The following is a 71,636-nucleotide window of genomic DNA, read 5'->3' on the forward strand; positions in this document are numbered from 1 at the left end:
TTTTCATTTGCCTCATATCATGTGACAGTTGGGCACTAAATAAAGAACATGGATGAAGAATTGATTCATTTAAACTGTGGTGCTGGAGAAGAATATTGAAATTATCATGAGCTTCTGAAAGGGTGTGTTAATCTGGATACTTTAGAGAAACAAATCCACAGAAACTCATGTAGAAGAGAGAGTTTTATATAAAGGTTAAGTGCGTATCCAGAAAACATCCCAACCCAGTGCTGCCCAAGCCCACAAGTCCAACAGTAACCCATATGTCCAGGGGTAGGTCCATGTGGCTTCTCCTCAAGGATGTCTTGCAGGAAGTTACCCTTGCCAGCTAAAGCAGCAGCTGCACCCTGGTCCAACCATCAGAAAGCAAGAGACCCGAGAACTCGAAAGGCGAGGCTCACCGAGCCATTTATCCCTCCGCCCTTCAATTAACCCCACATGTGTTTATTGGCCAGGTTGGCACAATAAACTAACTACCTCAAAGGACAAACAAATGTGGCTTGGAAGAAAAAGTATGGCCAGAGACCTTGGAGGCAAGGTGGGAGAGATTTCATCTTACAAACTTTGGAAATGTTGTCAGGAGAGACAAGTCCCTGGAGAATGGCATCATAATGGATAAAATAAAGGGACGGTGAAAGAGGAGGGGCCTCAAAGAGATGACTGCAGTCGTGGGCTCACACAGTGGCTGTCATGATAGGCTCAAGCGTAGGAACAAGTGTGAGGATGGCACAGGACTGGGTGGGTTTTGTTCTGTTGTGCACAGGATGGCTGTGGGTCTGAACCCACTCATGGCACCTAACAACAACAACAACAACAGGGAAGCCATTTGAATCTGTATTGTTTGCCTTCCCATGTAAATGTCTATCTCCTGGGATTTTTATGTAATGGGATAGCAAAGAACACGTCTGCTTATGGCTATCATTAAAAAAAATTGTAATTGCATTGTATTATTTTGTTAATAACTTCACCTATATCTGATAAAGCTTCTTCTAGTTTCCTGCAATTTTCATTTAATTTTCTATATTCAAATGTAAATTGATACTCTCCATTTGGTTTAATTGCAAGTCATACTGGAGAATTGTAGTAAAATTCTGAGGTTCCTTCATTAACATAATCCTTAAGTAATTTAATTGTTTTTTTCTCTTACTTCTTTGTGCGCTCCTTTTAATGGGTGTTGTTTTGTAAATGATTTCTTTAAAGATTTTGGGATTTGTATTGGGTCTATTTTTACTTCTGTCAATCTTACCTCACATATTTAAAATCTAGGTGGCAACACCTCCTGAAGCATTTTTCCTGTAAAGTCCATGCCTTGAATATTTTCAAATAGACTAGTTGTAGCAAAAAAAAAAAAAAGATTGGTTCTTTATTATAGCTTACAATAGGAAATTTCCTAATCGTAGCTTTTATTGTGTTTTGGCCTAATTTACCACGATCCTCTGGCATTTTTAACAAGGAGACTTCAGGTCCTGTGGTGATTAAAAGGAGGCGTGGTGGTGTAGTGGTCAAGCATTGGGCTGTGTAATCTTCAAGGTCAGCAGTTAGGCACCATCAGCTTTGCTGAGAGAGAAAGATGGGGCTTTCTACTCCGGTAAATTAATCTCGGAAATTCACAGGATCAGTTCTGCTTGGTCCTATAAGGTCATTATGAATTGTCACAGAATTGATGGCAGCAAGTTTGGTGGCTTTAAAAACGTAATGCCTGACGATTTATTGTTAAACTGTGTTGCCAGATTTGTATATGGTCTGTTGTCACTGGACGGGGAAACTATACCTGAAGTCACCATGCACCTTCTCTGTGTTGGGAAATGTCCTTACTGATTATATTACCTTGCTCGTGACCCTATCAGATCTGGTTTGGGCACATTTTGGTTGAACTTGTCTGAAACGGTTATGTTTAGGTCTAAACAAGTTCGTCTCTCCCGTTTTTTTCTCCAGCTTTCTGTCTGTATTGACTAGGGGATTGTGCCACCTAGTGGTATCATGAGGCCATCTTTCCTCATCGCCTCTGTCCAGTTAGATCCACCCATCTCTATTATTAAAATGAAATTGAGGTTTGCAGTGTCTTGTTTCAGGGAGCTGTGATCTAAGGCGCCTCCCATCTGAGCTAAAATTTGCACACACCTGAAAAGACATTTTTGGATCTGTTCTGTTTATTTCCTTTTATAACTTTCGCATCCTGTGTAAATCTTGTTCTGTCCTGGCACCCGTCACTGCTCCAGCATATACCTCTCGCAATTGTTCTGGAACTCCCTGTAGGAGGAATGGTGGCCGTTTTCCCCATCATATATCACTGCCGATATTCCCAATTTCCTTAAGATTTTATTGCCTTACGCTTCATTAGTCCATCTTAACCTCTCATGATATGGCAATTTATTTGTAGGTGTGTAGACTTGTCTTCATGCCTGTGTAATTCATCCCCATAGGCTCAATATTTGATCTGAAATTTTTTCTTGTACTAATGTAAGCTGTTCAGCCATCCTACATTTTCTGCAATATTAGGAAGCTGATACATTTCTTGACCAGCTAGCATAATATTTAAGCTCCTTATTCCATAGCATTATATTATGCATACCTAAAAAAACAAAACAATGATGAGACTGTCAAACACCTCGTGACCTAGACAAAACTGGAGGAAGACATGATGCTTATCACATGTCATCCGTGACAAATCTTTTATGATCGCATTATTATAAAGGGGGAAAAGGAAAAAATGTTTTCACATCAAATAAAATTACTGTCAAGACAATGAGAAGGTCAGGCAAAGAGAGGAAGGGGAGAGAGGAGGAACAGGGAGGGAAGGAAGAAGAATTAGCAAAAAGTAAAAAAGGAGAAAGAGCCATATACATGCAGCGTTTACTAGGCCACCATCACTGTTTGGTGCAATGGGCTGTGCATCTATCTATAAGATGCTTTTCTTTGTGTGTGTTATATTCCACAGATAGAAAGGGAAAATCATAAAATCTATGTACAATGAAAGATTTATATAGAGAGAAAAGTCTTAAAAAAAAAGCAAACCAGTTTCCTTACCCATCAGATCTAAACACTGGTCTGAGGGGTCATAAAACTAAGGAGAGTAAAATGGAAACGGAGTTCAATTATCTTGTAACACGTGGGCAAGTTTCCAACAAACCACAGTGGGGGGTGGGTAGAAAAATTCTAGGAGTCTAGTGGCATGGGGTCATGTTATGATATCCCTACTAAGTTATGTCATCCGACCCTTCCTACAACAGAAAAGGAGGCGCCAGGCTTCGTGGACCTCTGGAATGTGGGGCAGCAGTCCCTTGTCTGGGTGTGTTACTACAGCCTGTCTGTCAAGAGTCTAAGAATGCATGCAACTTTCAGTGGGGTCCAGAGTAAGAGAAAGTTCTGCAAGCGGTTCGGCTGCAGTACAAGTTGCTCGGCCACTTGGGCTCTATGACCCAGTTGGTCCAATGGTACTTGAGCGGCAGAGGCGCAGTTTGCAATCTTTTGCAGGCTCCGTTGGTGAATGTCGGCACAGACTCTTGGACTTTGGGAGCAAAGCTCGTACATCCTCTAGAACTCATCCCCCGCTTTTGAAAAACAGCTTTTGACCTGTTAGTGGGCCTTAGTGGAGACTAAGCGCCTCACCAAGGGCAACCAAGTCACTATGCTCCCTGAGCTGCCCACGGTGATCTGGACATTGTCTGACTCACAGAATCATGACGTTGGACGTGCCTGACAGACTTCCATCATTAAATGGAATGGAATATATGAAGCTGGGCTAGGACTAGACCTGAAGTACAAGTAAGCTACATGAAGAAGCCCAAATACCTATGGTTTCTTCTACCATTAAAGTCCTAGCTTTCTCCTGTTCTTCACTTATGGGCAAATCCTTGTGATCACTCTTGCTTGGTTTGCTGGTGGTTCTGCACAAGATGTAGGTACCACTAGAAAGTGGACAACAGCGGCACTACAACCCTTCCTGGGCCTCTCTGAAGCACCGTAGTGAAGAGAAAGCTTCCCAATGGGCGAAACTTCAGAGTCTACTTGGTTGTTCTTTTTGCTTGGAAAGAGAAATGACCAAATGTGAGATAGTTGATTGTGCCAGCCTGGCCGATAAACATAAGTGGGATTAATTGAAGGGCGGGGAGATAAATGGCTCGGTGAGCCTCGCCTTTCTTGTCTCTCGCTCTTTGATCATCAGACCAGTGTGCGGCTGCCTTGCTTATTCTGTGCCTTATTCTGTGCTACACTACCTGTGGGACGCCTCACTGGTGGACTGTGTCACTGTAAGTTGAGGTCCCTTTAAGACGACACGATTGGAATGTACATCTCTTGAGCTGGGGACTGATGGTTGGTGATCTGGCTGACGGTTACCTGCCTTGCTGTTTGCTGCCTGTGCTGGGACAGCCTAGCTCTCTCTACAGAGGACTACCTGGTGGCCCTCAAGACTTGAAGGACTGCTAGTGTCTCACAACTCTCTCACGGGAGTGAGTTGCACTGAGTCATTTGTACTGCTTTATAATTTAACTGTTCATTTCATGTATTGTATATCTATCTATCTGTATATAATTTAACAGCTCATTTCTTATGTTATCTATCTATCTATCTATATAATTATCAGCACTCTGGTTTTCTCACTCTAGAGAACCCTAATACAAAATGCATTTCATGTGCTGTAGCCAGTGGTTTGGCTGCATGTTCCAGGGCCTGTAAGGCACATGATCAGAACATTGTTGACAAGGAGGTAGAGGGTATATACCCATGGTGGGGTCCAGTCAGTTCTCACAGAACCAATATCGATTATTCTGTTGAGTTTGGTGAAGTGGTCATTAAAATGGCCCTTGTAATCAGGGTTCTCTGTAAGGTGGGTGGCTGGGCAGCTGCCCAATGTGAAAATCACAAATTTACATTCCGTACACTTTTTAAAACATGAATCTGTGCAACAGAGTATTGTAAGCACCTGTAGTAATGCTCATTCTGTCCTTGGGTATTTAAAAATAGACAGAACTATGCTTCTAATGTATGTTTAGTCATGTAATAGAACTTGTTATACTTTGGATCACGTGCTACATTTTTATTATTCTGTGCTGCTATTTCAGCAAGCAAACAGATAATGCAGAGAAGGGTGCCAACCAACCAGAAGGGGACACGCTGTCATTTGTTTCAACTTGGTGTTATTCCCTGGATTCCCACGAGCGAAATGTGCAATTCCTGAACGTGTTTGAAGAGCTGAAAATATCGCCAGAACAATGACTGTACGTTCAGCTGAAGCGGAAAGGGCTCTTTCGGGAATTAACACAATGTGATCGGAGAAGAGAAGCCACCTGTGTGGAATAGTGACGCCTTGGTCGTCAAACACAAGTCATTCCAAGTTCGTGTTTGAATGCCAAAAATTCGAGAGCTGAACACCTTTTTCTCAAAAGAAATAATAGTAAACCAACTAATTGATTCTGGGGCCCCCGAATTACGTATAAATTCTTCTTTAGTGATGAAGGTCCTGTTGGGCATTTTGCCGCTAAGTGTGTGGTTTCCCAGCAGGGGTGACATTGCACCCTCAGCACTTGCTCCCTTGAGATTCTGGAACCCACCCAGGAGGCGCTCAGCCTTCTCGCCTCTCATTGTCTCAGCTGCACTGTCGCCATCAGGTTGTTTCCACGTTATCCAAAGAACCTGGAACTCTTCGACCCATCAGCGGTCCGGGCTGCTTTGTGGTTAATCACATAGTTTTTCCTTCAGAAATGTCAGTAATGTCGCCTGAGCCACGTTGTACTCAGAGGCCAAATCAGACAGGCGGCAACCTGCTTCAACTTCCACGATGATTCCTTTCTTTGACTCCACTGTGCACCTCCAAGTTGTCCTTTTAACTTTACTGCTGGTGTCGCCAACTTCCTTGGGAGGAATGACATTTTACGCAGATAAAGCGCGCGCGTGTGTGTGCGCGCGCGCGCGCGCACACACACACACACACACACACACAGCCCACGATGATGCATGTGTTAGTGCACTAACAACACCAGCACTCTATGTTGCGAGAGACGGCGGGGCTTGGACTGAAGCGTCACCCCTTTGAGTCTGTGGCTAGACCTGCCCTCAGACAGGTTTTTTCCAAATCATATTTTTTTAGTTAGATTGTCTAGCACAATTAGGAACACCGAGCAGAGTTTTATTTTTAACTTTGCTTTTCCAGGAGCGGAAAGTTTGAGCTTGGAGCCATTCGACAACCAAGGTATGGCTGTATATCAAACACGGTGACTATTGCCTGGTTGGCCTGCAAGCTAAAGGAATGGGGTTCGACACCCCAGTGAAAGCATGGTGAAGGGTAACTCACACAGCCGATGATGCTCACATAGAAGCAAAGAATATTGCAAGGGAGGATGCCAATCCAGAAGCAATATGATACTATCTTAAATAACGGTTTTATTGTTGTGTCAGGTATTGTTTACCATTTTTTCATTAATACTTTAAAATTCTTTTTTATACCATAATCTGGTTTTGTGTACCTTTTTATTGTTCATATTTAATTTTGCCTATATGAAATAATAAGCCACTTTTAAGTACATTGGTTTTTATACTTAAAAGAGTCATTAAGGCAGCGAGCTAGTTGTTAAATTACTTGAATCCCACCATTGTCTATACCTCTTTGAATGAGCCAAAACAGTGAAAGTATTTGCTTCTCATTTGAATGATCAGAAAAGTGTTACCTCTGCAGGGGAGGATTTTAACAATTCAGGGGATGGCATGACAAATCTGTGGAAACCACTCATGGCCACTCAGTGGCCATGGTGGCAGGAATGGAAGTTATGCTTGGGTTCAGCGACATGAACTTCCATTCAACAAGGCTGACTTGGCCACTGCTACTTCTCAGGGTTCGATCTGTCAACAGCAGAGACCAACACTGAGTTCAAGAGATGAGACATTTCTCGGGGAAATTAATCAGTAACCTGCTCTCGACACTGATTTGCCTTCCCTCCATGCAATGTTTTTGCCAAAACTGCCATTTGTGGGCTTACCGCAATCTTATCCAATGGCATGCTGTTTCACACAGCATTGCCTGGGGTGGAGGGGCTCACCGCACAGCAAACGAAGTTCGGCGATGGGCTCATCCTCCTGGAATCCACTGGTTTTACCATGCTCCCCATATTCCTCAGCAGCTGACTTGACATACCCATGGGATGGCCTTCTAAAGACACAATTAGGGTGTCAGCTAGGAGGCAACACCTTGGAGAGTTGAGACCATGTTCTCCCCGAGGCTGTACATGCTCTAACAAGCATTCAGTACACGGTGCTGTTTCTCCAAGAGCTAAGAATCATGGGTCCAGGAATCCAGGAGTGGGAATGGAAGGACCTCCTCCTGTTATTATCCCTAATAACCCACTCACGACATTGTCTGCCTCCTGACCCTGAAACCCTATTCTCTTCAGGTCTGGAGGTCTTAGTTGCAAGGGGAGGAATACTGCCACCTGGAGCTGCAGCCCTGATTGCACTGAACTGGAAGCTAAGGATGTGCCCTGCCCACTTTGGACTCCGAATGCCTCTGAATCAACAGGCAAAGAAGGGTGTTATTGTATTGAGTGACGTGATTGACCCTGATTATAGAGGGAAGAGTGAATTAGTATTGCAGACAAGGTCAAAAAGAATGTGGCTGGAATCTAGGAGATCTCTTAGGTCACCCTGTGATTAAATCAATAGTAAACTGCAGCACCCCAATTCTAACATGACTAGTAATGGCCTGACTATTCAGGAATGAAGGTTTGGGTCACTTCACCAAGCAAAGAGCCATGACCGGCTGAGGTACTTGCTGAAGGCAAGGGAGTATGGAACGGAATGTGTAGAGGACAAAGGTTCTGCCATGTGACCAGCTGCAAAACTGAGGACTGTAGCTGTTATATTCTTTCTTTGTATGTATGCATCCAATATTTGTTTGAGTATAAAATATAAATGGGGTTAGTGTATTTTCAGTTGTACACATACAAGTCGTATCATTAGGCACACAAGAGTGAATTTAGTCTTGAATTAAGGCAGATTCTACCTTGAGAGGCAGCCCTTCAGCTGTCAAATTTTAACTGTCTTCCCACCAGAAGGGTCTGTCTTCTCGCAAACAGGAGATAATGTTCTGCCACTATTCATAAGGTTTCCAGTGATAATCCCTCTGGAAGGGACACCCGATTCTTCCTTAATATTGTGCCTTACGCTAGAAATTTTGCTGAAACCTGTTCACAGTGGATGACACTGCTGTATTTGCATAGTGTCCGGTCCAGCACCATAGCAACATGCATGCCAACACAATATGAACACTGACAAATGAATCATGACGACAAAACAGAGTCCACAAGTACAATGCTCGACATTCCACGTTGGTGAGTTACAACTGAGGTTTTGAAAGCTCCTGTGAACATCTAAGGCTCAACTATTGGGTTCTCCTTGTATGGAGAGAAAGAGTGAAGAAAATCAAAGAAGCATGAAAAGCATTCCGATGGACTCCTAGGCCAGAAAAACATCGGCTTTTACAACCCGCATTCCAGAAGAACTTGATGGCGCCAGATTACCATTCCCCACAGCTCTACAAGGGCTCAGATTACATTAAAATGTCCTGGATGAAGTGGGAGAAAATATAGAACAAAACTTGAAATTAAAAAAACAAACAAACTGATTGACTGGTTCGATATAGACTGTGGAATCTGTGAGAAGATGGCTCTTAGTCACCTTTAAGGTCTGGAAATGAACTTACCTGCATGACTCAATTTTCAGACAAAGAATAGACGGACCTATAAGAACTGAAGTGCACAACCTAAAATAACCAGCCATGTGAAATAACCAAAGCGACATTTACCCGAGAAGAAACTTCAGAAAGGTTAAGATTAAAGGAGGAATAGAAACTGGAAACACAGAGGAAAAATGGAAAAAGATGTTACATTGTGGGGATTGAAATCAATGACATGAAATAAAATTCGTATAAATGAATGAATGGAAAACTGATCTGTAAACCTCCAACGAATTCACAATTATTTTTAATTAAAAAAATTATGCTATGTTTAGCTGTTTCTGTTGATCCAGTCCAGGGTAGCAGAGAGTCCTCTTATCTTTCAATAAGGCAAATCCACTGGTGGTCAGACTGAGAACTCTTGGGTACTTGTCATGCTGTGGAGTCAGTTAGTGCAGTTTTGGGAAAGCGAAAAGTCAGGGCTTCTACAGAAGATCAAGGACTGTGAAGCCAGACCTGCAGTTTGAATCTACAGCTGCATCACCAGGGTTAGTGTCGCCCAGTGCGGCAATTCGGGGTGTCACCAGCCTCCCTCCCGCCTGGACCTCCTACTCTACTAGACTGTAACAATGGTGAGCGGGCATGTCTGGCCTTCTCTGACTTTACAAGGAATGTGGAGAACCAAACTCAGTATCAAAGTAAGACCAACTTCTCTGAGTTCAAGGTCAGATACGCCTTTACCCTCCAACCTATTTTTTTAAACCAATTTTGACACCAACTATCCTTCCCACAGCATCACTTCTCTGTCGTGTTTGATCATCTTTTGCAATGGCCACACAGAACTCGCAGATCATACTTACAATGAGGGGGTTTATTAGTGAAGTAAGTAATAACAATTCAGAACTAGGAATACTGGGGATACAGTTCTTTGGTCAGGGCAGCCTCTGCTCAGCCATGCTCTTGGCCCTGTAGCCTACTGGACACGTGTTACCAAACTCTTTTTGTTCTCAGCATCTCCGCCTTGTGACCCCCTGACCTCTGTCCTGTTGGGCCAATTTTTGTTTTGCTGATAAATGTCCACTCTACCAGAAAGTCTGACCTGAATGTGCTCAGCTCTAACTCTGTAAGTCAGTAAACTTAGCAACCTGGATTAAGTGCCAAGAGGACAACCCTCTCTACCAGCAAGCCTCTTGCTTGAAGGCTCTGAGCGTTCTCATTCCGTGGGCTGGACGATCACCACTCTTGTGCTCTTGTGCTGCTGCTCGGCAGCCACAGCATTTCTGCCACAACTCTGCCGTCTCTGGTGTCACAGAGATCTGACTCCCGGATTGAGGATTTAGTGTAGGAGTCTTCTGGCTCAGAAGCCTCCACTCTGTAATCATTTTTCTTGATTGGCTTATTTTAAACCTAGTGGGATGGCAAAATTTACCAGTCCCTGTGCAAATCTCGCTTGCATGGTTCCACCCCACCAAAATAGTATGTGACATAGTTGTAAATTGTTTAAGTTTCTAAGATCCTAGGGATACTAACAACAAAATTGCTTGTAAAGTCTTTCTGTATTGAATTATGTTATTGATTACAACATGATTAGTAACTAAGCAAAAGTCTGAAATTTTTTCCTCCTTTCATTACTACTAGATTCTCCAAAAAATGATACAAGTCCACAAATACTAATTACCACAAAACTGTGATTAAAACATCAGAAAATTGGACAAAAAGAGCAACTGTAAAAATACCAGCAACAAAGAAAACAATAGTGCATGTTTGTAGCATGTAGGAAAAACCACATGCTTTAAGCTTCTTTATAACTGGCTATCAATAACAGCTCTGACAGGAGCACATTAGAAGGTTCAAAAAATTAACATGTAACTTTAGGTTCATAGGCATATTGATAAAGGTTTCCCCAGCTCTCTGAAATATAACGTTCCTATGAAACTTTTTGAGCCTGAGCTGGTGTAAACTGAGAAATCAATTACTATTAATTTATAGGGAGACTTTTTTTGTATTAACAGAGTCCAAATACAACCTACCAACTAATACATAAAACTTAAAATAACATTAGCACACAGAATTCCCAGACAGCTCAAAGCTATGGCAGCTTGATACTGAGATACCACTTTCAGGGACAGGGCTTAGCAAGACGCTCTAGTTGCTTTGCTGAGTACTTGTTTCTTAAAGGGTGATGTGCGTGCTTTTCACTTTTCAGAAAGCAAAACTCCTCTTCAGATTTCTTTCCATTAGAGAGAACAGGTGTTAATGTAGGCCTTTCATAAAAGCTAAGGGGCATACAGTAAACATTTGAAAAGCAGAGGGCACCTCTACATACAAACGGGGCTTATGAAAAGTATTTTTGGGGTGGAGGGAAGATAGGGTACAAAGGGGGAATTGATTACAAGGATCTACATATAACCTCCTCCCTGGAGGATAGACAAAAGTGGGTGAAAGGAGACATTGGACAGTGTAAGATATGACAAAAAATAATTTATAAATTGTCAAGGGTTCATGAGGGAGAGGGGAGTGGGGGGGGATGAGGAGCTGATACCAAGGGCTCAAGTAGAAAGCAAATGTTTTGAGAAGGATGATGGCAACAAATGTACAAATGTGCTTGACACAATGGATGTATGTATGGATTGTGATTGTATTAGCCCCCAATAAAGTGATTTTTTTAAAGAAGTGTTTTTGTTCTAGCTCATCTAACGGGCGATTTTTAGACAAGCTAATAGATTTCTGTTGAAATACCTGCATGAAAACCTTACAGTTACTTTGGTGTCACCCCGACAGGTGGCACCTTCGCACCCCTTGTGACGCTTCTGTGACTCTGAAGCTGCGTCTCAGCCGTGTTTTTTATAAGCCGGTCAATGTCTCTGTGCCTCCATTCCCTCATTTGTAAAATGGGAACAATGGCAGCGCCTTTCCCATAGTCATTTTGAGGATCTAAATGAAATGGTATTGGGTCAGTGATGGTTGCTGGCCATCGTTTGTTCTCACTGCCTTGAGGGCACGTCCCCTCTCTAGTTTAGCTGCCTTTTGGCTTGAATTGGAGGTTTGTGGCACCTCTTTCTGGACGTCCCATTTTGCGATGTCGAATGACCCCTTCTCCAAGGCCAAGGCCAGCCAAGACCACATGGTAGCCTGCAGCCTGCCATCCTTGAAGTGACAAGTATCTAGCGGAGCTGTCTGGTTTCCGGTCATCCGCGAGCATTCAAGACAAGTCAGGGTTCCACCAGGCCCCTGTTTTAAGTCTGCAAGAGCCGCCACTTCTGCATAAAGTCCTGCAGAAACAAAGCACATGAACGAACATATTTTTCAACGGAAATCCGTCAAACGCTCTGGGCCACTTTTTCACCCTCTGAAGATGAACAAGGCAAAACAGGGTGTAGAAAAATAGTGTTGATTTCAAGAGACCAAGGGAACACCTTCCCAGTGGGCACTTGGTCAGCCTCTCAGCCCTCGGGGACCCGGGAGCCACGGGCAGCAGGGCTCCGTTTGTCAAAAACCACAGCGGAACCGTGCGTAGCCGGCGCCTCGGGACGTCGCCGACCAGGCGCGCGCACGCACGCACGCACGCACGGCGGGCGCGTCTCAGCAGCGGCCGCGCGCGCGCGGGCGGAAGTGAGGTCTGCCGGCTCGGGGAGTTGCGCAGTGTCGGCGGAGATCACAGGCTGCGGAGAGGCGGACCGGAACCGCGGCGGCGGGGCGGAGGGCTGGCCTCGCGGCGGAGTCTCGAGTCGGAGCCGGCCCCCGCGTCACGTGCCCCTGGCCTGGCCCCACCGCGAGCCTCCGAGGACCGTTGCACGCTCGTCGCCGAGGCCCAGGCCCTCGAGCCGCTGCGACCCGGTGAGCGGGGCCGCGGGGCCCTTCCGGCCTGGGTCGCGGGGCGAGCGAGCTGCGGGCGCTGGCCCGGCCGGAAGTGCAGAGCTTTGTGCCGCCGGCCCGGGGCGGTGCCAAGGTCGGGCCGCGAGCGCGGGGTCGCGGATGGTGGGGTGGGGGTCGGCGCGTTTTGTCCTGGGCGGGCGGTGGGCTGGGTCCCCCCACGGCTCCCCCCCTCCGAGGGTGCTCAGGAAGCGGCGCTTGGCGCCGCGCTGCAGGCAGAGGGGCTCTTGCTTGCCGGGTGGCCGGCGGGCAGAGGCGGCTTTTTGTACCAGAACGTTGCTTCGGTGTTTTCCAGGCCAGATTTGGGACTGATCGGAAAAATGTTTGAGGGTGAAAAAAATGGCTGTTGTCTGTCTCTGTAGAATTAGGATTCTGGCCATTTTACTGATTTTCGAATGTAGAGCTACTCTTTGGGGTGCCCACAAAGTAAAAACTACCCCAGTTACTTGCAGAAACCGAGCGTTCGCCTATGAACTTGAAGAGACACTATTTAAATTAAGGTTTTCTTCAGACAACCTTCTGTTCATCTGCGGTTTATACACTTTTACAACTTCTCCACGATTACAAACAAACAAAAAACCTCATTGTCATTGAGTCGACTCTTGGCGACACTACCGGATGGGGTAGATTGCCCTTGTGAGTTTCCGAGACTGTACCTTCTTACGGGGCAGCAAGAAAGCCCTCTTTCTCCCGCCGAGGCTCTGGTGGTTTTGAACAGCCGACCTTTCGGATCGCAGCCTAACAGGCACCAGGGCTACATCTCCACGAATAGGACGTTTTACAGTATATTTAGCCCTCGAATGTGGATTTAATGCACTTGGAACGTTTGAAAATGCTTACATGGTTCCTCTTAACCTCTCGAGTTATCTTTGTGTGAGAAGACTTTCTGAAATACTATGATGAAAGATTTTACATAAAGATATTTATTTTTAGTAATAACAGAAACAGAGTTTCAAACTTCACAAGTAAACCAGTAATGGATTATTTTTGCTTTGATAGCAAAAACATATTTAAGGCTTTTTTTTCTCTGAATGTTGACGCTTCTGTGAAGTGGCTTTATAAAGCAGACTTAGTTTGCTTAAAGGTTTGCATAGGGTTCTGACATTTAGTTGGCAAACCAAAAACCAAACTCACTGCCATTGATTTAGTTCTGACACCTGACCACCCAATTGGACAGGATAGATAGAATCTGCCACTGGTGGGTTTCTGAGATAAGGGAGCAGAAAGCCGCTGGGGTTTCCAACTGCTGACCTGAAGGATGTAAGCCCCTCCACCACCAGGGCGCCCACTATGTAACTGCTTGTAACTGTGGAAATGAAGGTCTTGCAGACTTTTAAAATGGGACACAGGCTTTAGGAAGAAAGACCTTCTTTTAGACAACCTCACCTTTCTGGCTATGGAGAATGCAAACGGCAGGGAGTGGAACTCCCCAGAGAAGCCGGAAGTATGTATCACCCTCAGGTAAGAACTGGTGTCAGAACCTGAACAACTACCGTGGGCTACTAATGAACCAAGCACGTCATCAGCTGTGCAAAATAGTGTGTCTCAAGTGACTAACTAAAATTAGGAAAATGCTTCCTGCCCCAAAGTGAATTCACAGCACGATGATAGCCCGAAACTTCGGTAGAAGATTCCAATTCCTCTGTTACCATCAAAACTGCCACCGGTTAACCTGGTTCGCAGAGACAACATATGGGCCTGGTGCCATCAATTACAGTTGAGCACCAAAGGTCAGAAATTAGATGCATCTAAGCGACTGTTTGGACATGCATTCCCAAATCCAAAGACTTTTCCTGCCACAGCAAAGGAAGCCAAGATCCAGATACCACTGAAAAACTCATCGGTGAGCATGGGGAGAACATCTCTAGACAGCCTGAGAAAACGATTGTGTTCCGAGAGGACTGACCCTCCTGAAGCAGCTCCTTTCCCTGAAGAAGGGGCACCTGCATGTGATTCTGCTCTCCAGCAGGACATTAATACCGTTGACAATCCATTAATAACAGGTGACAAGCTCCTCCCATGAGACTGTTGGCCTCCTGGTCAAGAATTTCAGGCAACGCTTGGAAGGGGAAGGTGGGGTGGAGGCGGAAGAATCACCATAAGAAACTTACGGAGTCAGGTGGTGTGTGGTACACAGGAGAAGTCGCTCTGCAAACCCAGATGGTTGGGTTCAGTTGCAGTTTCATGCTGAACAAGCGGGGTCTGTGAAAAACCAGGGAGAATGCTCTGTTCTTAATACACAGTTCTGCAATTTTTCCACCTCTGCATCCGGAAAACAGTATGTTGTGCCCAAATATGTCCAGAGAAACAAGATGGTAAAGGAAAGCCTCCAAAGGGAGCAGAATACCTGGGAAATGGGCACTTTAAAGATTGCAGTTAGTAATTGAAATACTGTCCCGCTGGGCGTCAGCCCACATCCTCCGCAAGGTGCTCCTGCTTTCAGCGTGCACAGCCTGGCGGGTGCCGGTGTCACTCTGCCATCTAGACTCGGCCCCATTTTTGCTTCCTGTTTCCTGAGTTGAGATACAGAAGACAATGATGTTTAAAATTGGTACGACGCCACAAATTACCATTCATCTCAGCTAATAAAATTAAAAAGTCCACCAATTTCCAACACTTTCTTACCCTTCTAAAGTATAAATGGCGTAAACTAGGCATAAGTGGAGAGTTCTTAGTTCTTCAGCTGAGTGTTGTTTCTGTGCTGAATAGTCCTTGCTCAGAACATTGACTGACCTTAGGAGCTGTTCCTCTTTAATTGAAGTTTAGTGACTTCAAGTTGTTGAATGTTTAAGTCAAAAGAAAAGCATTCATTCTCAAAAAGACATCGTATTCTTAATATAGAAGACTTTTGCCCTCCAAATATCCTATAGTTTGGCTCTGGTGTCGGGACATTCCCCAGTGTTAGCACTTGTAGATCTTTTGTGGAGTTTGGCTCTTGAAAAAGTTTTAACTTCCAATCAGAGCAGGGCAAAGGCTCGGCCAAGAACTGAGGGGCCGAGAGTGGCCTGCCCGCAGGCACAACAGAGAAGAAAATATCCTGGTTGAATGAACAACTTGATCCTGAGCATCTCTCCCTGAATTGTAGCCTGTTAATATCCCTTTAAAAATTCCACAATTGTCTAAGTTTTATGTAGTCATCACAGTGAATTATTGAACCCCATCAGTCAATGCCCAGGGAGAAAGAGGAGGATTTCTACCCATGTAAACGTTACCGTCTCAGAAACCTACGGGCAGTTCCACCCTCTGCTGTTGGGTCATTGTGAGTTGGAGTCAATGCTGATCAATGCTCAGGGCACAGCACACAGCCATGAGCCTCTGTCTGAGCTGTGCTCAGCTCCAGCTCCGTGGCTCAGCCCCGCCCAGTGCCTCCAATAAGTGTCACTCCACAAGACAGTCTCCCTCAAAGCACTTAGCTTTACTAGTTAGGTAGGCTGGGAAGTCCACTACTCTCTCGTGCTCTGTTTTCACTGCTGCTCCTCTAGGGTCACAGCTGTCTCTTGAATTGAGTAGGTTCAGTGCGTAGGGATCTCGAGGTCCAAAGGATGCGTTCCCGTCTGCTGCTGAGATGGCTAATTTTATACTCAGCAGGATGCTGATCACAATTGGCAATTAACTAAGTCAATAATAGTCACAACTGAATCATAAGCCGATCATTTTCTTCCCCTACCACCTTACCCAGAATCATAAGGAAAATGAAGGTTATTTGGTGGGCGTAACAAAGGCTTTGGTTCGAAGAGCCATATTAAATAATTCATTGTCTTGCAGATGTGAATCAAGGACCCTAATCCCAAAGGACCCTAAGGCAGGAGTTAGAGGATGTCAGTTTTTAAAAACTCACTTACAATGCTTCAATTGGCAGAATTCATATAGGAATCAAAATTCAGATTTGCGTTTTAAAAAGATGACAGCAGAAAATTCCTTAATGTGGAAATCCATCAGTAATCAGAAGTATATGTTTAAAATGAAACTATCACTGTACTGCTTTGTCTAGTTAAAACCATGTTGCCACTGAGTTGGTTCCAACTTCTAGCACACCACTGTATTTTTTTACTGGCTTCAATAAGCAACACAAGGGCTACACAGAACTCAAAGACAAAATGTACAATGTCGGGTGCTTACTAGGGAATTTTAATAGACTATCACCAGCCCAGATCAGAAAACATTAAGGATGCAGTCGTCACTAAGTCATCTGTCCTCTGCCCCCATGAGCCAGGACACCCACCCAGTACTCTTCCTCACATCCTCACAGTCTTCAGCTGCTCCTCTGCTCTGTCTCGTCGTCGTCTCCTAGCCTCAGCCCCGGGTCTTGCAGTGGCATGGCTTTTGCTGCCTCTAACACTTCAGGCAGGGATTTTGAACATGACTCTTTGATGGTTCTGGGAATTGGGTGCCTCATTCTTAAAAGAAATTGCAAAATTGGCCAATCCCTTAGGCAGTCTTGTCCAACGTATTTGCATGATCCCACCCAGTCATTTGGTGGGGGTTAAAGAGAGATGGTTACAAGCACTATAAGTAATAGGTAAGTTCACTACATCACAGTTCATTATGCAAATTAGAGTGATGGTAATATATCTCATATACCAACATTTTGACATAACAATTATTTAGCAGTTTGCTGTATTTAGCCCCCTCCTTTTTTGAGAAAAATATTTAATTTTACTTCCATGGACTCTTAGTGATGCTAAGATTGATTATTGAATTCAGCTAAGATGGTCAGCAGGGGCCCTCAAACTTTTTAAACAGGGTCAGTTCACTGTCCCTCAGACCCGTTGGAGGACTGGACTATAGTTTTAAAAAAAATTATGAACAAATGCCTATGCACACTGCACATATCTTATTTTGAAGTAAAAAAACCAAACCGGGCAAGAACACCTGGCGGGCTGGGTACATGTCCTGGGCGGGCCGCAGTTTGGGCATGCCTGATGTTAACTAATCTGTAAACGTGAATGAGACTGGTGGTGCAGATGGTTTGGTACTCGACTGCTAAGCAAAAGGTTGGTAGTTTGCCGTGCTCCGGGGCTCTGGGAAAGACTTGATGTTGTGCTTCCAGTAAGATTACAGCCAGGGACACTGTTGTGTCACATGGTTGCTGTGAGTGAGAATTGAGTTCATGATACCTACAACAATTGGTCAGTAAGCAGATATATTTTTAAGATTTTGAATTATAATTTTAAATAACTTTCAAGTTAATATTTATTGCCAGAACAAAATGCTATATTTTCTACCATGTAGTTCTTTTATTCAGAATAATCAGTTGGTATTTACAAGTTATCTGTGCTAAGCACTGTGAAATGTAGGAGACAGTGCCTAATGAAGTATTTTCCATGTCACTTATGCTCAAAGTCTAGGTGAATCTTGCACCTTTTAAACATGTAACTTCAGCTGTTTGGCCTTTCTTCTCAGGCCTTATCTGTGTGGTACTGGTATCCTTCCAATGCAATCCCCATGTCAAATTACAGAGAGAAACCACAACATCTCACTAGCAGTCCCGCATCATTTTCTTATCTGCCTGTAGCCTCTAAAGAGTCCTTGTGACACAGTGGTTATGCTTTGGACTGCCAACCACAAGGTCAGCAGTTTGAAACCACCAGCGACTCTGAGGGAGAAGGACAGGGCTTTCTGTTCCTGTAAGGGTTACAGTCTTGGAAACGCACAGGGCGGCTCACCTTGTCCTTCAAGCTCGCTGTGAGTCAGAATTGACTGGATAGCAGTGCATTTGGTTTGGGGGGAAAAGTGGAAATGTAATTTGTCGTTAGTTTGAAAGGTGGTTCATAGGCAATTCATTAACATTTTTATGGGGTAAGTGGAGGGTAATCAGTTGCTGTGAAGACATTGCCAACTCATGGTGGCCCTGAGTACCCCACAGTAGAGTAGGGGGTTTTCAGTGGCTCATTTTTCGGAAGTAGATCGCCAGTACTTCTTCCCTTGTTCCTCTGAAACCACCTGCTTTATTTTAAAAATCATTTTATTGGGGGCTCATACAATTCTTATCACCATCCATCCATCCATTGTGTCAAGAACATAGTACATTTGTTGCCATCATCATTCTCAAAACATTTGCCTTCTACTTGAGCCCTTAATATCTGCTGCTCATTTTCCCCCTCCCTGCTTTTGTTAGCAGCCAAGATCATTAAGCAGCTGTACCAACAAGGGCAGCGGTTCTCAACCTGCGGGTCGTGACCCCTTTGGGGTCAAATGACCCTTTCACTGTGGTCGCACGATTCATAACAGTAGCAAAATTACAGTTATGAAATAGTAACTGAAATAATTTTGTGGTTGGGGGGGGGTCCCCACAACACGAGGAACTGTATGAAAGGGCCGCGGCATGAGGAAGGCTGAGAACCACTGCTCCAGGGCTCTAAGTGTAGCGTGGTGGTGGAGGTAAGTGCCATTGGGTCAATTCTGATTCACAGTGACCCTGAGAACAACAGAAGGAAACACTGCTCTGTCCTGTGTCATCCTCACCATTAGGTTTGAGCCGCTGTGCCAGTCCATCGTGTCGGTGATCCATGGGGTCGTCCTTTTTGCTGCCCTTATCCTTTACTAGCATTGCAGTTACGAGTTGGTTGGCTAACCACAAGGTCAGCAGTTTGAACCACCAGCTGCTCCTCAAGAGAAAGGGCTTTTTACTCCCAGACAGAGTTGCAGTTGCGGAAACTCCTAGGGACAGTTCACCTTGTCCTATAAGGTCACTGTGAGTCGGAATTGACTTAATGGGAGTGCGTTTGGCTTGGTTTTCTACTTCACCAAGCATGCGGGCCTTTTCTAGGGACGGGTATCTCCCAATAGCAGGTCCAAAGTACGAAGATGAAGTGTTGCCATCCTCACCTGTAAGGAGCATATTGAGGAACATTTGATCGATGTTCTGTGCAATCATGACTATGAAAAGGACAATGTCAGGCAGGATGTGACTATGAGTAAACCTTGGCCTAAAACTGTATTGCTCCTATTTGACCTGCGTTGTATAGCAATCATCCTTCGGGTCTTCAAAGCACAGTTTAGATGTTACAATAAAAAATAAACACTATTTGGTCATGTTTGAACCTATTGTTGCATATAGGGTCACTTGGAGTCTGAAGTGAAGATGGCACTGAGATTGTAAAAATCATTTCATTGGGGCCTCATACATCTCTTATCACAATCCATACATACATCAATTGTGTAAAGCACATTTGTACATTCATTGCCCTCATCATTCTCAAAACGTTTGCTCTCCACCCAAGCCCCTGGCATCAGCTCCTCATTTTTCCCCTCCCTTCCCGCTCCTCACACCCTCATGAACCCTTGATAATTTATAAATTATTATTTTGTCATACCTTACACTTTCTGACATCTCCCTTCATCCACTTTTCTGTTGTCTGTCCCCCAGGGAGGAGGTCACATGCAGAGATCTTTGTAATCCCCCTTTCCAACCCACTCTCCCTCCACCCTCCCAGTATCACCACTGACACCCCTGGCCCTGAAGGGATCATCCGCCCTGGAGTCCCTGTGTTTCCATTTCCTATCTGCACCAGTGTACATCCTCTGGTCTAGCCAGATTTGTAATGTAGAATTGGGATCATGATGGTGGGGAGGGAACATTTAGGAACTAGAGGAAAGTTGTATGCTTCATTGTTGCTACATCACACCCTGATTGGCTCATCTCTTCCCTGAGACCCTTCTGTAAGGGGATGTCCAGTGGCCTACAAATGGGCTATGGGTCTCCACTCCACACTCCCCCCTCATTCACAATGATATGATTTTTGTTCTGATGATGTTTGATATCTGATCCCTTCAACACCTTGTGATCGCACAGGCTGGTGTGCTTCTTCTATGTGGGCTTTGTTGCTGCTCTGCTAGATGGCCTCTTGTTTGCCTTTAAGACCCCAGATGGTATATCTTTTGGTAGCTGGGCACCATCAGCTTTCTTCACCACATTTGCTTATTCACCTGCTTTGTCTTTAGTGGTTGTGTCGGGAAGGTGAACATCATAAAATGCCAAATTAATAGAAGAAAGTATTCTTGCATTGAGGGAGTACTTGAGTGGAGGCCCAATGTCCTTCTGCTACCTTTATTACTAAACCTATACATATATGCACATAGATCTATTTCCCTATCCTCATATATAAATATATTTGCATATGTACATGTCTTTATTTAGACCTCTATAAATACCCTTTGCCTCCTAGTTCTTTCCTCTATTTTCTTTGACTTTCCTCCTGCCCCACTATCATGCTCACTTTTCATTTGGGTTTCTGTAATTCCTCTTGGTTGCAGTATCCTTGATCATGCCCTACCAGGGTTCCTACACCTCCTCACCACTAATTTGGATCACTTGTTCTCGTGTCCCTGAGTTTGTTAACACCACTACCTTTCCCCCCACGTTCTCCTCTCCCATGTCCTCCCAGAACTGTCCTTCTCATTGTTTTCTCCTCCAGATTGTTCATCCAGCCTATTTTATTTAGACAGACCTGCGGAGATAATAACATGCACAAAAATAAGACAGAGCAAAACCAACAATATACAACAAACCAATGACCAAAAAACAGAACAAAACGCAACAAGAAAGAAAAGCTTGTAGTTCAAGGACTGTTTTCCAGTCCAGTCTGTTGGGGCACCACACCCTGCCTTCAGCATTCCCTGGGGACCTTGCTGCTCCATTCCCTTGCTGTTCTGTTGCACCCTCTTAGTGTTTTACCTGGGTGTGACGGGATCAAAGTTACATTCTTGCTTTTCAACGCTTTAAAGAGGTCTCGTAAAATAGTTATCTAGTGAAATGTGTTGTTTAATATATTGTCTCCATGATTTCTTTCCATAGGTGTAGTCAGTTTGATTTCTGTGTATTCCATCTGTTGAATTCTACCCCATGGTTGTAAAAAAGGTATTTGTGATGGCATTGTTGGTCTTGCTGAATCCCTTCATGTGATGGCCCGCTTCTTTTCTATCACTAAGAACATATGTTCTGCCCTCGTGATCAGATCAGTTCATACTTTTGAAAAATAGTTGTATTAACTTTGAACTTCCTTGCCTTAGGTTCGATACTATCCTGTCACAGAGATTGCATGACAAGGTGGATCTTGAAATGTCCTGTCATTCCTGGCATAGTAAACCATAGGACTGCTTGATTCAAAATGGCCGCTCGGGACATGGGTCACTTCAAAGACGTGTTTGACCTTTGTTGGGCGTGGCATTGCAGAAGGGGTCATTGATGTCTATGCGTTCCGTCCCTTTCTTAGTGACTTGCCGTTTCCCTAGGCCTTTGACTTGTGCAGTCCGGGCTCTGATGATTACTAGGTGTTTGCAGCTGTTTCTTCTCGTTTGGCGTCGTGTCTCATCAGCAAGTGAAGGCCCTCCCAAAGGTTTTGCTCTCTCCAAGTCATTAGGATTGACTACTTTGAGAAAGCAGCTTTTCCTCAGCCGTATTTTGCGTGCCTTGCTTGGGGGCTACACATTGGCCTGTGAAATTAGGTCTTTCTGCTCTTGTAAAAGGTTACAGTCACAGTAATGCACAGGCACAGGCCTTCCCTGTCCTATAGGGTCACTGTGATTCAGCATCAACTCAAGAGCCATGAATTGTGGTTTTAATACAATTCCTCATGGTGTGGTGACCCCTCAACCGTAAACTTATTTTCGTTGTTACTTTCATAATGGTCATTTTGCTGCTGTTATGAATCGGCGACCCCTGTGAAAGGGTTGTTTGACACCCCCCCAAAGGGCTCGCGACCCACAGGTTGAGAACCACTGGTCTAGAAGCTCTGCCGAAACCTATTCATAGTAGCTACCTTGCTGGCATTTGAAATACCAGTGACATAACTGCTAGTTCACACGCGCACACAATCCACAGCAGTAGGCAAACTGTGTGTTGATGTTTACAAAAGAGAGTTGTAAAGGAGCATTAGTAGTCTGCTAGTTGCCTAGTTGGCACCCAGGGAGCCGGGGTGGTTACACAGTGGCCTGCAAAGAGCAAGTTCAGCAGTTTGACTTCATCAGCTGCATCCAAAGGAGGCTAGATGAAGCTTTCTAAAGCTCCCATAAAGATTTATAGTCTCAGAAGCTCAAAGAGGCACTACTGTTTTGTCTTCTAGCAGCGGTTCTCAACCTGCAGGTTGCAACCCCTTTGGGGGTCGAACAACCCTTTCACAGGGGTCACCTGATTCATAACGGTAGCAAAATTACAGTGATGAAGTAGCAACAAAAATAATTTTATGGTTGGGGGGGTCACCACACATGAGGAACTGCATTAAAGGATCACGGCTTTAGGAAGGTTGAGAACCACTGTCTTATAGGGTTAGGTTTGTTTTGTTTTCGGTTTCGATGAGTACCTATGAGGACATTTAATATTTCTTCTCCACTGACTGGGAGTGGCATGAAATACAAGGTTTTATAGTAGAAAGGAGAAGGGACTCTTGGTACCTGCTTCTTTGGGACTGATATTGGGGAAAATTCTGAGGACAAAAGTACTTGGCTAACGCACTGATTTTGTTCTCTTTTAGTTCTGGAAATCATGAATCCTGTTTATAGCCCTGGATCTTCTGGGGTCCCCTATGCAAATGCCAAAGGAATTGGTTACCCAGGTAAGGTCATGTTATAATTTTGTTTGTATTCTTAACTTGAAACACTTAGTAAATTTCTGTGTCACCAAGAATTCTTTCAATTTGAAAAGCCCTGTTCCAAGTGGCATTAAAAAAGAGAGAGAATTTATTGCTTCATGGAATTGCAAAATTAAGCGAGAGGCTTTGGTCAATGTTTAGGTCTGTTGTAATTAGGATTCTTTATTTCCTGATCTCAGCTTCTCTTCCTGAGAGTTGGCTCAGTGTTGGTTACGTAACTATTAGAGTTTTTCATGGTGGTTAGTACCTTCCAGCAGCTCCTTGGGCTGTGAGCATTTTTTTTTTTTAAACATCTCTATCCAACAGAAAAGCCCAGTGTGGATTCTTGTTCTCTGTCTGTATTATTCTTGTGAGAGAAATTCTCTCTGTCTGGATGCAACGTCCATTTTGTCTTGCTCCTGAGCCGGTCTTGATACATATCGCCCACCTGCAGTGGAGTCCGACCAGCGGGGAAAGAGGATGCAGAACAAAAATTAGAGTCTAGGAGCTGGTTAGTAGAAAGTAACACATGCTTGTGTCGTAATTCTTAACTAGTAATTTTTCATTAGAATATTATACTTTCTCATGGCTTTTTATAATAAATGGATAATTTCCCTAAAAACAGAACAAGTTGTAAAGCCCCTAGAATGTTTACTAAAGCATTTTTCTAAAAGCTAGCTTACAAGAAAGAGAAGTACCTGTGGCCAAGTACGGACTGTGCCATTGGTCATTGGGCTAGTGGGCCTTCCCGGTGGGCATTTGCTATTGGTGCTTTTCAGTCGGCATCTAAGGGGCAAACAGTGATTATCCCTAAGACCATGTGAAGCAGAGAACTGGGTTGGATTACTCGTCAATCTGATACTTCAGAGCGCTATGAGAAATCTCCTGGGATTTTTCTGATGCGAAATCTGCCCTAAGAATTTGTATCCGTTCAAGACTTCAAGACATCCAGAAACTGAGATACTAACATAAGAAGTAGTTCTCACCTGCCCTATGCCTGTAGTGCCTGCAGCAGCAGCACCTGCCGAACTGCAGTGGAGTCCTGCTGTCCATCCTGGTTGCTGAAGGGTTCTCACGGGCTTGGTTCTGCGTGCTAACAGGCAAATAATAAGACGCTTGTTGTCTGTGAAGTCAGTCCGTAGGCATGAAAGGCTGAAGGTTAGAACCACCAGGTAGAGACCATGTCATAGGAAAACACATTTAGAATAATCAAAAGATGTGAAAAATAAATAACATCAATGAGAAATAAGACACTGGAAATTATCATTTGAACAGAATTTCAGTTTAACTGGATAAAACCAGTGCTAAAGAGAAAAGTCGGCTGTAGCATAGAGAAAAGGGTGCAAGTAGGGACTGGTTAAGAAGTACAGATACTATAGAAAGAAACGTGAGACAAAGGAAGGTCCCGTTAAGGAGCAAGTAAAGTGGAAGAAAAGGAGTAGCAGAATTCCTCAGAGTTGGTGAACATCGTAAGACCTTTCTAAAAACTTCCTGAAGTATTTTTATTAGGCGCAGTTGATGAGTTCTGATTCATAGAGGCCATGTTGTACACAGAATGAACCACTATCCATCAGCCCTGCCGGTCAGTCCAGCTTGTGGAGGATCTGTCTCTTATTTTGCCAACCCTCTACCAAGGAGTGGTTACTCCAGGGACTAGTTACTGTGTCCAGGGAACATAAGATGAAGGCTTTCTACATCCTGCTTCTAAATATCATCTGGTGTTTTCCTGACAGATTTGTCCTCCTGGCAGCCCACAGTACAATTAATATTCTTTGTCAATGCCATAATTCAAAGGCACCAATTCTTTTGGGATCTTCTTTATTCATTGTTCAGCTTTTACATGTATACGAGGCAGTTGGAAATACCATGGCCACCCATCAGTGTTCAAAGTAATGTCTTTGCTTTTTAACACGCTGAAGAGCTCTTTTAAACAGATTTGCCCAGTGCAGTAAGTCATTAGATTTCTTGACTACTACTTCTAGGGCATTGATTGCAGATACAAGTGAAATCCTTGACAACAATATTTTCCCATCTGTTTATTATGACGATGTTCATTGGTCCAGCTGTTATAAAGGCTGTAATATTTGTGGGGTTTTTTTCTCAATAAATGTTTCAAGTCTTCTTTTAGCAGTTTGAGCCCACCAGTCCCTCCAGAAAGATGAGACTGCCTACATCTCTATAGATTTAAGGTCTCAGAAACCCACAGGGACCGATGTACATAGTCCTTCAGGGTTACTTTAAGTCGGACCCAGCCCCGCGGTGGCAGATCTGCCTGCCCACTGTTAATACTGAGTCCTCGTGCAGCCCCGATGCATGCACCTCCCGCTTCTCAGGTGATTTGCTCAGCCTACTGTTGGAAAGGAGTGTGAAAAATTGCAGCCTTGATACTCCTGGTTTTGAACCATGCAGTAGCCCCGTGTTCCTCTGAGTGTTCTGGAATTCTCATTCTTGGCAGTGCCGTCCGTAAATTAAGATCCCCACAGTCTGCCGTGGGATAGCCAGTAAAGAACAGGTAGCCCTTTCTCAGGCATGAGCTTTCTGAAAACAGCAGTGATGACACTTGTTCCACGTCCTCTTCTGAATCCAGCTTGATTTCCGGCAAGTCCTCTGTGGATGCATTGCTGCGATCATTTTTTTTTCAAATGCTCTGTAACCAAATTTTGCTTTCTGACATTGTTAGATGCTTAATGATGTTGTTAAGATAAATTCTGATGATGTCTCTGCTTGGTTTTGGTAATAGGGTTATTTTCGCTTTATAAAATGAACTCCAGTTCCCTTTCCTAAATTTTAGAATTATTTTGAGTAAAATTTGTGTCAGCTCTTCTCTGAATACTTGGTAGAATTCAGCAGTGAAGCCATCTGGGCTTGTCTTGTTTTTGTTGTTATTTAGTGAGCTCATTTTTTAGGGGTCTGTTCTTTTGTTAGGGGTCTGTTCAGATTTTCTACTTCAGTTTGTGTTAGGTTGGGTAGGTAGTGTGTGTCTAGAAACATGTCCTTTTCTCCACATCCTCTCCAGCATTTGTTATTTTGCTTTATTGAATTTTACCAAAAGTGTCTGAGTGAGGAAATACTTCATTGTTGCCTTATTTGTATTTCTCTTATTGTTAATGATTTTTAGCATTTCTTTGTATGGTTGTTAGCTGCCTGTATGTCCTCTTTGGTAAATTGCCTATTCATGTCTTGTGCCTATTTTTTCATTGGGTTATTTGTATTTTTCATGTTAAAATATTGTAGTTTTCCATAGATTTTTGAAGTGTAGCCCTTCATTATTCAGTCTTATTATGGAATATCTTTCCAATTTATGAGTTCTCTGTTGACTGTTTTGCTGAAGTCTTTTGGTGTACATCAGTGTCATATTTTTAGTAGGTCTCAGTCCTTTATTTTGTCTCACAGTTTGGATATTTTTCATTAGGTTCGGTAGTCTGTTTATTAGGATCTTTAAATTTGTCCCTATTTTTTTCACTGATGGTCTTATTACCTGTATTGTTTATATTTAGGTCTTTGTTCCATCTTGAGTGTGTTTTTGTATGTGGTGTGCAGGTGAAGCTCCTGTTTTTCCAGCACCATTTGTTGAAAGGACTGTCCCTTGCCCATTTAATGGGTTTTAGTTCTTTATGAGAAATTAGATGCCTGTAGGTTCTTGATTGTATTTCTGGGTTTTCAGTTTTAATCGGAGGTGCTTTCTAACATCCTACTGTTTTCCTTGATTTTGTCTGTAGATTTCTTAACCCTTTTCTCTATTGTAAGTTCCTAAAGCCATTTTTTTCCCCTGAAAAGGTGGTGGTAGGCCAAATAAGTTTGGGAACTTCTGCCTTTTAAACTCTGATTCTAGTCTCCATATGGGGGGTGGTAACTGCATAGGGGTCATGGTGAATAATGTGGTGGCAACAAAAGGTTTCTGAATGCATAATTACCAAAAATTAATTAAACATCAAACATGTATGAATCCCAGGTTTTTGTAGCAGTACCTTCCCTGCTATCATGAACTCGGAGTCTCCCAAATTACCACCATAGTTAGATGATGTGCTTTCCATACTATCAAAGTTAGTACCATTTATACTCGAGTATAAGCTGAGTTTTCCAGCACATTTTAAATGCAGTTTTTATGGTAGAATGAGGTGCCTCGGCGGATATCCAGGTTGGCTTATACTCAAGTATGCAGTAGCTTTGTCAAAAACTGTTTTTGATTTGTATACTTATTTTAATACCTATATACCTGGATTTGCTTACAAATTTATCAGACTAAAAGGGTTGCAAATTGAAAACGTTTACAGGGCGTCAGAAATGACTTCATCACACCAGGTGGTGAGAAATACAGGTGGGAATGAAAAATAAGTTAAATGTAGAGGTTTACATTTCCGACCGAGGTCCTGATTGGAGATGGGGTGGCAGTGACTGAGCATGTGTGGTGTGATCAGAAGCAAGGCTGCAGGGAAGCTGAGTGCTATGAACCACCTTGGGTTCCTGAGGCGTTGGCGTGAATTATACTTTGGTCATTACATGTTCAGAAGTCTTTGGCGGCCCCCACATTTCAATTATGCAGCCCCACGTGTTGTCACAGCGAACCGCGGTTTCAGAAGTTCTGCTCTAGAGCCTGCGTGGCCTTCCTCTGCCTGCAGGTAGGGCCTCTAAAAAACCTCTCGTGACCAGTAGGACACAGATTGAAAACCACCGAGCGACTCTTTAAAATGGCCATTTTAGGTCTGTTTCAAGTCAGAGTTGTCCTTGATGTTCAAGATGACTGAACATGGTAATCATTTGATACCACACATTGTACTCAGGCGAAAGAGAGGACAAATGAGAAAGTTATAGTCCAAGAAGGAAATCCCAATAGCTTTTGCTAAAGTACGCAGGAAAGCAACTCTGAGGTAGTAATGGCTTCTTATAAGAGGTGGGCACTGGGTACTTCCCAGTAGAGATTCTTTGGTATTAGTCAGACTGAATGCCCTTCTCAAGACGAAGAGTCCCATGTATAAACTTGCAGGACAGCATAGCAGTGCTTTCAGGCTGGGTTGGAGACCCACTAAAAGAATTCATGCAAGGAACTCTATTCAGAACCGTTAAAATTAAGGTCCACTGAAATACTACATTTGTAGCGCTCAACTGAATTTTCACCTTACCTTTATGGTTTCTTCATTTTGGTTACTTCACCTGGAATGTTCTGGGACCTAAGACCCTAGTAAAAGCACTGTCTTCCAGTCTCCTCTGCACTGCTATTCTCTAGTTCGCCTTCCGTATTGACGGGGGAATGAGAGCCATAGAGCAGACGGCGTCTCAAAACTCATTGGTGACAGTAGTTAAGACTAGTGAGCTTGGATCGTCGTCAACTGTGTTTCCTGCATGTAGAAGACGCCCTTGGGTATTCACATGAGTGAGATGCCCTACTTGAAGGTGAGTGCCTGCCACGCATGCGTTCTCCAACACATGACGAAATCCCTTCATGCTGGCGGACATCTTAGAGCAAGATTTTAGCTATGACACTGTAATTAGTCATAATTTAGATTATGAAACATATTTGTATTAAAAATTGTTTTGCTTGTAAGTTTGAAATATGTGACTTGCGATCTTGCCATTTCCAATTCTGTGCTTGTGGGCATTGTTAGAGCGCCTCGAAGACTAAAGTTACGAGCGTCTCAGATTGGGCTTCTTCCTGGCCGCCCGGACTTGGAGAAATTAGGTACTGGAACTTCAGCATATGAAGAAGCCCGAAATGGAATGAAAAGTTTTCAAGAGGGCTTTTCTTTGCAAACACGTAAGGTGCACAGTTACACTCAGACACACACAGGGTCACCGCGAGGTGGAATCCACTTGAGGACAGCTAGGTGGTTGGTTTAAAAAAAAACTTGTAAGTGAACATAGCCAATAATGCTGACTATTTATCTGGTTTCTGTGAGAATTAGCAACAAAAACAGCCTTGAGTTCAAGCTTAGTTGAGTCCTAGAGGAAAAGCAGATGAGTGGTCCTACTCTTAGGAATGCTTATTACTCTGGCAAGAATTGGGGATGTGAGTAGAAACATGCAGCGGAACTGCTGGGTGACTCTCTGACAGCCGTGTGCGCGCGCGCGCTTTGCTACTCTGGGCTCGTAACTAAATTTCTGCTGAAATTTCCCAATTGTGGAAAGCTATGAGCATTTAAACCCTAAATTTAAAGGACAGGATTATTATTGTAATCTGTTGGAATTCTGAGGAAGGTCATCTGTTCACCACATATAAAGCTGTGCATCTTTGGAAGCCAGTTTGTAGAGTTGGGATGAAAAAGGTAAAAACAGTAGAAACCATTTTTGTAAAATCATGCTAATACATGTCTGACACGAGATTATTTTGTGGTTGGTTTTTTTCTTCAGCTGGTTTCCCCATGGGCTACGCAGCAGCAGCAGCTCCTGCCTACTCTCCTAACATGTACCCTGGAACAAATCCTACCTTCCAAACAGGTATGCTGGCCGGTTTGTACTGGATAACAAAAATGTTCTCTCTGAGTAGCTGTCAGAAACATAGTGTCTAGATTTTGAAAAGAGTGGTTATAGAAATATTTGTGGTTGAATTTCTGGGTTGATAATATTAGCTTAGTTGATAAGTGTAATGAGGACTTAATTCTCAAAGCACAGAAAATGATAGATGTTATTATTTCTGGTATTCCAAACAAATCTTAATTCTTCTCACCACATGGTTTCAGATTATATAATACCTGTGCCATTTGTCCCAAAATATTTATTTCCAGTGTTAATTACTGGAAACTGAAGATCGATCTTGCTGTTATTCTCTCCCCTAGCCATCTGCCCCCATTCTCTTTCTACCCCTTTTCTCCCCCCACTTCCCCTCACCCTCCCACCCCCCGCCACTGAGTCAGTACTGACTCATAGCAACCCTCTAGGGTAGTGTAGAAAGAACTTCCCCAATGAATTTCCAAGGCTGACTCTGTCCAGGAGTAGGAAGCCCCATCTCTTTCTCCCTCATTTTGGTCTGAGGTACCATTACGTTGTTTCTGACCGATAACAACCCTGTGTACAACAATGCAACACCGCAGGTCCTGCACCACCGCCCAGTTTTCCTTGTGTGTCAGCTCAAGGTTGCACTCACTGTCGACCCATTTTGTCAAGGGGCTTCTCCTTTTTCGGTTCCCTTCTGCTTGCCATGATAACACGGGAGATTTCCATGTTAACATTTTTAGCGGTAATTGCTTTGTCTTTAGCGCTTTGGTTATAAGTAATTACTTGGTTCCTCTTCATTGTACACAGTGTTGTTTTTTGTTTTGTTTTAAAGAACACCTGTGTAATGTCCATGGGAATATTCTTGAATGTTAGAAATCTGTTAAAGTTGAAAGTGGACTTGGTATGGGCCTAAAAATCTGTTATGGTGGTTTTTTCTTGTGAACCGGAGCTCTGGGTTGGTCCATTCTGGGTATTAGTCACTGCGACTGGGTTTCAGGATTCTCCTGTGGAGTGGTGGCCCCACTCTAACTGTAGTGCTTGGGTTGGTTTCTCCAGACATGTGCCTTACCCTCAGGAATGCAGGAGAATTCTTCTGCCCTCCGAACAACTAGCTCTGTAGTTACTCTGACTGAAGAGGAAGCAAGTGTCCTTTTCCTGACTTCTTCATATTTTGTTAAGCATAAAATTTAGCTTTCAGCCCTAAGCTTGTACCCAGAGAGACACTGTCCTCTGGTTGATGCTACTCGCCCAAAGTCATGTTCAAAGTTTTCTCAATGGTTTCCCATTGACTAAGTTACGCCAGTGTCTTGACTTTAAATCCCTAACCCTGTACCACATTGGCCTGTTTATTCTTCCCTAAGTAATTTTTGTGTTCTTGCCTTACTTTTATTCCCATAGTTTCTTTTTTTTTATATAATCATTTTATTGGGGCTCATTTAATTCTTATCACAATCCATACATCAATTGTATCAAGCATTCTTGTACATTTGTTGCCATCATCCTCAAAACATTTGCTTTCCGCTTTAGCCTTTAGTATCAGCTCCTCATTGCCCCCCTCGCTGTCCCCCCCATGAGCCCTTGATAATGTATAAATTATTATTATTTTGTCGTATCTTACACCATCTGACATCTCCCTTCACCTCCCCCATGGTTCCTTTACACCTAAAACTAATCTTCATTGTTTTGTGCCTGTCTTTGGAGTCTCTTATCAAAACATCTCTTATTTGGAAAGTTCTGTTAGTCAAACAATTAGTACCTATAGATTCTTAAATGTCTATAAATTACACCACTTATCTCCTTTTGTAAAACATTTTGCTTAAAAAGAAATACCTTTTTTGTTGTTCGGTTTGCCATCCAGTCAGTTCCAACCCATCGCACCGGGTGCACGAGACAAGCCCTCCCTTATCCGGCCTCACCCCACAGCTACCTGTGTTTGGGCCATTGTTGCAACCCCCATGTCACCGTCCTTCTTGGGGGCCTTCCTCTTTTGTGCTGACCTGTACTTACTAAACATGATGTCCTTCTCCAGCCACTGGACTCTCCTGACAACCTGTCCACAAAGTATGAGACAACTCTTGCCATCTTTGCCTCTAAAGAGTGCTCTGGCCACACGTCACATAAATTTGTTTGTCCTTTTGGCAATCCCTGGTATTTTGAATATTCTTCACCAGCACCACAACTCAAACACATCAATTCTTCTTGGGTCTTATTTAGTCAGTGTCCAACTTTCACATGCATAGGAGGCCATTGTAAATACCATCTCTTCAGTCAGGCAAATCTTACTTCTCAAAGCAATATCCTTGCTTTTCGCCCCCCTTAAAAGGTCATGTGCAGCAGATTTACACAATGCAATGTTTCTTTTGATCTCTTGATTGCTGCTTCCATGGGCATTAGTTGTAGATATAAGGAAGACAAAACTGCACTTATTAAAAAGTGTATTGTTTTATTATGTTTATATACAATGTGGCCATCACCACAATTTAAGGAGTAAATATAGCCATCTTCAGAAGTTTTCAGGTCAATTATTATTTTACTTTCTGTTCTATAGGTTTCTATACTTTTATATAAATGGAATTTTATAGATTATAGTATTTTAACTGCTTTTTTCATTCAGTATATTTATTGTGACATTCACTCAGTGGGAATGTGTGTATCTTTATTGTGTGTATAGTGTGTATCTTTATTGCTGGATAGCATCCCGTTGTATGGATATACAATAATTTGTCAGTTGATGAACAAATTGGGTTGTTTCTATTTTGGGCACCTATAAATAAAGATTTGATGAATAGTCATCTAGACATATTTTAATTCTCTCGTGTAAATACAAAGGAGTGGAATGACTGGTTCATGGTGAGTGCACGGGGCTTTGTTTCACAGTGTATTTCATGCAGTGCGTGAAGGTTCTAGTTCTTCTGTATTTTTTTATATTTTTCTTCTGTATTCTTTTAACACTTGATATGATCAGTCCTTTTTGTCATTTTTCTAAGATTGTTTTCTTTTTTATCATTTTATTGGGGCTCTGACAGCTCTTATAACAATCCATACATCAGTTGTATCAAGGACATTTTTTTTACATTTTATTAGGGGCTCATACAACTCTTATCATAATCCATATATATACATACATCAATTGTATAAAGCACATCTGTGCATTCTTTGCCCTAATTATTTTCAAAGCATTTGCTCTCCACTTAAGCCCTTTGGGTCAAGTCCTCCTTTTTCCCTTCCCTCCCCCTCCCTCATGAGCCCTTGAAAATTTATAAATTATTATTTTGTCATATCTTGCCCTATCCAACATCTCCTCTCACCCCCTCCTCTGTTGTCCGTCACCCAGGGAGGAGGTCACATGTAGATCCTTGTAATCAGTTCCCCCTTTCCAAACCACTCATCCTCCACACTCCCAGCATCACCCCTCATACCCCTGGTCCTGAAGGTATCATCCACCCTGGATTCCCTGTGCCTCCAGCTCCTATCTGCACCAGTGTACAACCTCTGCTCTATCCAGACTTGCAAGGTAGAATTTGGATCATGGTAGTTGGGTGGGTGGGGGGAGCATTTAGGAACTGGAGGAAAGCTGTATTCTTCATTGGTGCTACATCTCACCCTGACTGACTCATCTCCTCCCCTGGGCCCCTCTGGGAATGGATCTCTATTGGCCGACAAATGGGCTTTGGGTCTCCACTCTGCACTTCCCCCTTCATTCATGGTATCAAGAACATTTGTACTTATGTTGCCATCATTTTCAAAGCATTTTCTTTCTACTTGAGCCCTTGGTATCAGCTCTACTACCCCCCGCCCCCACCCTTGAGAAGTTAAAATTTTTTATTTTCATATCTTACACTGTCCACTGTCTCCCTTGACCCCTGTTTCTTTTGTTCGGCCCCCTTCGGGTGGGGGAAAGGGGTTATATGTCAGTCAATTGGATCTGTTCCCCCTTTCAGCCCCTACCCTCATGTTACCACTACACCCATTATTGTTTGTGAGGGGTTTTTCTATCCTGATAGCTCTTATCCGTATCAGTGTACATGCCTGGTATAGCTGGATTTATAAGGTAGAACTGGGGTCGGGCTAGTGGGTGGGGAGGAAGCATTAAAGAACTAGAGGAATGTTGTGTGTTACATGAAAGGTTGCCAGAGAGGAGGAGGGAGAGCTGGTTGAACTGCATGTGGGCAGGCTAACAACAGACCAGAGTATCTCAATGGGACTCCTGGTCAACCTCCCAAATGGCAGTGAGGAAAATGATTAAGTCCCTACTTGGTGCTGGTCTACCCACCTCTCGTGGCCTGGAGGGGTGGGAGAGGTGGCGTACCCATCAGTGCTATACTGCACCCTGGCTGATTTGTCCCTTCTTTGTGCCCATTCTGTGAGGGGATGTCCAGTTTGTCTATAGATGGGCTTTGGATCCTCACTGTGACACACACACAAACCCTCACACACACACACACACACACACACACACACACACACACACGCTCACATTGATAAGGATTGTTTTGAGTCTTCTGATGTCTGATACCTGCTCAGTTGACACCTCGTGATCACACAGGCTGGTGTGCTTCTTTCATGTGGACTTTGTTGCTTCCCTGCTAGATAGCTGCTTATTTACCTTCAGGCCTCAGATGCTATATCTTGTAATAGCCAGGCACCATCAGCTTTCTTCACCACATTTGCTTATGTACCCATTTTGTCTACAGCAATAGTGTTAGAAAGGTGAGCATCACAGAATGCCAGGTTATTAGAACAATGTTCTTGCATTGAGGGAGTGCATAGAGACCCAATGTCCATCTGCCACCTTGACATATAACATTAACATATAAATATCTGTACATAGATCTATATTCCTATCATTATATGTCAATATATTTACATATATACATGCCTATATTTATACCTTTATAAATGTCTTTTGCCTCCTAGTTCTTTCCTGTATTTTCTTTAGCATTTCTCCTGTTCCACTGTCATGCTCAGCCTCCATTTGGCTCTCAGTAATTCCTCTCAGCTACATTGCACTTGATCAGACCCCATCAGGCCTTCTTCGCCCTCCTCGCCATCAGTCTTAGATATCTTATTGTATGTACCCTTGTCCTTGTGTTTGTTGGCTCCCCCCTCCTTTTCCACAACCTCTTCTCTCCCATGGCCCCTTGGAATCATTGGTCCCGTTGTTTTCTCTTTGGGATTGTAAACAATTCTGCCTATCGTATGTAGATATACATTAAACAAACAAACCTATGAATGTTTTCCAATCAGATCTGATGAGGTGTCAAGCCCTGCCTCCGAGTTAGAAGTCTGTTTTTTATATTCTTCGGGGAACTTCCTTGCTTTGTTCTCCTTGCTGCTTTATTGCACTCCTTTCATGTTTCGCCCCGGTGTGGGGGTGTCAGACCAGGCACAATTCCCACACTGTGTCTCCAGTGCTGGGTCAGAGAGGGGATATTGTATCTTGTGGCTGCTCTGAGCAAGAATGTCATCCTCGAAGCTTGGTGGGCCAGGATGCAGTTCTCGTCCTCTCTCTTTCCCTCTTAGCTTGCTCCCATGTGGTGTGGGGCAGACCCGCCACTCTTCCCAGGCTAGATCTTCAGTGCATTCTTCAATTTCAAATTGCTTCTCCAATGCTAAAGCGGGCAGGAAAGTGGGTGTGAAGCGGGGCTTGTGGCAGCAGTGGCTGTCGAGCATGCGTGCCTCATGTAAAAGTACGTGAGTGGATGGTCCAAAGTGTTGGGAGATTAGGGAGCACTGAGCTCACCTGATTTCTTCGGAGAAGTTAGGAATAGCGATTTTTATGAAAAAATAGTTATAAGGCATTAATAGTGAATTAATAGTTATAAGGCACTATAACTATTCACACGTTCTGCAAATTTTCTGCATTTTAGTTCACTTAAATATATTTTTAATCATTTTATTAGGGCCTCATACAACTCTTATCACAACCTATACAAACATCAGTTGTGTAAAGCACATTTGTACATTCATTGCCCTCATCATTCTCAAAACATTTGCTCTCCACTTAAGCCCCTGGCATTAACTCCTCATTTTCCCCCCTCCCTCCCCTCTCCCCCTCTCTCATGCACCCTTGATAAATTATAAATTATTTCTTTGTCATATCTTACACTGTCCGACATCTCCCTTCACCCATTTTTCTGTTGTCCGTCCCCCAGGGAGAGGTTATATGTAGATCCTTACAATCAGTTCCCCCTTTCAACCCCAACCTCCCTCCACCCTACCACTATCGCCACTCTCACCACTGGTCCTGAAGGGATCATCTGCCCAGGATTCCCTGTTTTTCAGTTCCAATCTGTACCGGTGTATATCCTCTGGTCTAGCCAGATTTGTAAGGTAGAATTGGGATCATGATAGTAGAGGGGAGGAAGAATTTAGGAACTAGAGGAAAGTTGTATGTTTCATCGTTGCTACACTGCACCCTGACTGGCTCGTCTCCTCCCCTGACCCTCTGTAAGGGGATGTCCAGTTGCCTACAGATGGGATTTGGGTCCCCAATCTGCAGTCCCCCTCATTCACAATGATATGATTTTTTTTGTTCTGGTGATGCCTGATACCTGTTCCCTTTGACACCTCGTAATCATAAAGGCTGGTGTGCTTCATCCATGTGGGCTTTGTTGCTTCTGAGCTAGATGGCTGCTTGTTTACCTTCAAGCTTTTAAAAGCCCAGACGCTATGTCCTTTGATAGCCGGGCACCATCAGCTTTCTTCAACCCCTTTGGTTATGTACCCATTTGTCTTCAGTGTTTGTATTGGGGGAGGTGAGCACCCACTGGTATGCTTTTTTGTCCTTTGACGCCTGATAAGTTCACTTAAATCTTAATGTGAATCTATTACTGTATGTCCATCTTTTTCTGGGAACATTTTTAAATTTAATTTTTATATGTATAAAATTCATACAGCATAACATTTGTATTTGTGTATAGTTCACTTGGGTAGCTTTTACATAAATGATTTGCACAACAGTACATTCAGTACATTTTGACAGATACACATACTTGGTGGTTTCTTGGAGTCTTGTCTTATCTTCAACAGAACCAGCATTTGAGGCTGATTTGTTAGGGAGAACAATTGTTGTAGGGCAGTTGGAAGGACTTCCTTAGCAGAAGAACTTCCATCAGAAGAAAAGAAAGACACCACAGATTGGCCTATCATTCATTGTAGGCAAAGGATTTTAGTGTGTTGTACCATGGAAGCTTGTGTGTTGCTGTGATCCTGGAAGCTATGCCAGTGATATTTCAAATACCAGCAGGATCACTCGGGATGAGCATTACAGTAGAGCTTCCAGGCTGAGATAGACTAGGAATAAAGACCTGTTGATTACTTCTAAAAGAATTGGCAGTGAAAAGTTTAATAAATAGCAGCAGAACATCCTCTGATAGTTTGAAAGGTGAATCCCTCAGGTTGGAAGGCGCTCAGTATAGTAGCGGGCCAGTGCCTCAAAGTAGAGGCGAGCTTTAATGACATGGAGAGTTAGCTTTCTGCAGCCGTGTGTGCTGACATGACGTGGCATGGCTCAAAATGAGAGGAAATGACTGCAAACATCCATTAGTAAAGAGAATGTGGAACTTACGTAGTGCTAATCAAGAAAATTAGAAATTGTTGAAAAAGAATGGCATAGGGATTCTAAAACACCAGACTCACTATCATCTGGCCAGTTCAGACTCGTAGCCACCCTGCAGTCAGAGCAGACCTGCCCTTGCGGGTTTCTGAGTAGAAAGCCTCGTCTTGCTCCCACAGAGTGGCTGGTTGTTTAAGACCGCGAACCTTGGTCAGCAGTCCAACAAGGAACTCATTGAACCGCCAGGGCTCCGCCGTCTGAGGCATGCAGTGTAGTTTCTTATGCATTAACACTGATTCTCTGGAAACCAAGGCTGTAGTGCGATCTTATTCGAGGTTTTGTACTGTTATGAAGCATTCATTGTTCATTTGAAATGCTATAGCAGACTTATGTGGAAATTCCAAGAAAAAAACAAAAACGGTGTTTATTTTCAAAGCTATGTATTTAAATTTTTTTTACAAAATAACCTTATAATTTTCAAAGTACTCTCTATTACACTTAATACATTTGTCAAATCTGCAATTCCATTCTTGGAAGCATTTTTCAAACTCATCTGTTTGGATGGCTGACAGCACCTCCCTCGTTTTGTTCTTCTCTTCTATTTCCTCAAATCGCTTTCCCTTTCAATTCTCTCTTCATTCGTAGAAATAAAAATAAATTGCATGGAGCGAGCTCAGGTGAGTCAGGTGCATGGGGCAAGAGAGGCATCATGCCCAAAACTGGTGTACTGAGATGGCTACGTGAGCAGGTGCATTGTTGTGGCAAACCAGACCTCCGTCTGCCACAAATCAGGCCTTTTTGTCACACAATGTTAAGCAATCTTTTCAGAATCTCTATATAGAAAGCTTGATTAATATGCTGGCTTGGTGGAATGAACAACAAACGCGCTCTCCCCCTCTCATCAAAAAAACAAGTGAGCATCATCTTGATCTTTGATTTCACTTGACAAGCATTTTTTGGGTATGGTGATGATGGCATCTTCCACTGGCTTGATTGATGTTTGCTTTCAGGGTCATCAGATTAGCGTGAGGCTCGTCACCAGTAATGACCCGGGGGGGGGGGGGGGAGTCTGTGTCGCTTCAGAGCTGTTCTTCCAAGGATGGTGTGTTTCCACTCAGTGCTCTTTTTCCTGCTCAGTCAACTCCCACAATTTTTGCAGCGATCCTTCTCATTCCCAAATCTTTTGTTAAAATCCTCTGAACCGAGCTCCAAGGTAGTCTAGATAACTTCACCATCTTTCCAGTAGGTCTGTTGTTGCTCTTCGAGCACAAGTGCATGGATTTTGTCAACATTTTTGTCTGTTCGGGAGATTGATGGATATCCAGAACAAGATTTGCCATCAGTAGACATTTCACCCTTTTTTGAAACCAGAAAACCACTCATACACTTGAGTTTTTCCCGTAGCTCTGTCCTTGTAAGCTGTGTTCAACATCACAAAGCTTCTGTGGCATTTTTCTCGAGCAGGAAACAAAATTTCACAGCCAACAAACACACTTTTGTCTTAAATCAGCCATTACAAAAATTGAGGTTCGAGTGAAACTACTTTTACAAAAAAAATTCACTGTAACCAGAGAGAACTTTACCAGGCCACGCCACTGGGTGCACTAACTCAGAGTGAGTTGCTTGATGCTCGCCTAGCGGGAAAAAGATTTATTACAAAAACTGCCCAGTGGACCTTTTTTCTGGTTGTTGTTTTTTTTGGGGGTGTGTGCCCCCTCGTATATCCAAACTGACTTAGGACATAATCAGCTGAAGAAATCTTGTCATAAGTCAGTGTGATGGTTAGATTTTTTTTTTTTGGGTCAATTCCATGTTCCTGGGTGAAGTTAGGGGTGGAACTCAACCTGTCAATCAGATTGCAGCCTGATGACACCTCCATGGAGTTGTGGCCTTTTGTGTAAGAAAGACGTGTAGCAGAACCAAGTTCTCTCTTGCCCCTTCGCCTTCTGTTGGATCTGTATTCGATGGTTTGTCGACCTCCTGTTGTATGTCTTCTGGAGTCGTCCGTGGACTGCTTACCTTGGTTTCATTCAATTCTGTATCCTTGCTACTGCGTCCTGTTTGTCAGTTCCTGCAGGACCATGAGTCAGGAGAAGCCTCAAGCTTAAATCAGACCTATGGATTAGAACCAGATTGGCTTACCTATTTCTACAATTGTGTGAGCAACTTCTTGATACAAATCTCTCTGGATATACATAAAGCATACATGTGTCACTGTTTCTAGAGAACCCAACCTAACCGTCAGGAACTACTTGTACGTTACCCTCTCAAGCAGTTCTTTGTATTTTACTTTGCCTTCTCAAGCAGTTCTAAGGAATCATCTCTCCGCTGAATCACAATAAATCGTGGCTAATATTGCAAATAATGGAAAGTCCAGAACATTGTGCCAAATTTGTACATAGACTGTTGAACAAAACAAGGGTTTAATATCAGGAAAGGCATCAGAGTTGTACTCTTTCACTGTACTTGTACAGTCTGTATGTTGAGCAAACCAAAACGCTGAACTATTTGAAGAAGACTGGACATCAGGATAGAGACAGATTCAAGAACCATGTGTGTTAGCAGATAATATGAAACACTGCTGAAGATCAGCTCTTCTGTATGGATTCTTCAACATACAGAAAATAGAGCCTCACACTGGAAAAATGAACAAGTTAACAGTAAACAGAAAGGATCGGAGTTACAAGATTTCATTTTACTTGATCTACAATGAACATCCACCGATGGAGCAGCCAAGAAATCAAACGACTTGTTACAATAGGCAGATGTGCCTCCACAGGTCTCCTGAGGAGGTGAAAAAGAAACAGAAAGGGGGTGTCTTGGAAGAGGAGCGTGCACCTGATGCAAGCCATGGTATTTTCAGTTACCTCGTGCATGTGAAAGCTAGATAGTCAGCCCGAAAACCAATACAAGGTGCTTAATTTGATGAATCATGATGTTGGCAAAGAATATGGGATATATCCTGGCCTTCCAGTACAATACACAAATAGGTTTTGGTAAAAGTACAGCCAAAACACTCCTTAGAAGCCAGGGTGATGGATTTTTGTCTCACGTGCATTGATTATGATGTGCAGCCATCGAGGCTGTAAGTCTTTACAGAAGTAAAAAGCCTCGTCTTTCTCTTGAGGAGCGGCTGGCAGTTTTAAACTGCTGACCTTGTGGTTGGCAGGCCAGCCCATAAGCACTGCGCCACTGAGGATCCATGTGCGCTGGTTATGTTAACAGAAGGAACCAATGTCTGCAGCAAACAATTCAACACACGACTTAAACACAGCAAAAAATGTGAGGTCACAGGGTAAAGCATGTCATCCTGTGTTCTCAAGATTACCTCTTTGGGTTCCCCCAAAACGATCATAGTAACCGTCTTCATTACTTTCTGTTCTTGAAATTAACTGGCTCACCAAATCCTCTCAGAAGCTACTGTTTTGATTTATGCCTTACTGTTTGAATATATTGATAGATCCAAGCCTCATTCCCAGTTGTGATACATTCCATAGAATTGCCTTCATTAACTTCATCTTGCTTAAAAGACTTGGAAAGTCCAGCTCACTGAGCTTTCTAGTCTTTGTAGAAGTAACCCCATCTACATCCATGGTGCTGAAATTCACTCAAAGGTTGGAAATACTAAATCATGTGAGATCCCAAATTCAGTAGTTATCACTTCAAAAATAACTCAGTGGTCTGCCACAGGTTCTGAAATTCTGCCAGGCTCCTGTCTCGCAGGTCATATTTGAGATCTTCCTTAAAATGCTTGATCTATCTAAAACCCTTTTTCTTTTTTTTTGCTGGGGCAGGGGAGAATTCTTATAAACTTGTTGCAAAGCCTCGGTGATTTGGGAATATCTCCTTTGGGGTTTTGTTAAAAATTCAATGTTAACACTGACCTCAAAAGTGTCAAGATCCTTTTGCTGTTCTTCAGTAGTGCATTGGCTTTTTTATGAAACTGGCCATTAGTTGTTTTATTTCACTAAAGAATCACTGGGATTTGTATTGGGAATGTATTGAACCTGTAGATTGCTTTAAGGTAGTATTGACATTTTCTTTATATTAAGGCTTCCGATCTATGAGCATGGCATGTCCTTCCATTTATGCTGTCCGTACTATATGCTGTCTCATCTCACAATTGTTAGATTTGAGCCTATTGTTGCCGCTGTGCTTCTCAGTCCATCTTGTCATCTTATTTCCCGGTGTCCTGCATAACCAAGCATGATGTTGTTTGCCAGGGAGCAGCTTCTCTCGCCAGAGAGACCAGTGTACATGAGATGCAGTCTTGCCATCCTGGCGTCTAAGGAGCATTTTTGCTGGACTGATTCCCAGAGTTCATTGTTCTTCTGGCAATTGATGGTATTTTTAATATTCTTCACCTAAGCCTTAATTCAAGAACATAAATTCTTCTTTACACATCTATTGTCATTTGTCCATTGTCCAACTTTCATGTGCTTATTAGACTTATGACCTTGGTCAGGTGTCCTCATGTGGAAATTGTGACATCCTTTAAGAGATCTTGTGCAGCAGATTTACCCAGTGCAATATAGGACTGGGTTTGGAATATGCCAAATGCAGTATGATTTCCTGACTGCTGCTTCCGTAAGGATTGATTGTGGGTCCAAGCGAGATGACATTCTTGACAGCTTCAGTCTTTATTCTGTGTATCATTATGTTGTCTGTTTTTCCATTTGTGAGGATCTTGGTTTATGTTGAGTTGCTGTCCATACTGAAGGCTTCAGATGTTGATTTTCCTCAGCGAGTGCTTCAAGTCCTCCTCACTTTCAGCAATCGGTTGCGTCATATATATTCATTGCAGGTTGCTAATAACCCTTATTCTGGTCCTGATGGCACATTCTTCCTCATGTAGTGCAGCTTGCATTGTTTGCTCACATGCAGACTAGATGAGAGTGGTGAAAGGTTACAGCCCTCATGCACACCTCTCCTGATTTTAACTATACAGTATTTTCTCTATTACTCCAGTTCAGTGGTTCTCAGCCTTCCTAATGCCACAACCCTTTAATACAGTTCCTCATGTGGTGGTGACCTCCCAACCATAAAATTATTTTCGTTGCTACTTCATAACGAATTTTGCTACTGTTATGAATTGGGTGACCCCTGTGAAAGGGCCGTTTGATCCACAGGTTGAGAACCGCTGCTCTAGTTGAACAACTGCCTATAGTCTGTAGACGATTCCTTATAAGCACAGGTAATTGTTCTAGAATTGGCCAGGCTTCTTAGCTGACCCACACACTTGAAGGCCTTTGCATAGTCAGTAAGACACAAGTAACCATCTTTTTGGGATTGTGTGCTTTCCCCTGAGATACAGCTGACATTAGCTGACACGAATGTCTTGTGCCCATCCTCTTCTGAATGTGGCCTGAATTCTAGCTGCTAACTGTAGATGGAAGGCTGCAGCTGTTCTTTAATCAGCTTCTGCAAAATCTTACTTGCCTGTAATACTAATATCATTGGATGCTTTCTACAATGCTGTCTCTGTTGGGTGGTGTTTCTCTGGAATGGGCACAGACGTGGGTCTCTTCCTGTATGGCCAAGTTACTGCTCTCCCAGATTCCTGTGCAGAGGCTAGTGGATGAGTGCTTCCAAACGGCACTTTAGCCAGTTCTTGGAGTCTTATTTTCACAATTGCCTTTAGTGTAGCTTGGACCTCTTCTTTCCGAACCATTTGTTCTTGATCCCTCCCCTCTTGTTTTCTGGGCATCAAAAGAAAGATAATTACTTAGATACTCCTAGAAGAAACACAACCCTTAGCAGCCAGCATGGCAGGCCTCAGTATTTCTAGTACTTCCTGCATTACCACCGAACACCACATGCGCACACACCACCACCACTACCACCACCACCCCTGTCTCATTTCCCTGCTGAGAGATTTCGTACACAAGTCTCTATGGCTGAGGTGGGAAACGCCTGGCCTGCGAGATCATCAGTACTAGATAAGATCACAGTCCTCACCAAAGAAAAGCAGTTCCAGCTGTCACATTTGGGGTGAGTTGATGAAATGTTTGACCAGTATGGCCTACATATGATGTTAGAAATATCCAAATAGCCCTTGGCAGAAAAAAGTTCTCTGTTCCTGCTTTATGGGATGCTTCCAGAGTTGCTTCTTGCCTATTTGGGGCATAGAGTATTATCACCCTGCCCCCATATAAGTAGACATGTCTCCTAATCTACTCTAAATTAGGGGAGCAAGCTCTTTCAGGTGGAGGCGTTTGATTTAAGGCTGTGAATCATTCATAGTCATAGCCCTGTTCAGTCTACAGTCTAGGTTTCCTCAGGCTTGACTGGGTCTGTTGTTTTAGAAAACACCAGTAGTCATACCAAAGGTTGCCCTGGGGTGGTTGGTCTGACAAGTTCAAATGAAAGGACAAAGGAAGATAACTCCCTTTTTCTACATGTTCTAACTCGACGGATACATTTAGGCCAAGCTTTATAATTTGTGTGTGTCTGTGTCTCCATCTGCCTCTTTGTGTAAGCACCCTCTCTCTCCCTGCTTTTTCTAGAACTTGCCCTGGTCACCTGTGTGGTTAATGGTTAGAAATGGGAGTGCTGGAGATAGCTTTTCCACAGAATCAGGGTATGGGATGGAGACAGGCCTGTGTGCAGGTTGTACCTTTCTGCAGAACACGCACCTCTTGGCCTCGAGCACGGACACATCTCCGCCTCTCGAGTGGAGGTTGAAGACAGCACACGATCATTCATTAACCTGGGCTCCAGATGGTGCTTCTTCTCTTGTCACAGTTCTTTGAAGAAATGCTTCAAGATCTTGACCCCATTTTAAAATTCTTTTCATTGAAATGTTTGTTCTTGTTTGCAGCTAATGTAGGTGCAACAGTTTGGGCACTAGTTGAGCAGAAACTTTGCTCAACTTGAATTTTTCATTTGGAATTGTGTAGGCTGAACCAGTTTTGATGAATCAGTTTTCTTCAATTAGACCTGAATAGAATTGCTTGATCACAAATTGATGTGGGTGGTCTTCCGCTGTGGACTTCATCCTCAACACTGTCTCAGCTCTTCTTCAAATGACTTAGCTGTTTCTAAATGGCTAATTTCTTTGGTGTGTTGTCGCCAAAAATATTTTGTAACACATGAGTAATTTTACCATTCTTCCACCCGAGCTTCACCATGAATTTGATGTTTGTTATTGCTTCACTTTTAGCAGAATTCATGTTGTTCTGTTAGGGACTCTTCAAACCAGTTTCAAAACCAATGTCTTATCCTTTTTAGTGCCTCAAACTAGATCTTGTTCAAATGCGTTGCTTATTTTGGTGAGAAAAAGAATTGAAGTACATACAGAGCTCTTTCGTAATGGACATTTGTCATGAATTGGTTTTTTTCCCCCATGAACTTTTAAGAAACCCCTCATATTTCATCATTTTGAGGGCTACTGTCAATGATAGTGTCTTTCATGGCTTCCTTGTGAGTGTCAAGGAACGCAACGGTGTTTTTGTGTGAACACAACTTAGTTTTTAAACGTTAAGATCAATGTCTATGCTGAGCTCACTTTAAACTTGAAATATATTTTTGTATAGGAGACACACATCTTGAAGGCTCGGTTAGATGAGTTTTGACAGTGAGGCATATTCACTTGTCCACAGTCCTGAACAACAGAAAGGAGGCTTTATCGTCTCAGAAAGTTGCCCCTCCCTAGCCCACAGTCCGATTTCTTTCACTCTTGATTAGTTTCACTTGTTTTCATATCGCATTAGTGGAATCAGACTGTTTGACTACCACTTTTTTGTTGTCAGTTTGTTGAACTATGGTGGCTTGTGGTCCTGGAAGCCATGTACATTACTGGTGATTCAAAAGTAGCAGGGTCACTCAATGTGAACACATTTCGCCAGAGCTTCCAGATGCAGAACGGACTGTGAAGAAGGACTATTCTGTTCATTTCTGAGGAATTAGCCACAGAAAACCTAATGGATACCATTGAAACATTGTCAGAGATGGTGCCAGAAGATGAACCCCTCAGGTAAGAAGGCACTCAACATGTGACCGAAGGCGAGCTGCCTTCTCCCAGTCGAGTCTGCCATGAGGACATGGAGGGGTTACACCTATAGGAGTAAAGCCTTCAGGGCGTTTGCAGACGGATGTGCCCCACAATGAAAAGGAATGCATACAGGTTGATATGTCCTGGTGTGGGTGAGCTGGAATGGTCTGATACTGACCATTGTGCATCATAAAATCATGATTCACTGTGCTAGGAATGGTAGAGCCAAGAGGAAGGGGTCACAGTCAACCTCAGAAAGGACATTGCAAGACCTTTGTTGTAGTGCAGTGCTGTCTTTGAGCGGCACGTTGTGCTTTGTAAAGTAAAGGGGCAGCAGAACAGAGGGAGACCAGCAAGGAGTGGATTGACACAGTGGCTACAACCGTGGGCTCAAACACAGGACCATTTGTGAGGATGGCTCAGGCCCAGGCAGGACTGCTAGGAGTCAGAAGCAACTGGAAGGCACCTATCAAAAACAATACTGTTTGAATTCCTTTTCTGTCTGGCTGCTTTCATTCAGTGTGATGACTTGAGATGCATTCATGTTTACTGAGTATTTGTCCATGTTATTGCTAAGTAGGGTTTCATTGTTTCAGTGTGTCAAAATTCATCCCCTCTCCTGCTGATCAAGATAAGATTTTGTTAGATTGCTCCCGTGGTAGAAGCCTGGTTTGTGATCCAAGTGAGTTTTTATAAAGGATAGAATTTTCAGGTTTTACAGTTAACTGAACACAGAACTGCACTCCCACACACGTGGCAATCTGAGACGGGATGGGGTGTGTGTGTGAGACATGCACGCACGCACGCATACACGCATGCGTGAAAAGACGGTGGTGGTCTCCAGGTTCCAGCCTTTTGGGGACTGTAGCTGGGAAGCGTGTTCAATGGTTGACCCCATTGACTGAATTATGCCCACCTGCCTATATTGGGCCAATCCAGGTGTGCCGCCCACCTAGGTGTACTGCCCGCCCTGGCTCGGAGCCTGAATTGGTGCATGCCCTTTAGCCCTTATCCTCTTCCGACTTCCTGAAAGCCAGATGTGGGGCGGAACCACCCAGTCTCTTAGTACCTAACAAATTTTTCCCCTTTTTTTATCCACTATGGCTTCAATTCTGAAAAAACCCTTTTTGCAACTCCTGTCAAGAACATATTAGGCAACTTCAAAACGTTTTTGGAAAAATTCCATTTTCCACATACTTTTTGAAGTCCCCGTGTACATGTTTAATTTCATAGGGAAAATATCTAACAGTGGTATTGTTGCATCATGTAGAAGGAAACTCTAAGAAACCACTGAGTAATTGTCCAATATCATTTTACTGTTTGCCTTCCCAGGGCAGGGTTTTAGCCTTTTACTTCTACATTTCCACCAGTATTTGCATTTTCCATCTTTTATTATGTCTGCTGTCCATTCTAGTAAAGCTTTGAGCTATCACTTTTATTTTAGAATGTGTCATTTTATGACTGGACAAATATATACAGATGTGTAGCCATTACCATCCTGAAGCCATATCTAGGCTGCTTTTACCTCTATGTTCTCTGACAGCTACTTAATTGCTTACTTACACTATATATTAGATTTATCCTTCCTGGATTTTCTTTATCTATGGAATCATACAGCATGTATTCTTCTGTCTGACTTCTTTTGGTAATGTGTTTTATCTATGTACTGGTGTTTACTAGCAGTTCTTTTATAAATGTTTATAAACAAACACACACATATGTATATGCTCGTACAGATGCAAGAGGGCTTCAAGTTTCGGGGAAAAAAATCTCATTCTGTTTTAATTTGTCCATAAACTTTGTAAATCTTCTTTCTATATGATTGTGTTTCGCTGTTGAGAATGCAGACGTTTCGTAAACCAATTCAGTAACTTTTGAATGTACCACTTGGTAACATTGATTGCATTGTGAGCGTGCACATTCTCACCCTTCGTTTCTGAGTTGTTCCTCCCCCACTGGCATTTAGTCTCCCCGCCCCAAGGTTCTTATCTAAGGAGCCTGGGTGGCACTGCCCAGGGTCGCTATGATTGACTTGTTGGCAGCGGGTCTGGTTTTGGCTAAGTTCCTATCTAATCTTTGTGAGTTGTTTTTGTCCATTTTAAAGGAGCTCTTGTGACAAAGTGGGTTCCTTATTGGGCTAACTACAAGGTCAGCAGTTCAAAACTGCCAGCTGCTTGTGGGAGAAAAGGAAGGCCTTCTAATTATGTAGAGTTCACAGTCTCAAAAAACCCACAGGGCCATTTCTACCTGTCTCAAAGAGTTGCTATGAATCAGAATTGGCTACTCCATTCAGTGAGTCAGTTTTTTGTGAATTTTGGAGGAGCCCAGGAAGTGCTGTTAGGTAAAACACTCACTGTGAGGTTGGTGGTTAAACCCACCGCTCTCGTGGGAGAGAAAATGAGGCTGTCTGCTTCTGTAACAGTGTATAGCCTTAAACACCCTTTACGGGCACTGTGAGCCAGAAACGGTTTGATGGCAGTGGGTTTGTTGTCGGCTCCTCATCGTCTCCATACAGCTTATGTGGGAGCCCTGGCAAAGTCGGCAGTCGGAAACCACCAGTCACGGCACAAGAGAAAGACGGGGCTTTCTACTCCTGGAAAGAGTGACACACTTTAGAACCCACAGGGACAATCTTCCCCTGCCCTATAGGGTTGCTAGGTGCTGGATTTACTTTTTAGGCAGAGTTTGGTTTGGTTTAGAAAGCTTATTAAAATGTATAATGTTCGAGACAGGCATCTTTTTATTAAGGCTAGCTATTGTTTGGCTTTAAGAAGACCGAAGAGAATGTTTGTTTTAAGGTTTAAAGATTACCTCAGTGCAACAATTTTTCAGGGGTTCATTATCACCTTTGTGTATCCAGGAATCTAGATTCCATGATAATTTGAACTTCTGTTCTGTGTTTTCTCTCTCTTTTGATCAGGATTCTTGTCTGAAATCTGACCGATCTTCAGTAATAGTAGCTGGACCCCATCAATTCTTGTCTCATGATAAAGGATATTCCACATCCTTCTCTTAGGCCTGACCCTCCTGTTTCTCTGAGATTCCAGGCGATTAGAGACCATTTGTGGAATCTTGGATGGTGGCTACTTGCAGACTTTTAAGATCCCAAGTGTACTGTACATTGAACTGGAAAGCCGAAGAGAAGCTTTAAAGGGGGTGGGAGGAGGTATGGGGGAACACATGGTGCCAATTGCAGAAGGCTGGCAAAGGAGCAGCTTTCTTGAATCTGCTGAATCAATTCCCACTTCTGCTTTTTAGTTTCCAAAATATTTAGGTTTCGTAATGCTACCGGCTTTCACGGCTTTTCCTTATATGGCGTTATTTCTTTTTTGTTTAACTGTTCTAATGTCATTTTCATGTAGCTTTGGATTGGGTCTGAAGCAAATGTATGTTCAACCTACAATCTTAGCCTTGAAGGCTTTCTGCCTGTAGTGTTTAGTCGCTGCCGCGGTGGCTGGTGCTTCTCTTGTTTCTGTTGTGCTACGTGTCATGGGGCAAGCATGCGTACAGTTAAGTCTTGGTACACATCTCTGCGTATCTAAGACACGTTTCTAGAAGGGGTTACGATATTAAAAGATAAATGTGCATCCATGGCTAAATTGTGCTTCAGAAGAGCTGTACCAATTTTTATTCCACTAGGACAGGACCTCTATATATTTCTTGTAACTGTGAGTATGGTCGTGCTCTCTGTAGACCTTTCTCTGTTGGTCTCTTTCCTCCTCCCACAGGCCCCATGACACACACTCACTCACCCATGTAATATGTGAAGTTGCACATGCACCACATGCTGCACTCACACTACTCAGCATGTGATAAGAAGTCTACATTGGAGGGTCATACGTGTCAGCTCGTGGTTCTGCTGGCCCGGGCCTGAAGCACTGTCCTCCTCTCTGCACACAGATAGCTCTTTCTTTCCCTGAGCCCGGCACAGGGTATGAATGTGTCTTTGAGCTAAAGCCATTGGGCTTTTTTTATTTCAGGTTACACTCCTGGCACACCTTACAAAGTGTCCTGTTCACCCACCAGTGGAACGGTGCCACCCTACTCCTCCTCCCCGAATCCGTACCAGACTGCTGTGTACCCTGTGCGAAGTGCCTATCCTCAGCAGAGCCCGTATGCACAGGTAGGCTCGGGTACCCTCTGTGGCCCTTCTTCAGCACTCCCTGTGTGCAGCGAGTCTTCCGTCGGGGCTCTGACCCATGGGAAGTGGGGCCTTCTGGCAGTTGTCTCTCTTCTCCCACAGCAAGGCACGTACTACACACAGCCCCTGTATGCAGCGCCCCCCCACGTCATCCACCACACCACCGTGGTGCAGCCCAATGGCATGCCGGCAACAGTGTACCCTGCGCCGATCCCCCCTCCCAGAGGCAATGGGATGACCATGGGTATGGTGGCTGGGACCACAATGGCCATGTCAGCAGGTGAGTCCGTGTTCTTGGCTGACTCCTTAGGGGTCATGGCATGGTAGGAGGGCACCACTTGATAATGCTTTCTGACTTTGCCACAGGTTTTCCAGGCTGCTGTTGGGTGGATGGACATGGAATTCTTTTGTGAAGGACTAGCCAGTTTCCTTTTGTGTTTGTTTTACCTCCTTTGGCTTAGATCTGCTTGTGCTCACTCTGAGCTGCTGCATCGAGTAGGAGGTGAGCTCGGCACCTCCGACACGCAGAGCCTGAGCAGAAGGGGACGCTGTTCCTGGTGGAGCTGCCCTCTTGAATGCTTGTCTTAGTGGAGGTTGCCGTGCAGGACGGAAACTTGGGGAAACTGGAGTTATGTGCATGGAAATAACATGCTTGGAAACTGTTTGCTCGGAAACTCAATTTGATTTTACTTTCCTACACTTACTCCTTAAGGCAAAGGAGACTGGTAGTGCAGGGAAACCCTGAGGGGTGGGCGGCAGGCCTGAGAACTGGTGGTAGAGGCGGGGTGAGAAGAGGCAGGCAGGTGGATTGCTGAAGTCAGGTGAGCTTGCGTGAAGTAGTCACTGCCTGTACCATACATTTCTCAGCAGTACATGGGATCCTCTTGTCACTTTTTGCTTTGTGGTTTATCATTTGACCCCCCCCCCCCCAGAGTCGTCCTTGTACTCCTTTGGAAAAAGAAAGAGGTACAAGAGACTTCAAACGTTTAGCAATGAGTGTGGCCTCTTCATACCACTTTTGGGGCACGTGTGATTCTGCAACCAACGTCTTGACAGCGTTCTGTGTCAGAACGTCCCCTCCTCATGTGTGCTACTTTCCCACGACAGCTCTGATTCAAGGCAGGATGGCATGTTGTTGGTAGTGGCGCTGTCATTGCTACGGTGGCTCCGGCTACCTTCCAGTGTGGGTGCTGCTGCAGGCCGGTGAAATGTGCTACTCTTTCTTCTAGGTACCCTGCTGACTGCTCACTCCCCAACTCCTGTTGCCCCCCACCCAGTCACTGTGCCAACTTACCGGGCTCCAGGAACCCCCACTTACAGCTACGTGCCCCCTCAGTGGTGATCACCCTGCAGATGTAAGTGGCTGATAAAGAAAGGTCCAGGTCACCTCTGGACTAACGTGCATACCACAGTGTGAACACACCAGGGAGGAAAATGCTATCTAACTGTCAATCCCAGGACAAAGCAGCTTTAACATGTCTGTTCTTAGCGGGACTCAAAGAAGAGGAGAAGCCATTGTATACACTGTCTGTCCACTTAGTTCTTTACCTGACTCCTTCCTGTGGTTCAAATACCCACCTCTCATAGCCCTGTTAGCCCATGCTCGGAGGTCTGTGTGGACAGCTGGCCACCTGGCGGAGGGACGTAGTGAAAACACATGGAACCTCCTTGTGTGGGGACTCTGGGAGCATTCTGCTTGTCATACTCCTGATGGGTTTCAGTCCACTTTCCTTGAAGGCTAATTTAAAACCTCTTAGGAGCAGTGGCAGAGAGCTCTGTTTGACCGCATGCTTGCCTTTCTTTCCCTCCAGGTTTGAGGATGGAGCTGTGCAGTCACTTCACGGAGGTTTCACAGCGGTGCTGCAGGCCTTGTGCCTCCGACCAGGACTCTCTTCCTAATCCTCTCAGCACTTAGCTAAGCACTACAACCTTCTGGCCCCGCAGGTCCCAGCACTGGTAGTCTGCAACTAACTCTGTGGGTTGGTTTTAAAGCAAAGCCTGTTTTGTGGACTGCGTGGCGATTTTTTAGCTAACTATAGTGATAAAAGGGGAGTATTAATCTATTCTGAACCATATCTAGTTGAATGCATGTTTTAAAAAACACACAAAAACAAAGCTTGCTCAATCTACCTGCAGTGACTGATACAAAACCATCATATGCAAAATCCAAGGAAATGGACAAGTATTTTACAGCTTGTATCACTAATGCACTGTTGTAATGTATTCAAAGTCTTATAAGTGTAAAAGTGAATTTTCCATAGAACACCTAAAGTACCCGAGGTGGCTCTTCACCTTTTGGGATTGATGTGAGTTGCCATTTAGGAACATGAGCTTGAGTTCTCAGCGGTCTTTTTCGTTCACACTGACAGCACTTGGCAGAGGAAATCATGGGACGGGGCGAATCGGAGAGGCTGCAGCTGCCTGTGGTGTGGCATGCCAGGTTTGCGGCCTTTCCTTTCCATGTAGGCTTGCTGAGGTCTGTGTGGTACGGGGGTCTTTAAAGGTCATCACCAAGTATTGTTGCCTGGCCAGTATATTTAGGGACAGAGTGCTGATTTATGTATCAGCACAGTAACTTTATGTGCTATCTAATTTTTAATTACAACTCTGTTAGAAATGAGAAGTGATGTTTCCCGTATCTGTAGTGGAGAAGTCCTGCATAGAACGAAATTATTGTCCTGCCTGGGGAGATGTGTGCAAGAGGAATGGTCCCCGTTGGTAAGAGGTCTTGACCTCTGAACTTTATTTAGCTTAGAAAATAATTCTATTTTTCTGCCCCTGAGAAATGTTAAGTCAGCCGAAGAAAATGTATAGTAGTTCTTACTCCCCTGGTCCCCCAACACACACAAAGAAGGGCAAAGAGTATGCGTTATAAAAGAAAGCTGAATATTTAAGAATTACTAAAATGGAGCAAAACTATTTAAAAGTTACAGCCATGTGGTTAAAACTGAGTGAAGTGGCCCCCGAGGCTGGCTGCAGGGGAGCTGAGGGCACAGGGTGGTACCTGTGGTCTGTGCGTTGCACCCACTAGCTCTTGAAACTGAAGGCATTTAGCATCGAACCAGCGTGGACTGCAGGAAGGGCCAGCAGCATCGGGATGCGTTCATGCTGACCATAATCATGAAGAAAGGATTTTGACCTTAAAGTCAGAGTATTGCACATAAGACATCAAGAGGGTCGTGTGTCTACCCCCCCCACACACACACACACACAGCACACTTAAATATGCTCATCTTCAAGTGATGGTGGTGCGTTTCTGTATTCACAGATGTAAGTCGCGGGCGGGTGGAAATTGTTCTCCCAATGGTCCATGCAGCTGTGGGGCTGGGACACTCTTTATACCCAATGGTGGTTCTGAGTGCCACATTTCGGGGAGCTCCCCCCCCCCATAGTTGGTTGGCAGGATATCTGACCCCTGAGACTTTGGTCACTCTGTTTAATAGTAAGTAGTCATCATGATGCTTAAAAGCTTAGACATACTTTTGCCATGATCACCGTAAACAAAATTCTTTATTCCTAATGTCTGTTTACTGATAAATACTTTTAACTTGTTTTATGAGCACTTAACCCACGCGTGTGTATGTGGCTGACATTTACCCCAGTTACACAGTTTGAATCTGTTCATTTTAAAAAATCATTGTCGATAATTCAATTTGTATAGTTCATGGGTTTACAATAAAAGGTTCAAAGGCCTCGAGGGCGGACATGACTGACTGATGGAGGAGTCGGTTTTTCCAGTGCAGGGAATGATACATTAGGAGGGAACCATTCTAGTTTGGTGTGTTTAAAAGGCCCAGATGACAACAACAAATCAAAAAAACACTTGAATTCAAGGGCAGGTTAAAAGAAGTTTGTAGGCTGTTTCTTCAGATGTGCTTGTTAACGCACACAGCATGTGTGTATTCAGAGCTGAATTAAACTTAGATGCTCGCCAGAGAAAGAGGAGTGGGGTGCATTTTTGTTATCACTCATAAAACTTTATCTTCCCTTTAATACTCTCTGTCTTCCCTTTTGTGACCCTGAGTTGGAATGTATCCACCAGGAAATCATTTCAGTGTTGAGACTATCAGGGGCAGGGTCTCGGTTATCAATAAATAAATGGTGATAAAAGATAGAACTTGTCTGTCAGGTAAGGATTTAGACATATGATTAGTAACAAAACTAACATCAGTTATCTGTCATTTCAGCAGCATTTAGCCCCATACACTTAAGAAATAGAACTTGGGTCAAATGTCTATTGTAACGTTACGTGATTTGGGGTCCCCAGCGTAATAATGGACCATTCTGAGAATTTTCCTCGTTTTGAATCTAACATTCCTGGTTGGGGGGTTTTTCCGCTGAATTGTGTGTGGCTCTTTTAGAAGCTGAGATGAGCATGGAAGAAGGCCTGCTTTCTGCAGACACGCTGGGCTGATGGGTGTAGCCTGTAGTCTGTGAGGCCTTTACATCAGCTGTACAGATGTACCATTTCTGCGTTAGTGTAAATCATGTTTGGGTCTGGGCTGGGGTTCTGGGTGTTTAGCTAGCAGGGGGACCAGCAGTGGCCAGGGCCATCTCTGGGAAAGGGCAGGCTCCCTCTGCATGGAAGGCATTGTCAGGCACGCCCGCTGGTTGCTATTCTGTGACACTGTCCACTGAGTGCGATGCAAATGTAGTTAAAAGTGATGAGCGAGCCTTCCCCTTAAGCTGGGCACTGGTCCGGTTCCTGCCCTTCCCCAGCCACATCTGACTCTGAGCATGAGGCCCAGGAAGTGGTTTGCATATAGGTGTTTCTGGAGGACACTTCAGTAACAAGAGAATATTGAAGTGCATTTGGGATGTACTAAGACCGGGCAGTAATGCCCACATTTGGTTTCTCTGAAGGTACTAGGCAGAAGGTGGCATATATACATACCAGCTGTGTAAGTACTGAGGTCTGCTCTAAACAGGAAACCCATACTTCTCTACCTGCCCTTTTTAAACATGTGAAAATCATGTTATTCTGACCATGGAAGCCACCTTCTTGGCAGCTAAAGGCTGGACACCTAGTCATTGGTGGCCTGAGAGTGGCCCAGACAGAACCAGACTCCCTGTGTACCTTTCTAGTAGGTGCAAGGGCAGGTTCCGGAGAGTAAGGACCAGCAACCTCTGGGGCATGAAGTGAAAGCAGCTTCTGTTTTTTCTCTTCTGGTGTTTTTGGGGCGCGCAGGGGTGGGGGGTGGGGGTGGGGGAGGGGGCAGATCTCTAAAGGGGAATGAATTGGAGCTTAAGGGAGGGGGTAAGGCAGAGTGCTTATTTCCTCTACAGCGCATCTGAAATTTTGTTGCGTAGAGATGTTTCTTCCTGAACTGTGTGTTACTCGGCCTAAGCTTTCTAAAGGTACAGTGGATTCTTGACTATGTACTGCAGATTATTCGGGGCGGTGGGGGGCGGCGACATTGCTTTGGGGATACACCTATTTTGAGGGCTTCGTCCTTTTCTCCACCACCACTTGTCCGGAGGAACAGAAAACCTTTGGGGACAGTCTTTTGATCGACAAGCAGCCCTCCTGAGCATCTCCGTCAAGCGAACCCAACAAGAAGGAGCTTCAGTGTGTGCTTGGCAGTGTGTGCTTGGCAGCTGCCTGTCTACATGCCCTGGGGCCCCGGGATGATGTCCTGTCGGGGCGGGCCTCCTGGAGCCCACAGGACAAGATGAGGGGGGGTGTGGTGTCTTATGGACCACTAGCCTCTCAGAGCACCTCCTATGCATCCTTTTACAAACCGCTCAGTAGAATCTGGGGACCTAATTGGAGAGCAGCTGTCCTGCGTTCTTAGCAATGTGGCCATGACAGTCACTCAGAGGATAGGTCCCAGCGAGCCTTTTGGGTTGTGTTTGAGTAGGAAACGTGTTTGTTTGTTTTTTTTAATGACTTAAGTACTGTTTCCAGACCATTCTATTGGTCCTTTTTAATGCTTCAGTCGGCATTGTCTTCCAGTGTTAAAGGCATATTTCACTTCTGCATTGCACTTACTGTGTCCATACAAAGGAATGGATTCATCCATCCTGAGCCAGTTCAATTATGTGTACATTCTTACTATCTTCATTTTTTATGCAATCTGATGAGTAGATGAATTCAGATTTAAATTTCTTAAAAGCACGTTTATTGTAACAAGGATTGTTATGTATTAATACTGCAGTTTTCAATAAAGATTGACTTGTGTTGCATATCCTGGTTTTCATGACTTTCTTTGTAGGTATTTTATGTCTAGGTAAGCGTGGTCTACCTGGGGGCTGGGGTAGCTTCTGGTCTGGAGGGTTTCTGGGATTGCAGGGAGAAGGCCATTGTGATCTTCAGCACCTGCTTCTCCCTCTTCCCCCGCAGTGAGGGAGAGTTGGAGTAGGGCTCAGGTTGTGGAGGCAAGGAAGTGAACAAAGCAGCACTGCTCAGCCAGGTCTCTCTGGATCATATGCTCCAGCTCCTCCTGGGAAGTCCCATCCTCCCTCATTTCACAGAGGAGACGATGCTGAGCCCTCAACGGTCACATGCAGCGCTGGCCAGCAGCCGTTCCAGGGTGACCCTGGCCCTGTACTGGCCTGTTCCTTTCCAGGTACATGTGGCGTCTCTCGAAACTGCTCAGTCACCTTAGCCTGCCTCTTTAAAGTTAGGGTAACAGGTGTACAACCATCTGGGGCACAGACACCCACTCCCACCCTAGGAGGGTTCATTCTGCTCTTAAGAGAAAGGCCCAGGGTAAAGATGGGGTAAAGGAAGCTAAAGGGTCAGTCATTTTAATGATTTTCTAATGAACTTAAATGTTGTTTTGACAAAGAGAATGTTTAGTAAAAGAGGGACTGTGTGCTGCTAAATTGCTGTGTGTCAGCACACTCCTGATTCCGTGACGGGCTCCCTCACCTTCACCTCCCACCTGGGGTTGACAGGTGCTGGGTGCATAGCTACAGGACTCAGTGCTTAGGTGGGGGCTCATACTCTTGGGTGTAAGGCAGTCTCTGTTCCACTGACATTTCTTTTTCTGTAATGTTAGAAAAACAACACAATTCCCCATAGAAAGCTAGGAACCAGGTTCTGGAGTCCACCCAGAGCCACAGTTGAACAGGCTGCAAACCCTAACAGAAGTGTTGAGGCGATGATAGTTTTATTTTCAAACACGTCACAACTGGAAAGCATGCCCAGCGGCCAACGGAGGGGCTGGGATAAGTTGGTGAGCTCTGGGCACAGGATACATGCTGCTTGTCCGCAGAGACTAGTTCTTGACTGCTGGCTGGGCCTTGGGCCTGCAAGCAAAGTGGAGAAAGAGGAGCTTGTGGCTGGTTTTATAGACAGCTGAAGGCCAAAGAAAGGGGACAGGGCAAGATGATTAGATTTCCAAAGAATAGCCCTAGGGCTGTAAGAGGAGGCAGAGGTCAACATGGAGAGTCAGGCCAGAGCCCTGTGTATGTGGGCACCCTCTGCTCTTCCAGCAAGGTCTTCGGTTGACCAGGAGTCTGGGAAGAGAAAAGCGGGAACAGAAAAACTGATTGACTCCTGGCAGTGCTAAGCATCCCCTGCCTTGGCCCTGTCCACTTCCAGTGTGTAAAATAAAAAGGCAAAGCAGGGTTGGATGTGGAAGGGTGCAAGAGAGGAGCCGGCAAGCCACAGTGCTTCCCCGGCTTCTGAGGCAGGTACAAAGTGTGTGATCTATGGGGCCACCTGGCAATGGCGCTGTCCTGCTAATGTGCCAGAAGGTGGGTGGCTTCCACTTGGGCTGTGCCAGAACCTAGCCACTGAGGACATTGGAAAATGCTTCTGGCTTGTTAGGTGCCCGTGGCTGGCCAGAGGGGAAAAGGTAGCATCAGGTCACAAAGGCACAGGGTGGAATGACATCCTGCACCGTTGAGGAGGAAAGGACCCGAATCATTAGGTCTCCCACTGGGGACAGTTTGGCCACTACTTCAGGACTTGGCACCTTGGGTACCAGGGAGTTAGTGGCACAGGCCTTGCCTCCTGTACCTTCAGAGCGGACAGCACGGGTGCTGGGGAGACGCCGGCTGGGGGGTCCTTCATAGCAGGGGCCCTGTGCATGGCACGTTTGAGGGCCTTAGCCAGGCAGCCAGGTAGATTAGGTTTTGGGGGTGCTAGCTTATCACAGACTTTGGGGCACAAACTCCTGATTCTGGCTTGGGTCAGGAGGCCAGTGGTGTAGGGGATGCGAGGAGGGGACTCACCTCTAGCCTTCCCAATTAGCCTGGCTTCTCTCCTGTGCAGCTCAGTGCTGCAGAAGCCTGGGCAGCTACACAGAACCCAGTGGGTCTCCCTACCAAAGATGAGGTGGGGCGCCCTTCCACCTGCCTGTCCACCTCCCTTTCATGTGCCCTGCGTGCCTGCTCGCCCACAGTCTACGGCATGGCCGTTCCAGCACTTGACCCAGCCCAGGAAGGGAGGTTAGTTACCACAACCGCATCTGGCTTTGTACCCTCCACTTGCCTTGCGCCCATACTCACTGTCGCCTCTCTCCCACTCCCTGGACTGTGCACCACCGCTGCCAGCGCTCAGCAGGGCACGGCTGTTCTGTTCCGTTCACGCATTAAGAGCCACTGAGGACATTGGAAAGTGCTTCTGGCATGTTAGGTGCCCGTGGCTGGCCAGAGGGGAAAAGGTAGCATCAGGTCACAAAGGCACAGGAGAAGCTCAGAAAGAACCTGCCTTCCTCACCAGATCCCTCAGGCTACTCCCTCTCCTTTCCACTACGTGCCTAGTCCTTTCCATTACTTGGAGGCACTCTCTGAGACCCAGGTCTAGTCTGGCACTACCACGCTTTGCAAAGTGCAGGGACAGGCAGGGGTGCAGCGGGGAGATGCCCGGCTCCTGTGGAAGCCGTGGGGGAGGCATCTGGAAAACCATGCTGTTCCCATACCAATGCTCCCACCAGGCTTGGTCTGGAAAGGGGCGCCCCTGGGTCTCGGCAGCCTAGGATACTGAGCGAAGGGGCCCAAATCTCACAGAGGCAACCCCACACCCCTGCCCTGAATACACCCAGGTTGGCAGCATGGCCCCAGGGCTGCTACTGTTACGCACTCCTGGGGGGGAGAAGGACCTTTGTGCTATTGACAAGGCCTGTCGATTCCAAGGTGCTCCTGAACATCTTCAGGTGAGAAGGGCAAAGCCAAGCGTGGTCACCCCTGTCTCTTGGTCTGGCGGTGGCTGCTCTCTCTTCCCTCATCAAGACCATGCTTCGGCTCTGGCTTCTTGGCACGCAGCATGGATGTCCACGCTGGTGCTGCATCACGGCTGGAAGGCATTCTTGATGCTTACATAAAGGGCTCTACTCTGCCCAGTGTACCCATAGCCGTGCCCACACCAAGCAGTCCGTAACCCACTGGCCCTTATGGTAGAGGATGCTATGGTGGTAGTCCCTGCCAGACCTGCTCTCAGGTGGCACCCAGCCTGCTGGTCTGAACCTTCCTGTCTCAAACTCCGCCTTGTGCCATGTTTTAAAAATTCTCCTTCACAGAAGGGTCCTGGGGTTCCCACACAGCCACACGATGACACAGCCGGGCCCTTTTTTTCACCTCCCTCCCAGATAGGTCCCCTGTTTCTAAACCCCTGAGACAGCCCCTTCCTTGGGAGGAGCTCCATCGGGAAACAATTCCTGATGCCTCTGCTCTGCCTGGGCTGGGAGCCACCCCACCTTCAAGGAAGGCAAAGGGGCTGAGGCTAGGAGAGGCAGCCATGGACCGCGGTTCAGATGCTGGGTTCTACCACAACAGGGTAGAGAGTGGAAGGAGGGGTGTCCAGTTCACCCAGTGAAGGAGACCTCTCCGTCACGTTCCTCCCAGAGAAGCTAAACATGACCAGCATTAAGTGGGGCCTCCTCAAATCCTGCTTGAAAAGAAGAGATTCACTTGGCTGGGGAAGGGGGAGCAAGGCATGCAGGGGGAGAAGAGGTGGATGGAGCAACAAGTGGCCAGGCTCTGTAGGACCCCACTGCAGAAGGCAGCACAAGACCCAGCCGGACTCACTCCCCACTGTTGATCCTGGTACTGACCCACCTTGCACAGGGACAAAACCGCCCAGTTGGCCTGGTTTGGCTCCTTTCCTCTCAACAGCTGCCCGCAGCCGTGGTTTTTCTCCCTCTGGCTGTACCCACCCCCTTACAAAAAGCAAAAAACCAAGCTCACTGCCATCAGGCCAATGCTGACTCACCGAGATCCCCTGTGGGTTCCGAGAGTCCCGAGACTGCAACGTTTTATGAGAGAAGAACCTCCAGTCTTTCTCCCGTGGAGCTGCCGGTGGTTTCGAACTGCCGACCGTGCATATTGCAGTCCAACCCGAAAGCACTCCACCACCAGAGAGAGTAGGGCTCAGTGGTTCGAGAAAATGTCTAGTAGCCCGAGGCTGCCTAACGCGCATCAGCTGTCCCGAGATGCATTCCCAGCTCCTGACAAAGATGCCCTCTTGCGAGGAGCCCAAGATGAACCACTCACTAGTCCCCTAACTTTGGGCTCAGAGGGAGCCCTCTAGCCAGTCTCTGCTTCCTGGGAACTGGAGGTGTGACATCCGCTTCTGCGCAGCAAACACAGGCGATGTGTATTAGGGTTCTCCAGAGAAGCCAACCCAGGACCCGGAGTACATATGAGTAGATGAGTTTATAGAGCGAGGAGGACTTCCAACAGCAAAGTAGCCACACAGCTGTACAGAGCGCTCAGTCCGACTCACGTTCTCGGGGCCACCAAGCCCAATGGCCACAGACGCCGAAGGTGGGAAGGCGAGGAGTGGCAAAGTGTAGTGGAGGCCAGTAGTGCAGTGTGGCAAGGCCAGTCACGGCGTGGCAATGAGGTGGCTGACTGGTGGTGTGTTGTGTTGCGGCCAAACAAGTCGGCCCCAGGGGGTGAGGCAAGGCAGCTGGAGAGCAAGGAGAGAAAACAGGCAGCTCTGACTCTACAGCACCATCTTCTATCTAGGCCACGCCTCCAAGGGACATCACAGGCTGATGGTCACCCCATTCGGATCATCTCACAGGTGTCGTGTTGGCATCAAAGATCTAACCTTTGCACAATGGTTAGGAGGGGCAGCAAGGTCTACAGGAACCATCTTCAGCCCAGGGAAGTATTCTACTTGTTACAGCGTGTGTTCAGCCAGGTTGAGTAGAAAAACAAATCCAGCGGCACTTATATGTGTAAGAGGGCTTTCTATCAAGAAGTAATTATGTATCAGGCAAACAGTCCAGCCCAGTCCAGATCAGGTCCATATGTCTGATACTAGTCCTAAGTCCCTCTTCAGACTCAAACAGCCACATGCAATGATGCAGAATGCAGGAAGATCACGGGCTGGTAAGTGCAAAGTCTTGTGGATCCAATGGCAGTGGAAGCGTCACAGGGCTTGGGCAGGTCCCAGAGTGACCTGCCAGCAGGGAGGTGAAGGCAGAGGGGGGGTGAGGGGAGGTTCCCAGGACCCTCCTAATGAGAAGGCCATGTCCTCAAGGAGGCACCTGCAGGCTGTGACCTAATTGGCAGGTTGAAGACCACCCCTACACTTAGATAGCTTCAAGTTGACATGACATTATGTAATTATCACACCGGTGCATGTGGTAGGAGAAAGGTGGACCCCGCTTGCCCTATGAGTGTTATCTGTGTGAAACAGGAAGCCTGACCTGTAACTATTGAGCACTTGAAATATGACCCTTTGTGATAGGCTATAGATATAAAACACCAGTATGAAATAAAAGAATACAAAATATTTCATCAAGTATATTCCGTATTAGTTACATGTGGAAATGATAGTTTGGATACAGCATTAAAACATTAAAGTTAGTTTCACTGTTTCTTTTTCTAGAAAGTATGCAATTATATGTGGCTAACATTGTATTCCGATTTAGATAGTGTGCCTCTAAAACAGCGGTTCTCAGCCTGTGCGTCGCGACCCCCTTAAGGGTCAAATGACCCTGTCACAAGGGTCACCTGATTCATAACAGTAGGAAAATGACAGGAAGTAGCAATGAAATAATTTGATGGTAGGGAGGGTCAGGACAACATGAACTGTATGCAAGGGCGGCAGCGTGAGGAAGGTTGAGGTGCTCTGAAGAATACTTAGACCTGGCTGCAGAAGGGCCTTGGCGAGATGGAGCGACACAGGCCGCAGCAAAGGGCTCAACGGGAAGGACCATTGTGAGAGAGGCGCAGAACCGGGCAGCGTTTCCTTCGCTTGTACGGAGGACGGCTGCGTCTGACGCAACTTGAGAATGGCAGCTAGCCAGAATAGAATCATCGAGGTCCTCTCTCCAGTGAAACACGTAGAGCCCGAGGTTCTGTCACGAGTGCCCCAGACGTCGGGTCTAAGACTGCCGCTCCACCTCCAGACTATGCTGTCCACACACCGCCAGTGGCTGCTGGCTGCCTTTCAGTCTGGCGTTTTGTAAGGGTTCTTAACCAGGGTCGGGCCTCAGAATCAATCAACAGGAAGACATAGGAGGGACCATGAACATCGCTCTACACCTCACTTCCCTGACCATTCTATGGGATTGATTCATGGAGGAGGGGTGGGGGTGGGGTTGGGAGGGGGGCTCCTTTAAGCATAGGATGGGTGGCAGAGCCCTGTGGCAGCAGGGGCAGCAGGGAGCCAGGTCTCAGGGTGGAAGCAGTGGGGGAGGGGAAGGCTGGGAGTGGGCAGGTGGGGAAGTGGAGGGATCCTGCTGGCCATTCCCTAGGCCTCTGAGACACTTGCTGGTGGCCTAGCTGGTAGGAACGTCGTTCTGGTTCAGACCATGTGTTGCTTTAGAAGCTAGAGGCCAGACTGGCACCTGCAAACTGGATCCAAGAGACTGCTGCCCCATTAGTGGTCAGGCCAGGTCTGGTCTGCACCCCATTCCTGGTGTCGCCAGATGTTAGCTAAAGCTCAAGACCCTGTCTGTCCCCTGCAGGCCAAGATGTGGAATGGCATGTTGAGAAGGTGGGAGGGAAGAGTTTTGGTGGGTGTTTTTTTGGCCTAAGGGCTCCTTATGCTTCACCCTTCTCTAGGCCAAAGCTGCCTTCGAGAGCTGCTCCTAGTGCCTGGAAAGGCAGGCCCAGGCTGAGGGTCACCCTCTTGCCATGAGCCCTTGCTCACTAGGTTCCAGGAATGTGATACCTGCTTCAGGTCCCACTGAAATTCTCAGTCACAAGCACAGTGTTAGACCCCGCTGAAGTGCGGCCTCCAGAAGAAATGACTTTTAAGATGTTCAACTAAATGGTTTATCAGCATTAGACAGACACATCGCAATGTTCCTTGGGAGACCAGATGAGAGGATTACTTGACCTGAGAATAGAGGTTTTCTTCGTCTTGGTGTTTATCCTAATAGTAGTATTCTCATACAATAGCTGTCCTTTTGTGATTGACAGGTCCATCCTCACTGTGGAGTATTTCGTGGTTTCACCAGTTTTTTAGGGATGCTCTTTGTGCAGGTACCTGTGTTCTTTATCCATTCTCCTCGTGATGGGCCGTGGGGCTGTCTCTACATCTTGCTGCTGTGAGCATACTTTTATGTGAGGGATGTCAGTTACTTCTTTAGGGTGTGTGCCCACTAGAGGCATTGCTGGATTGTATGGATCGTCTATGCCAGTTGTCAAAGGTGTGGCCACATCACTTTCCACAGGGTTGTACATAGTTACAGATTCCCGGTTCCTGTTTCTCCACACCCTTTCTAGTATTTGCATTTTAAAAGGCATTTTTATTGTGTACATTTTAGCGTCATAGTTTACCTTCATCAATCTGTGTATCATTCACCCTCATGGAAAAAGGATGAATTTTCTCATCACCCAAAATAACAAGGGCTTACTAGAAAGAGAATCCCCCTCTCCCCTACCGCACACCCCCTCCGTTGGTGACCACTAATGAACAGTAGTTTCTGTTTATGTCATTTCATAAATGTGAGAACATAATCTATATTTTTATCTATTTTAAAAATTTGAGATTGTGTTATTTTTACTAATCATAAAGCTTCCAGGTTCATCCACATCACAAGATATTTGGGGATTTTTTTTTAACTCACTGGGCTGCTAACCCCATTGTCAGAAGTTCAAAATCACCAGCCACTCCGAGGGAGAAAGATAAGGCTTTTTACGCGACTGTGAGGCATTGATAGGCACTGACATCTGCTCGGGCTTGAAGAAGAGGGACCTCGAGAGAGTTGCTGTCTCAGAAGGGCACAACACCAGACAAGCCCAGGACACAGACCCAGATCACCCAGGATCAAGATGAACTTCAGGCAGTGTGTTCTGATCCTGATTCAGGCAGCTCGAACCTGTCGTGTCAAAGTGCTGTCACTCTCCCTCTGTCCCTTTCTCACTTACAGGGTCATGGACTACAGTTTGTCCATACCTGGGACCCACCGTTGTGCTCAGAGCCACTCAAAGCCTGAACACCACACAGCAGAGTTCTATGCAGGCACGTCTGGTCACAGGTCTGTGGTTCACCATACCTACCTGGACACCTGCCCCAGACCCTGATCCACCTCATATTGTCCCCTGCACACACCTGAATGGGGCCACCAACGAATGGATAACTCATACACAGGAACGAGATAGGGCAATGCTTTACTCGCATAGAGGCGGTCAGGTTTGTCAGCAAGAGCACTGGGCCCCCATGGCCAAACGGTCACGACCCTCGACCCAAACCACATGTGAGTCCATGAGGTCAAATAGGAGTCCTGAAGCCCACAGGCTGTTCATCACTGCCCGTGCTGGGCAGAGGCCTGTCCCTACACAGCTTCTCGGTTCAGTCGCCCCTGGACCGGAGGGCTTGAGGGTCACACAGCCACTGCCATGGGCTTTGGCCTATGAGGCACAGGTATGTTGTGGTGGAGGGGATTTTCCCAGGAAGAGCAAATCTGACTCCGGCAATCCAGCCTGCCACCCCCAGGGGAGCCTTGAAGGTCCAGGCAACAATAGTCCCGCAGTTGGTGGTGCTTGTCTCCAAATGGCCAACCCATGACCACCCAGCTCTGTCTCCAGCTCTGTGTCACCTGCAGCCAGGTCTCCCAGGAAAGCAAGTTGCGTAGCATGTGGGCTCTGCCTGGAGTAGTGGTCTTGACTGGGACCATCCCCAAGGCCTGAAATGTGAAACAGAACTGCAGTTATATACAACGCCTTTGTCACAGGCCTGCATTGCCAACCCCCCCAACCCCCTCCCCCACACACACACCCAGCCACCACAATGCCCACGAGCCGGACCACCACAGTGAGTCACGGCCATGTGCACACCAACGCCTTCACGCACACACACGCCATGGTAGTCACACACATCAGAGCAGGGGACCCATCACACCTGTCCCTGGGGTCACCCCCACTGGCTGCAGTGCACATGTAACCCCTGGCTCTCCGATGCCGCCGGCCTCCGACGGTGCAGCGAGGGGTGGATGGAGCCCCTCCCTCCCATGCTGTCTGCGTTGGGGCAGCCCCTTGCGGGACAGAGGGCACAACACTCAACGCACCCGCCCTGCCCCCGGGGCGGACAGGGTGGACAGGGACAGACCGGAAGGTGGAAGGAGGTAGAAGTCGGCCGCAGCAGAGGCTGGAGGGAGGCTGACCCTTGGTGCCAAGCCCTCGCCACTCACCCGTGGCCTCCGTGGCGAGCGGTCAGCGGAAGGTGAGCAGGAAGATGAGCACGACGTTGATGAAGACCAGGAGCGCCAGCACCGCCGAGACCACCAGGCGCTGCGCGCCGGGCGTCAGGTTGCACCGCAGCAGGGCGTGCAGGGCGCTGGCCCGCGGGGCGCGCCGGGGGCGGCGGGGGCTGGGCGCTCGCCGCGCCGCGGCCCTGGACGGCCGGCGATGCATCTCCCCGCCGCCGAGGCGCCCCGCTGGGTTTCCGGGAGGTGGGGGGGGGGGGGAAGACCGCAGGGAAGGCCTGGGAGGAGGAGCCGCAGCGGCCGCTCCGGGAGCCCGGCCCCCGCGGCGGTGGTTGGGGCTCGGAGGAGGCGCAGGATGAGTTGGGGGCCGGGAGGGGGGACTGGATGTCTGGCTCGTTCCCCGTCTCCGGGTGGGTGTGAAGGGAATGCGGGGGGGGGGGCGCGGGGCAGTGAGGGGGGGGGCGAGAGGAGAAGCAGAGTGGGTAGTGAAGGAGGGGTTGCAGCCTGGAAGCCGCTCTCCCTCCGAGGGGTCTGCGGGGAAACGGAAGGAAGACGGTCCCTGCGTCCAATGGATGGATGGATGGATGGATGGATGGATGGATGGATGGATGGATGGATGGCCGAGCCAAGGCTGGGCTGAGCCTGGTGGTGTGAGACTTGCAGGCAGATGCGCGGGCCAACCCCAGAGATCAGCTGCGTGCGCGGTTTGAGGGGAAGGATGGGTCGGTTAGGGACGGGCAAGCTCACAGACATTGTCGGGGAAGTGGGAAGGCAGATTCCCTACCTGGACTGGAAGCCTTGAGGCCTGATACCTGAGGCTGGAAACGGAGCCTCTTTCCCAGTTTCTCCTTAGTAGGGACCCTGCCTCCCTGTTCCGGTATGTGATAACTGGGCTGCTCCTGGGTGGGCGCCGCAGGACCCTTGGCTAACCTGATGTCCAGGTCTGCCCCTGCTGAGGAGGAACAAGGTTCCTCACCTGCAGCGTGAGAGGTTTTGGAGACCCCTAAACTCGCCACTGTGGAGTACATTCAGACTCACAGCGACCCTATAAGACAGGGCAGAACTGCCCCTGGGGGTTCAGAGGCTGTAACTCTATGGGAGCAGAAAGCCTGTCTTTCTCCCAAGGAGCTGGTGGGTTTGACCTTGCAGTTAGCAGCCCAACCCATGCCCATTACATCCCCCGGGCTCCTTTGGAGGGCCAATGACCTCTAACAAAGCTGACCTCTCTGTGAGCAAAGCATTGTTCTATCTACGGCGAGTGTGTGATGCATGCCTGTGTTGATGCCCTCAGACCTCGGCTCAGTAGTTTGGTACAGTGAGCGGAGTCAATAGACTTAAATGCCCAGGGCTTAACCTTCCCTACGAGACCATCAGCTTTCAGAAGCAGGGACTGTCGTAAACACTGGCTTTATTCCTAGGACCTAGCACATGACCTGACACATTGCAAGTATTTAGTATGACATGCAACTTACCATTTCACATCCACAGCTTTATCATGCAGTGTACATGCACACAAGTAGCATGAGCGTGCACACACTCACACAAGTATATACAGACGCTCCTCATGTCCCTAGTGTACACAAAAGTTTCACGGACTACCCTGTGTCTTCCTCTTGTCCCTTCTGCTTAGGAAATTGAGAGGTGAAGTCCCTTCTGAGGTAAAACCAAAATAAGAAAGAATGCAATTTAGAACAAGAGCCCTGCATATTCTTGGAAAGTGCCAACGAACAGGTTCCTTTCAAAGAGACCAAACACTATTTAACGAGAGCTTTTCTTCGACACATATTGCTGCCATTATCTCCGGAGATTGTAGTGTCCAGCCCGGGTTCGCCACTAGAGAGCCTGGACGAACGGGAGAGCATGTCCGTGACCGCCAGAGAATGCAGGAAATGGGTTGTCGGGCTGGGGCACCCTGGGAGGCAGAAATTGTCCGTCACAGAGACTTGATTTTTATGTCTTTTCAAAGAGCTTCTGCCCAACACAAGCAGGTCAGATGGGTGCCAGTTCGTTTGGCTTCAACATTCTGATACAGTATGTAAATTTAGTGCTTCCCACACACCATAACTCTCGCTGACTTTCCTAAACTCCCCCAACAAGCCAGCCATTTCCTTGCATCTCAGCAAGCCATCGTAACCCTGCACAGGCGGCCTCAGATGGCACATCTGCTCCTCAAGGTAAAACTGTAGCTGTAAGAAGTCAAAGACTTGGCAAAGGTCCTAAAACTGGCAAGCCGCAGCAAGGTGGCCACTCGGACCTAGGGCATGGCCTCCAAACCTAGGCCCTGCATCCCCAGCATTGCTTGAGTTTTCCCGCATCAGAGTGGAGAGCTGGCAACATTTCAATGTGCTAGTCAGTCTCAGAAGGGAGAGTATCCGGCAGAAGCCAACAAACCGCTCTACGGTCCTAGCCCATTGTATTACTATGAGGGCTCTCTGCTGGGACTTAGTTTTGTCCCCTGGAAAAGGTACGCCTCCTTCCAGTGTTGGAAGAGCGCCGAGTGCTCTAAACATAAGGTATAATAGAAACACTCCATTTACTTAGTCACCCCAAAGATTTTTTAATCAAATGGGGGGAAATTCTCTAATCAGTCAAACAAGCATTACAAAATTTATGTACTAAATTTACTTCGTTTCTTTTTTTTTTAAACAAGAAGTTTATTTAAACAACAAGATGCTTGACTTGAAAGGAACACCATCCAGGCTTCATTTCTTTGAGAGTAATTGACCCCTACTTAAAGACAGATTGCCCTAAATGCAACAGCTACGTACAAAAAAGTTATAAAATTGTCCTTGGTTTTACAATGAAAATGAAAAACATTAAAATTATCCGATCAAACAAGGTATGCAAGGACTTCTATGTCGTTTTTTTTTGTTGTTGTTGTTGAACAGTGAGAGCAAAATAACTTACTGGATTATACAGAGAGGAGCTGGCTACACTTCGTTTCTTAAGCTCAGCTGGCTCAAGTCTCAAGAACTGGAGGTCAGACGATGACAAGCTGGATGTAGGATCCAAAGTGACGAAAAGCCAGTGAGCTTTCCCAGAATGTCAGTATACATTGAATACAGGATCCCTGGTCATGCAGGTGACCCTGTTGGGTATGCATTGGGTTGGTTACCTCACCTCCAGCGGTTCAAATCCATCAGCCACTCCATGGGAGAGAGATGAGGCTACCTGTCCCCAAATGGCTTACAGCCTCAGAAAACCTATATGGGAATGACAGCAGTCAGAATCAACTCAATTGCAGAGGGTTTTGAGCCCCAAAGAAACTCCACTCATAACTGAATGGCTGATCACATCATGGAAGGGATTACATCATACCACAAAATAGAACATAATAATATCAGTGTTGAGCCACTGAAGAACATGGCCTTAGCCAAGTTAATGTATAAATTTGACCATCACTAGGGCAAGAAACTCATTTTTGAATCAAAAGTGATTTCTGCACCAAGATTGCAGTTGTTCTTTCTGCAGCTATTGTGCTCTGAGAAAATTACCTGGTAGAAGGGAGACAACGGACAGAGGAAGGCAAGAAATAACAACAATAATATATAATTGATCGAGGATTCACGAGGATGGGGGATGGAGGATGGAGGGGGAAAACGAGGAGCTGATACCAAGGGCTCAAGCAGAAAGAAAATGTTTTGGAAATGGTTATGGCAACACACGTACAAGTGTGCCTTATTCATTTGAATGATGGATTATCATAAGCTTTGTAAGAGCCCCCAAATAATATGATTAATTTTAAAAAGAAGAAGAAAAGAAAATTACCTGGTAAACACGTTTAGAGAAGAATTTGATTTTGCTTCCTCAAGAGTTTTACTTGTACAACTCCAGTACAACACAAGTCCTCAAAGGTAAGCTTGAAAAGCACAAAGACCATAGGGGCAAGCTAAGAAATACATAAATTGCCGGGGCAAGGTCCAGGCACTCTGGCAGGAGTGAGACCCAACCCAGGGATACATATGGCAGCCAATTAAAAAGGAGTGGGGAAAGGTAAAAAATAAAAGGATGTGTGTGTGGGGGGGGGGGGGAGAAGGCACTAACCCACCCATGGGGGCGGGGGTATTGTTTATGTCTCCACAGGAAAAGGACAAAGGGACCAGACCTCAACCTGGTGCACCAGGATTTCAAGGCAACATACTGGCATGAAGCAGCAAACTAACAGGGAGGTCTGTGGACCCCTTCCCCAGAAGAATGTACTACAGAAGACAGCACTGAAGATAAAGCTTGGGGAGAGGGGCAGGTCTGCTCAGAACACACAGGAGCAAACTAAGAGGGAAGGAGAGAGAGAGAGAGAGAGAGAGAGAGAGAGAGAGAGAGAGCGAGAGAGAGAGAGAGAGAGAGAGAGAGAGAGAGAGAGAGAGAACCATATCCTGGTTCACCAAGCCCTGAGGATGATATTCTTCCTCAGAGCAGCCAATGTACATAGAGGATCATAGGGCCAGCGCCATCACAAGACATGGCATCCCCTCACTGACCCACAGGGCTACAGGGAACAACACTGGAGACACAGCGCAGGAATTGTGGCCAGTATGACACCCTATCCCCCACCCCCCCGACCACCACCACACACACAAGGGAACACAACAGAGCTGTGATGAAAGCAAAGCAATGAGGTCCCCGAGGAATCCCCAAAATAGGCAGGGCTTGACACCTCATCAGACCTGAGCAGAAAACACTCATAAAGGAAACAGACAGACCTGGAACTATTCATAGGCTCTCCTGCCCCCCCCCCCCCAATGTCTATCCACATCAGATAGAAAGATAAACAATCCTGAGGAGAAAACAATGGGATCAACAGTTCGGTGGGGAGGGGGGGCATTGAAGAGGGGGACGTGGGGGAAGGGCAGGGAGGAGCCAACAAGGGAACAACAAGTGACCTAAAATCAATGGCAAGGAGGGCATAGAATACCTGGGTGGCGGGGAGGGGTTGATCAAGTGCAATGTAGCCGAGAGGAATAACTAAAGGCCGAATGAAAGTCAAACATGATAGTGGGACGAGAGGAAAGTAAAAGGAAATAGAGGCAAGAACTAGGAAGCAAAGTACATTTATAGAGGTATAAATACAAGCACGTACATATTTAAATATATTTTTATATAATGATAGGGATATAGGTTTATGTATATATATTTATGTAAAGTATCAAGGTAGCAGATGGACACTGGGCCTCTACTTAAGTCCTCCCTTAACACAAGAGCACTTAGTTCAATAACCTGGCATTCTGTGATGCTTACCTGTCCAACACACTCACTGAAGACAAAATGGGTGAAGAAAGCTGATGGTGCCCAGCTATAACAAGATGGTGTCTTAAAGGCTTGAAGGTAAAAAGGCAGCCATCTAGCTGAGAAGCAACAAAGCCCACATGGAAGCAGCACACCAACATATGTGATCATGAAGGGCCGAGGAGACCAGGTTTCAAGCAACAAAGATTGGGGGGGGGGGGAGCATATCATCATGAATGAGGGGAGTGTGTGATGGGGACCCAATGCCCATCTGTAGACAGCTGGACATCCCTTGCAGAGGGATAGTGAGGAGGAGATGAGTCACTCAGGGTTCAGTGTAGCAACAATGAAATTCAAAACCTTCCTCTAGTTCTTGAACGCTTCCTCCCCCCCAATTATCATGATCCCAATTCTACCTTGCAGACCTGGTTAGACCAGAGGATGCACAGTGGTGCAGTTGGGATCTGGAAACACAGGGAATCTAGGACAGATGAACCAACCCCTCAGGACCAGCGGTGAGAGTGGCGACACCGGGAGGGAAGTGGGGGTAGAAAGGAAGAACCTATCTCAGGGATCCACATATAACCTCCTCTCTGGAGAATGGGCAACAGGAAAGTGGGTGAGGGGAGACATTGGGCAGTGTAAGATAGGATAGAGTAATAATTTGTAAGTTATTAAGGGTTCATGAGGGAGGAGGGAGTGGGGAGGGAGGGGGAGAGAAAAAAGGAAAATGGAAGGAGAATTTTGAGAATGATGAGGGCAACGAATGTATAAGGGTGCTTTGCTCAATTGATGTAGGTATGGATTGTGATAAGAGTTGTATGAGCCCTAATAAAATGATTTATTAAAAAAAAAAAAGAGAGACTCAGCTTTGAACTGAGCAAGCAATTAGAAAAGCTGCTTGGCCATCTGCAGAGCAGCCCCCTCCTCCCTTTGGAAATGCCATTGAATACCCGAAGTTTCCCCCAGACAACGCAACGTCCCTTCTCAACTCCTCCGGAGCAAAGTGTATCTTCGCTATGCTTAAGATGTCCTTCTCACCTTGTGAGAAGGACCCGCTTAATTTCATTTGAAGTGGCTTACCTCTTTGCCCGCGGTGGTCGTGGTGGTGGGGTGTGTGTGTGTGTGTGTGTACGCAGCTTAACTTTGGACTGTAAGAAACCGCAGGGGCTGGAGTTTGCTAGTTCCCTTGTGGAAGACCCTGGGGCACTGAACTTCACACTGATGACGTTGCTGCTGGGCCATGTTTAGTTAATTTCACTGCTTGTTGAAGAAAGAGGGTCTTGTAAAGCCTATGGCTCCCAACCCAAGTCCACTGCCATTGAGTTGATTCGGACTCCTGGTGATCCTGTGTAGACCACATTTAAACTGAGCCTCAAAACCCAAACAGAGGATTGGTAAGTTTACTCTGACCTCCCCCACCATGCGGTCAGAGTGTGGCTGTGCTCTCTCTTTGGGGTTTTTAGTGACTGGTTATTTTTTAGAAGTCTATTGGTAGGCCATTCTTCCCAAACACATCTAGGTGGACTCCAGCTGCCAGCTTTCTGGGCAGCCGGTGAGCATTAACCATTTGTTCTACACTTCATGTCTCAGAGAGGTGAAATGATACAAGTTTGGAAACCTCGT

General features: G+C 45.7%; 1 protein-coding gene and 1 long non-coding RNA gene across 3 annotated transcripts; one reads left to right on the top strand and one right to left on the bottom strand.

Moving 5' to 3' along the window:
- The first annotated feature begins 12,282 nt into the window (after positions 1-12,282).
- FAM168B (family with sequence similarity 168 member B) lies at positions 12,283-55,415 on the top strand. 2 transcript variants are annotated; one of them, XM_075529986.1, is made up of 7 exons: positions 12,283-12,614; positions 23,011-23,091; positions 29,452-29,538; positions 49,067-49,209; positions 49,330-49,507; positions 50,457-50,582; positions 51,039-55,415. In XM_075529986.1, exons 2-6 carry the CDS (start codon positions 23,022-23,024, stop codon positions 50,567-50,569), a joined length of 591 nt encoding a protein of 196 aa, XP_075386101.1. In that variant the 5' UTR covers positions 12,283-12,614; positions 23,011-23,021; the 3' UTR covers positions 50,570-50,582; positions 51,039-55,415. The 2 variants fall into 2 exon arrangements, with proteins under 2 accessions (XP_075386101.1, XP_075386100.1); XM_075529985.1 differs by having other exon boundaries at positions 12,284-12,502.
- An 8,319-nt stretch (positions 55,416-63,734) lies between these two features.
- On the bottom strand, positions 63,735-65,024 carry LOC142424307 (uncharacterized). Its single transcript, XR_012779363.1, has 2 exons — positions 64,773-65,024; positions 63,735-64,268 (listed from the first exon to the last, which is right to left on the bottom strand). It is a non-coding gene; the product is annotated as an uncharacterized LOC142424307 (long non-coding RNA).
- Positions 65,025-71,636: the final 6,612 nt, after the last annotated feature.

Source organism: Tenrec ecaudatus, chromosome 13 (genome assembly GCF_050624435.1).
Source record: "Tenrec ecaudatus isolate mTenEca1 chromosome 13, mTenEca1.hap1, whole genome shotgun sequence".
NCBI lineage: Eukaryota > Metazoa > Chordata > Mammalia > Afrosoricida > Tenrecidae > Tenrec > Tenrec ecaudatus.

Excerpts from the sequence above, each read along its gene's own strand:
- FAM168B (XM_075529986.1), top strand. The coding sequence starts at position 23,022 with ATGAATCCTGTTTATAGCCCTGGATCTTCTGGGGTCCCCTATGCAAAT. Across the intron at positions 23,092-29,451 it reads CAAAGGAATTGGTTACCCAG|CTGGTTTCCCCATGGGCTAC; the intron begins GTAAGGTCATGT and ends TTTTTTCTTCAG. Across the intron at positions 29,539-49,066 it reads AAATCCTACCTTCCAAACAG|GTTACACTCCTGGCACACCT; the intron begins GTATGCTGGCCG and ends TTTTTATTTCAG.